Genomic DNA, 59,320 nt, shown 5'->3' with positions numbered 1-59,320 from the left:
TGACTTATTTATTTTGTTTGTTGATTTATAATTTTTTCTTGATTTGTTTGGTCTTAGTAGACTTACTTTATTTTACGTGAACTTATTATCTGGTTGACTTTTTGAATTTGTTGACTTATAGTTTATTTCTGTCAATTTATTTTTTTTTCCATTGTTGACTTATATTAAAATAGTTAACTTAATTTTTTCTTAATTAATTTTTTACATTATTGGTTTTTGAACTGTTGATATTTTTTAGATTTAAATACTTTTGTTTTTCTATTTAAAGTAATAAGTAAAAAATTGAAACTGTTTAACTTATATTCAAATTTTGGTTTAAAATAAACAGTATATTGAAATATAGTTATATTTCTGAAAGTTTTTATTAAATTAAAAATTTGAAATTTTATGTAGTGAATTATATATATTAAAATTACTTAATTTAAAATATTTAATTAAATAAATATATAAGAAAAGACCTCAAATTTAAATCATTTTATTAAATAGCTGAAATTCCTAATTATTTAGTTTATTAGTTTGTAATTATATATAGTTTAAATATGTATGTAACTAATTTAAAACAAACTTTGATATATTTAAACTAATAATAATCTAAAATATTTACTACATAAATCTAAAAAAATAAATTTTAGTTACTCTTATATTTAATTTTAGTTATTGGTTGATATTATCCATAATAAATTATATTTAATTCTGTAACACCCGCAAACCAAACAATGTGTTTTAGATGTAGGTGTTGATCACTAAGGGGAGTGTCGATCGGCACCAGCAAATTTCAGTTCGACCGGGTTGATTTGTTTTATTGATTTGGGTCGGTTTTGGTTTAAGTGCAATCTCCAAACCAAGTATTCAAGCGAAAAATCGACCTAAGTCGTGGGTTTGAGGGTTGTTCGCCGTTTTCAGAGAGAAGCAGAGGGAGAAAAGAAAGCGCTTGTGAGTTTTGAGGCTTTTGGGGAGATTCTTGGCTTGTGGGGTGAGATCTGTTTCTGTGAAGTGAGGATCTATTGCTAGGAACGAAGGAGAGGCTTCCTAATGTGTGGATTTGTCCTTTTTGGGTTAAATCTTTATGTAAAAGAGGTGAGTGCATGACCATGTCTGATCTAAGCCTGAGATCTCTTTTGATTTGCTTGTTTTATGTTGGTTGTAGTGTTTCTTGCTTGTTTTGGTTGCTACTTGGTTCCTATAGATTCATGTGGCCTTTGGTCGAGTTTGGGATGGATTAGAGATGGATAGAAGCGGAGATTTGTCGTTCGGTTTCGAGCAGATCGTGTTTGTGGAGTCGGTGTCGATCGACACCAGGTGGGTGTCGGTCGACACCAACAGTCAGTTTTGGTCAACACCAAGTTGGTGTCGGTCGACACCAACAGTCAGTTTTGGTCAACACCAAGTTGGTGTCGGTCGACACCAACAGTCAGTTTCGGTCAACACCAAGTTGGTGTCGGTCGACACCCACTTGTCCGACACTTGTTTTCTTTAGTTTGCTGTGTTCATTGTGTTTACTTAACATTGGAATCTCAAGGAGGAGTGTCGATCGACATTGAGAAGCAGTATCGGTCGACACCAATAGTCAGTTTTGGTCAACACCAAGTTGGTGTTGGTCGACACCAACAATCAGTTTCGGTCAACACCAAGTTGGTGTCGGTCGACACCCACTTGTCCGACACTTGTTTTCTTTGGTTTGTTGTATTCATTGTGTTTGCTTAACATTTGAATCTTAGTTGCTTGTGTGTATAGCCCAGTAGATGAGAGGATTGTCTCACTGAGTGTTTATGACAATACTCATGCATCTCAATATGTGTTTGTGGTGCAGGTAAAGACAAAGTGTCATCGTGGAATCAAGGCAATGAGGAGAAAGATGTTCTAGAGGCTTGATTGATTGTGGTCTAGCTATTGTTAGGTTGTTAGAGTAGAGTCAATAGAACATTGTAAGATGTTGGAACTGATTATTGACTTTGTTGGTTATTGGATTATTCATTGTTGGATTTCTTAATGGTTTAATGGTATTGCTTGGTTATCCGCTGTTGTTAATTAATGTTAGATTGTTAGTGGGTATGAGAGCACTAGAAATTATATTATAAAAAATAGCAAAGGTTGTTTCAAATTCATCATTATCTATAATCTTTTTAATAATTACGTGTACTTTATCGTTTTTTAAATTTTTAATTGTTAATTAAGGGGAAAAGGTCATTTTGTGCAATAATATAGATACATTTCAAATACCTGTAAAATTTTAGATACACAATCAAATTATTTTATCTTTCTCTCATTTTTATTTTTGTCATCTTTTATATAATTACAATATGTTAAATTAACATTAAATTTTTTATTTTAGGTCTGGATTTTATATTTTACATTGACGGTGTAGTTTTGAGAGGGTATGATTTAGCATTTGGTGTTTAGAATTTAGAATTTAGTCATTTTATATATAGAAAGGGTATCATTGAAAGAGTATTTTAGCAAAAGTGTATGTAACAAAGATATTTTTGTAAATGTCCCTATTAAAAAATGGTGGGAGTATTAATTTACTTTTACACTCATAATACATTCATAAATGCATAAATGCATGATCAATAAAGATGGTCCAAGTGAGTTGTCTTGTCTATGAGAGAGAAGAGGAAAAAACAGTTACAATTTTCTATTAGTATACTTCATATTTGTATCAAAAAATTTAAATTGATTTAGTATGAACTTTTTTATAACTTTTCAGCGTGAATAATTGAATTTACGTCATGTTGTAGTGCATTTATCCATAAGTGAAAAAATAAGAAAAAATGATTTGAAAAAAATAACTAACTTAATTATTATTTTTACTTTATGAGAACGTTGATTTATTTTAATATTAACCAAATAAAATATGAAATTATTATTAATATTAATAATAATAATTATTATTAACATATGTCTTTATGTTATTAATTATTATTTTTACTTTATGAGAACGTTGTCAAATAAAATCTGAAAACTTATGTGGAATACTATCTAGATTTCAAATATTTCTAATAATTATTAACATATGTCTTTATACTCATGTATATACGCCAACTAATCTAATAAGTAATATGATAAAAAGTGGTTAGGTTTGATGATAGTTTCAAAAAAAAGAATGAATTTGTCATAAATATCTCTCTGTTAGGAGATATTCTTTTTCAAAAATAACTATTTTCTTGGCTATTTTCAACTTTTCCCCTTTTACAAAGTTATAATATTTTAAATTAAATTTTAGATTTTTTCTTTTTAGTTTTGGATTTTCCATATTACATTTATGGTGTAGTTTTAAGGGATATAGTTTAGTATTTGGTGTTTAAGATTTATAATTTAGTCATTTTATATATAGTTAAAAATTATTAATGGATAATTTTTATAAAAAAGTATAGAAAATGGTATTTTTCCAAATACCTCAAAAAAGAATCATTAAAACAAAAATATGTTATACCTCTCTTCGTGCACCAGCTTGGCTTTTTTTGTAGTCACGAACTCTAGAGCCTGTTTCCATGACTCGTCTCTTTCAGGATGAAGCTTTACTAACTCTCTGAAGTTATCACCAAACGTTCCTCTCTGTTCCCTCACGGTCCGAACGTCCACCTTGTAAAAAACTGGAAACACCTCCAAGGTCCCTGCCTCCACACACTCTTTGACCTTTGCCAGCTCATCCAAGCACCATTCTGACTCTGTGTACATGCTTGAGATGACTGCAACCACGATCTTTGACTCTTGTATCCTCGTGAAAAGGATCCTCAGATCTCTTCCCATCCTCTCGTGATTGTCTATGAACACGTTGATTGATTCCTTACGCAAGGCCCTCTCTAGATGACTTATGAAGTTGCGTCGGAGCTCCTTTCCTCGAAAATTAATGAACACTTGGTGTTGCGGAGGCCATTCCACTATGTCGGAGGAGGTGTTTACCGACATCAATTTTTTTTTTTTTATAAATGGAGATTTGTCGCAAGAAAAAAAAACGTTTTGTATATTTTTTCTTGATAAATTTTAGGGTTGTTAAGGAATACCATATCCACATGAACTAACGGCTCTTTATCTATAACAAAGATTTCTGATTATATTTTTGTATAAAAAACAAAATGTGAACACAAGGCTATATATTATACCATCGATTATTTGGAAGTAAACTATATATTTTCAGCATTGAATTATCTATATTAACTACTCTATTCTTTCTTTTATTTTTATTTTAAATTTATGGATACCTAATCTCTACTCACCGGAGAATTGTAGAAGGACATTGTTGTTTGTTATATACGTTTACTATATATTCAAGTACTGTAATAAACATAACAGCGAGTAGTATTGGTTAAGGGATCTGAAATTTAACATGATTTTTTGTGGTCCGAGAAGATTAGTCACTGGATCTAGGAAGTATTTAAGATCACTCCTGATTTATCCAAAAATAAAAATATAACAAGGGCTAATAAATGATTACCATATACCGTCAGCCATCCCCCGTCTTACCACAAGCAACATGTCTGATTGTATGTTAACAGTTAACACTAACGAGTTTAAAAGGAATATTGGTTGATCTTCATTGTACGTTAATCACAATCTTCGAACTCTAAGTTTCACCAATATATTTTCCTTTATTTCATTGGGAAACTATATAATCTTTACCTCAAAGAAATCTTATTTGTAAAAAAAAATTTTGGCCTATAGATTCGTTCGAATGTACTCCTCATTTCATCTACTATTTTCGGAACCGGATGTCCCAAATTTCGGGACCGATTGGTTTAAACACAGCGCGGTTATGGGAGTTTGTTGAATCGGGTTTCATCTAGTTCATTAGTCAAACTTGTCAAATATTCATCAGAGAATCGGATTCAACTTTGACCTTTTTTCCCTTCGTCAGAATTACTGAATAATAATAAAACTTCTCATAAACCAAGTGCTTCAGTTTGTGTCGTTTAGAATTTCCTACATGGATACCTTTCTTTTTTTCATCAAACTTCTCCACTTGAAATGGACCAGATGATGGTTCAATTCTATGCATGTTCTTGACGTATTCAAATGAGCCACAGCCTGATACCAAATTGCTAATCTGTTGAGATTTCCCTTAGACTAAACATATGTGGTCTCTCTTACTTAGAACATAGGTAGATGGAAAAGGTCCACCGGTACCCAAGCCCTATCATTAAATATTATTAAATTAAATAATATATAGTACGTACCAGGTTTGTTAAATAATCATGAAGGCACGTATGATTAGGAGGTATATGACACATTTTGACGTAACGATAGTGAACTCCTACTTGCCCACAGAGGCTTACCTATGATTATCGAACTAAACATGTGAAAGATATGAATATTCTATCATTACGATTTACGACTCTTATTATGATTCTATCATTATATTATCCATCCAACAACTTCAATAGTAGTATATTACTACTAATTTACTATTATTGTTTCTTATTTTCCACCGAAAGTTTACTTTTCTTTATCATCACATTTAATATATTTCTTGAAATAATAATGAAATATTAATTAGGCGAAGACGAAATCCAACCTTAATTTTTCTATCTACCTCAACCTCTGAAGTTATTATAAGACCAACAGAGACGACTTCATTCTGGTATTATTATTCTTTCATTCCATCTGCCCCTCTTATATTTATATATATGTATATAAAACTTTACTGATATAAATTTTTAAATTTGATTAATAATCGACATACTTTTTTAGATTGGACTAGTAGTCTTTAAGAAATAAGTATTCTAACCTTTTAAAAAATCAATTTTTGTGTTTGTGATCATTTGGACAAATCTAGTTTTTGTAGTATTTTTTTTTTTTTAAATAAGTTAATAGTGGTATTTTCCCAAAAAACTTGAAGTGTGTTATTTTGGGAAAATTCTCTTAATGTGTGTACATAACACTTACGTACGCGCATATGCGCAACGTTTCATATCACTTTTAAGATGTGATTTCCAATTTATTTATTTGTGCGACAATTAAACAAAATTAGTTTAAAATTCTGGTTTGAATTTGAATAGTGTACATAGTTTTGTATGGTTGAAACCAATTTTCCTTTTTATGGTTTTAATCAGTTTTTTTTTATCAATATACTTGTCTATTCACAAATCATTCTACCAATATTATAGTCTTTTAGTTTGTTTTAAATAAAACTTTTAAATTCATCTACTTTAACTCTTTCACCTACTGGTTTTTTTCTCTTCAGTTCATCTTGTAGATCGGTATTGTATTTTAAATGTTGTCCCTTGGAGAAGGAAGATGAATAAAGGTATTATTATTAAAAAAAAAAAAAAAAACTTTTAAATTCGTATTTTTCACCTGTTACGTACATGTGAGACTCGAGAAAATAATTTAATAACTTAGTTAGTCCTAAGAAAACAATACTATCAATGATAATGCTAAATAAGCCTTTTGTTGGAACTTCGGCATCAATGACGACTTGGGTGGCTCATTTCAGAATGGGCAAATTTGTACGAGATTGAATTGATAAAACATAGCAATAGAAACTAGAAAGAAATATGAATAACTATAATCCGTGGTAGTATAATCAAAATAAAGAGGGATGATGTTTGAGTGATGCCAGATGTGAATGAAAGCCCGATGATTTGTGTGAGAACGTATAATTTATTTGCAAATCTCCCACAAGTACGTAGCTAGGATCTTGTAGCGCCATTTCCACATTTTTTTTAGCACAATAGTTTGATTTTTAATCTTTGTAGAAATTTTTAAAATAGCCAATAGATCGTTGACAAAGCAAGGAAACAATTCCCACGAGTATTTCCAATTGCTAGTTTTGGGTGTAACGTTCCAAATGATTCTTGAGAGCTAGCTGCAAATCCTATCACTAACCTTCTTAATGATTCTTGAGATCTAGCTGCAAATGTCAAATGTTTGTACTTGGTTACAGAAAAAGAATAAATTATTTGAATTTATAATTGGTAAGATTTTTATTTATTTTTTTATATTTTGAAACGAATTATTTGACATAGTACTATTATCTTTCGTCTTCTTGTTTACAATATACTAGGTACTAACCCGTGGAAAACCGCGGGCTGAACTTTTCTTTTGATGAAAATTTGTAATAATTTATTTTGTTATTATGTTATTTATAATGGGTTGTGATTAAAAATTTGGTTTGCTTATATTAATTTTTTTGTATTTTATAAATGTTTATTGAAAACCTGCCAATAAAACATTTGCATAATGAATAAAATTGATTAAACTTTTGTGAATTAAACGCAATTTTTGGTATAATTGTGAAATAAGTAAAAGATATAACTAACATGTAAAAAAGAGCAACTAAATATAGCTAGTGAAGGTTCTGAAAAACCTCTTTGAAAACAACATTCCTTGTTTTTCTTTCTGTGACTTCTCGTTTTAGTCTGTAATAAGCATCTTCAAGCATTGAGTATATTTAAATCTCAACTTAGTTTTATTTTCTAAAGAACGGTGGCTAAAAGAAAAATAGAACTTTTAAAAATAGATAAGATACTAAATCTATATATTTTATTTTATTGTTTATTAATTTTTAAAATCTAAGCAAGCTGTTATATATTTTATTTGATTAGATTTTTGATAAAAAAATTTAACCTATACTGGAAAAGTTTTTTGATAAAATTTGTGGTTATATAGATTTTATTCGATTAGATTTTTAAAATTTTACCTGTAAATTTTTTTAAGGACGAATTAGTTTTGATTCTGATAGTTTTTTTTCTACAATTTCTTTTATTTAGGTTCCCCAATTTTTGTTTTTAATTAATGATTAATTAGTTAATTAATCTTAATTAAATTTTTTTAATGGCAATTGAATGTAATTTTTTACACATTTTAAGGTTAGTTTCATATTTGTACTTCTCAATTAATATAGTAGAATAGTATATCAGAAATGATATTATTGTATAGTATATTTAGTAACTATATTTTCTTTCACCCACAAAAAGAAATTAATCTTTTCCCGTCGTTTTGTTTTACATATACACATATTATAAAATTTAGAGATTCATCATACAATATGAAAATGTTTTATTATTAGACTCTGACGGAGTAGCAGTTAGTTGCATACTACAAAAAAAAAAAAAAAAAAAATTAAAATCACTCTGCTAAAACATTGCAGCGAAGAGACAGAAACCAAAAATTCAGAGAGAACAAAGCAATGGCTACTTCAAGCGCAGCTAGGTGTGACGTGTTTATCGATTTCAGCACGAAGGACACGCGCAATTCCTTCGTCAGCCACCTCTCGGCCGCCTTCCGCAGAAGGAAGATCTCTGTGTTCATCGGCAAAGATTGCACCCGCACACTGGAGCCAAATTTCCGGTTACCTGAAGTAATTCAATCGGCCATTGATGGATCTAGAGTTTCAGTGGTGGTACTATCCGAGAACTATGCGTTCTCGCCACTCTGCTTAGAAACACTGGTGAAGTTTCTGGAGCGTCAACGGCGTAAAGACGACCTCGTGGTGATTCCGGTCTTATATGGTCAAGTCACTCGAATGATGGTCGAACAACAGACAGAGAAATTTGGAGAAGCTATTTCCGATCACGGGAAGTTATATTCCCATGACCGGGTAGCCAAATGGCGTGACAGTCTTATCGAAACGGCGAGCTTGCCCGGTCATAAATCAAATGACCAACTAAAGTAAGTTTGATGTTGATATTTATTCAGTTTTACTGTTACAAAACAACCAAACCTTCGTGTACACACGGATCTTTTTTGAAATATATGTTTTTATAATCTTAAGTTCTTAACAAATTAGTGATCTACTAAACATACATAGCCCGAGGGTAAAGAACGGCTTCTATCTGGCTCGATACAATAGTTCTGGTGGGAAAATTGGCCGTTTTCCCACTAATAATATAAATAAATAAAATTTCAAGTTTATCAAACATTATTCGAAAAACTTTAAAATGTTTCTTAGAACTGTTCCAAAATAACAGTTGTTTCTGTTCTTTCATTGATTCAAGGGGTTTCCGCCAAAACAAAACCCTCCAAATGATATTTTGTTACTCTGGTCTGAAAAAAATAAAAAATGCGGGTTATTCCCCTTGAAATCAACTTAAACCCGCAATTTAGTCCTTATAATGTATCTCCAAATTCGATTATATAAATCAACGTTTAAAAAAAAAACAAAATCTATAAAATAGTTTAAACTTTTATAAATATAGTTTTAAAATAGTTTTCATAGGATTATATTGTTTATCATAATTTTAAAATTTTGATGGTGATGTTAGCGGGAGGGTAAACTTGCAAAAACGTTTTAACCATTATACTGTATTATCAATATACATCTTCATGTATCGGTTTCAACTGAAAAATAATGAGAGCATCGATAAGCAAAATTATTCACTGTATTCCTCGGATTAGCTTTTTACTTATTTTTCAACGGTCAAATAATTATTATAAAATTAAGTAAAAAGTCGAATCTTATTATATATTTTTTTAAAAAGGTAAGTCCAATAAACAGAAGAAACCCCGCTAAAAACTAAATTTGAAATGATCACATAACCTTGCATGTGTTTAAAATTTGCAGCGACTCAGAGTTAGTGGAAAGGATTGTTGCGGATGTGCGTGAGAAGCTGGATCCAGCGGGTACTGTCGGGATCTACTCAAGGTTGCTCGATATAGAAAACTTGCTTTGCAAGCAATCTCATGCCATCCATCGCCTCGGGATCTGGGGTATGCCCGGTATAGGCAAGACTGCCATTGCTCTTGCAGCTTACCACCAGATGTCTCACGAGTTCGTTACTTCTTGCTTAGTTGAAGACTTCCACATAGCCTTTCATGATAAGGGACTGTACAGTTTGCGGGAAAAGCATATTACCAAGGTTCTACAAGATAGAACCGACACTAAAGCAAGCCGATTTGTGGAGGGTCTACGAGGGAAGAGAGTTCTTGTTGTTCTTGATGATGTGCGCAGTGCGATGGGCGCAGAGTCTTTCCTTGGTGGATTTGATTTTATTGGTCCTGGAAGCGTGATAATCATAGCATCCCGAGATAAACAAGTTCTTCACCAGTGTGAGGTGAATGATGTATACGAAGTTCCGAGTTTGAACAAGAAGGAGGCTCTACGGCTATTCTCCCGATCCGCGTTCGGGGAAGAAGAACCAAGTGACGGTAAGCTAATGGAGTTGTCAAATAAGGTCGTTGAATATACTAATGGAAACCCTAAAGCTCTCTGCTTCTACGGCGCGGAGCTGAAGAACAAGGGACGAGATAAAATGGAGGAGACTTTCCAAGAGATCAAGCAAAGCCCTCCAAAGGAGATTATGGATTTGTTCAAGAGTAGCTGCGATGCACTCAGCGACAATGAGAGGAGCATCTTTTTGGACATTGCTTGTTTCTTTAATGGTGAAAAAGTAGATCAAGTCATGCCAATACTTGAAGGTTGTGGTTTCTTTCCACACGTTGGAATCGACCGTCTTGTCGAACAGTCTCTATTGACGATATCAAAGAATGAGAAGCTGAAGATGCACAATTTGATCCAGGACATTGCTCAAGAACTCGTCAACCGAGAAACAAAACAGATCGAAAGGCGAACCAGAATATGGGATCGTTCAAGTATCAAATCATTACTAGAATACAATGAGTTTAAGGTACTACTGAATTACTGATCATATATATATACGTTGATAGTATTTTTCGATAAGAGTGGCTTGTTGGGCAATTAGGCCTGAATTTATGAAAGTGCCTAATTTTTGTTTATATTGTCTGGTCCAAATCGGTTTGTTTAAACCTCGGAAACATTCTGATCCTCATGTGTGTGTTTTTTTTTCTAGGCCACTCAAGTTATTGAAGGGATATTTCTTGACACAAAAAACTTAACCGTTGATGTTAATCCTATAGCGTTTGAGAATATGTATAATCTTAGACTGTTGAAGATTTACAGTTCAAGCTCTGAAACTGCTCAAGAGGTCCGCCTCCCTAAAGGACTTCACTCTCTGCCTTATGAGCTCAGGCTACTTCACTGGGAAAGATATCCATTACCATTGTTGCCTCAAGATTTCAATCCTAGCCACCTTGTTGAAATCAATATGCCTTATAGTCAGCTTCAGAATCTCGGGCTAGTAACCAAGGTTAGGCTAAATTCCAAGAATCCTCTGTGTTTTGTTCTTACACTACGTTAGTCTTTATGTGTCTTTGTTGGACAGAGTCTAGCAAAGTTGAAGATAATAAGTCTTAGCCACTCTCAGCAACTAGTTGAAGCTGATGAACTCTCAGAAGCTTGTAGCATTGAGCGAATTGATCTTCAAGGTTGCTCAAGTTTGGAGCACATCCCAAACACTGGTCGGCTAAAGAATCTTAAGTTTATGAATCTCTCTGGTTGCACAAGAATAAAACATACAGAGATAGTAGAGACAATAAAAGGATTGAATCAAGAAGGCGGTTTAAGAGAAACAAGACCTCGATCAATGGTGTTTGATCTGCACGTTAGTGAAGCTGGAACCTGAAGATAACAAATCAGAACTATTTACTACATTGACGAGTACTGAGCTGCTCAGAATTTCAAGCTTCATATCCCAGATGTGTGTCTGAAGGAAGTAAAGGATTTTTAATCTAAACAAAAACGGTCAATGCAAAAATACGCTAAATAACGATTCAAACTCAGATCAGGGTCTAGTGGCATTTGACTGAAACCAAGGGAAAAAAAATTGTTCAATAGTTGACCTATGGTAATATAAGAAAAGCATTTGGCTTTGGTCCATTCAGATTGTCAATCTTGCTCTGTTTTGTTTCCGTCGTAGAGAAGCTATTAATTCTTGCTATACCGAATACTATTAACAGCTAAATTCCCAATGATCAAAATGATTTAGTGAATTCCTCATTAATATAACATATCGGACCAAAGATTAAACATATAGTTAAGCCTCGCCTCCGAATCCAATTTTGCGGGAAATCTTGCACGTTAAGCAATCCGTTGTTCTCTGTTCAAAATAAGCTCTTTTTGTTGCTCATATACTTCCTCCAGAAGCGATAAACGTCAATACACATTGGGATGCTGGCCAACAGAAATTAAATCAGTACCCGAAGGACCATGTTTCTTTAGAACCAAGATGCAAAGCCTGTAGCTTATAGTATAACCTCGACAAAGAAAGAACACAATCAAAAATATAATATTTAAAAGTTGATTGATTGTCAAGTAAGATAAGAAAACACAATGTTTTTGAGCTACATGTAACGAAAACTTGGAGGAACCTTGACCGCACCCAAAAGAATCTAAATTGCTTCTTTCGCTATATATAGTGATGTCAGTGACGCTACTTATGGAATTCCAGGTTTGCCTTTTAAAAATTTGCAGCAATGATGGTTCTTTTACTTCTAAGGGCAGTAATGATCACTTGGGCTGTGAAATCTGCCATGGGATTTAAAGTTGTTCATGAATGTCAATTTCTGCGGATGAATGAAAAGGTTCCACCAAGTTTTTAGATGGTGCCACTTCTGCTGCTCAACGCTGCATGTACAAACGTAAATAGTCAATTCCTGTATACACCATGTTTTAACCTAACGTGAACAATAAGCAACTCAAAGCAATGAATACTCTCAGAAGTCAGAGTGCAGACTTTGTAAGGATTCTTCTCCAAATATAATTTGAGCATAATGATCTAATGGATTACGATGCATAATTTAAATTGACGAACCCTACAAAAATCAAAATTCCTTCAATAGTTTGGCTAGAATTAGTTGAACTTTATAAAACTATATTAATTGAATACTCTTAAGACATTTACACTTTTACTTAAACTCGTAGAGAATATATAAAAGATATGTTCAACTCTAGCCTGAACTCCGGTATTCTACCAGTCTCATAGTTTATTTCTAATTTTAGCATCTAAATGTTCTTGGAAGACATTCCGATTTTGAACCTCTTCATTCACCCATTATAAAAAGTAAATAAAATCTGTATACATTATTATAAAATTAAAAACTTAAACTGTTCTTTTATAAATTCAAACCGATATATAATTATATTCTAATTATAAAATCTAAACCCTAACCATCTCATTTGTAAACCCAAACCGACATATAATTTTCTTCTAATTGTAAAATCTAAACTCTAACCATCTTATTTGTAAACCCAACCGACATATAATTTTGTTCTAATTGTAAAATCTAAACCCTAACCACATCATTTGTAAACTCAAACCGACATATAAAATTTCGTTTTAATTATAAAATCTAATTCCTAACCACTTCATTTGTAAACTCAAACCGACATATAATTTTGTTTTAATTGTAAAATCTAAAATCTAGTCACTTTATTTGTAAACACAAACCGACACATAATTTTGTTCTAATTTTAAAAATTTAAACCAAGCCAATATTTAACTTTCATTAATTAATAGTATACATCATTTTTTCCTTATTTTTTTTTGCTTTTTAATTTAATTTTAATTCACTTTTCAAATGAAATAATGTATAGAAGATTCTGATTGGTTGAAAAGGAGGAGATGAACCTAAGTATTTTCATAATTATGAGAGAGAATTTTCATCTTATTATTCCAACTTACTCATCACTAATATTTCCAAAATATATTAGAAAAAATACTTTGTTGTAAATATATATATATATTATAAAAGATTAAAAAATTGAATACTAACTTTAAAACTTGGATTTGACTTTTAAAATTTGGACAATTTCTCGATCAAGACTATGGTGCGGATCAACAAAAAACAAAGGTTTCAGACAAAATCGTTGAGTGAGTTTTAGGTTAGAACTGAATGAGTTTATAGAATGTCTAGATTAGATTGACGATGAAGTGGTTGGATTAAAAAACAATTAAGATAATTGATCGTTGAATTTGGAAAGTTTAGTTGCAATCTTCGTACAATAAATCCTTTGTAAATTAGTAATAATATTGTAAAACTAATTTACAGTGAGATTTATTTAAATAGTTTTATTACTTAGGATTTTACATTAACATTCTAAAAACAGTTGAAAAATTTTGATCTAAATAAATTAATGTTTAGGATACTATGGATTTTTTAGCTTCGACTTGAACATTTTCATATGTAGAAAAAATATTTTGATGATAAATAACATATATTAGCTATAGATGAATTCAGATATGAAATAATACACATAAATTTAAATGAATGATTATTGATTTTAGTTATTGCATTTGGACCATCTATATTATGAGACTATCCAAATGACGTTTTATGAAAAAGAGTATTTTTTGTTGTGATTCTTGCTATTACTATTATATACAAATCTATATAAAAGGTAAGAATAATGTTTTTCCATTTCTTTTTTATTTTTTTATAGCCAAGGAAAGTATAAAAAAATTATTTAATATTAATAGTATTGGTTTAATTTTACTCTCACGTAGTAAGTGAAGACAATATACTACTACTAAAAAGATTCCAATTAAGAATGTTTAGTGCATCAAAAATGTTACAAAAATAACTTTCCTCCTCACCATAAAGACCCGTTTTCACCTCTTGACCATCTAGAACCTCTTCTACCGTTTCCACCTCTTCACCATCCTTCCCCGAACCAGACATCTAGGTACTTTAAAATGTTTTTTCCCAATATATATAGTTTCTTTCAAATATAAGTTAACCGTTTTTTTTCTATTTTCAGTTGTTGCATTTGCTTAAGTGACAATCAAGATGGAGCTGAACTACGCACTCTTCCCTGCTTTCATGAGTTTCATGTTGCATGTATGTATTAATAGATGGCTTAAGGAAAGGGATAGGTACAAAAATAATTGGTTCTACTTCATTTAATCTATCTCTCTTTGGTACCTTTTTTGCTCAATCATACTTAATTTTAGAGTCTGCCCTGTCTGTCGGAATAACATACACGGAGATGATTTGAATTTGCTCTAGTTGTGCGACAGTGTTAAGTGTCGAGAAGAGTAAGTAGTTATTCTTCATTTTATTTTCACAGGTTCGAACAGAGGTTTATCAACTTTGGAACAGGGCTCCAGTTTTAGAGATTAAACTCTCTTGATTCATCGATTCATAATAAGCCTCCATGCTAAAAAAAAAAAACTAGAGAGTAAATTAGGTAGGAATGTTTGAATATGTGCTCAACAAATTCGTTCAACATTTATATACATAATTATTAATCTATAATAGCTCTAAAATACTAACATTTTTAAATATAATTTTTAGCATACTAAATGTAGTATTTTAAAGGGATACAATACAATAACTAGACTACAGTCAACAATAGAGACAAAGGAGCTTGGATCTATCTATTCAATGGTGGGAAATAATGAGCAATGCTTGAAGTAGAACCATGACCTTTGCTTTTACTATTGGTGTTAAGCCGCTTATTAGGGTGTAGGAAACTCTTGAGTTCTTGTTGAATTTCAACTGGTAATACATTCAAAACTGATTGATCGATTTCGTCGATCTAGTAGCCTCAATCTGTTTCTCTTCTTTCTTCTGATTCTTGATTCATTTCACTACTATGGCTGCCGCTAATGAAGTTGGCTCTTTTACTGGTTGAGGAGTACACTGTGGAATCTTCTTGAGTCTCTTGCTTCGATGGAGGAGTTGCATTGTAATTCTTGAAAATATCGACAATTGAAGGCATCCCTAAGACCAAACAAGCAAAAAATCTCAGTAAAAGTAGATGCTTTTTGTGCATCAAAGCGAAGCAAAGAATCGCTTACTCGAATCTTTTCTTTCAGGTTGTTTATCTTCCGCCCAGTTCTCCTGGTTTGTAAGCTTCTGTTTGATTCTAATTGGGTAGGAAGATTCGTTGCTTCATTTAATAGGCAAGAGACAACATCCTGACAAGGAAAGTGCGGAATTGGTTCTTCAAGGACACACCACTCTAATATGACAAGTTAAAAACATATACCAAGCTCTCGAGTCATTCAAACACTATAGGCCCTCCTAACCAATAACTTCTTTACCAGTTCTAATTGCAAAAGATTCTCACCACATTTCTATTCCTTTAAAAGTTGAATTTTTATATTTATGGTTAATCGAGTAACTAACAATTTTTCATAATCTATTAATCACTCATTTTAAATATATTATGATTTTTTTGGGTACTAAGTTTATTTATAATGATAAAGGTTATTGTCTCATTCCTTTTTAATAGCATATTGATTATTAATGTACAATTAAAACGTATATTCATATTTGGTTATCGATATTTCCATTTTTAATGAATAATCACATTAAATGTTGAGATTAATTAGTTTACATACTTAGATATTTATAAATAATCACACATCATGATATCCCCTAATTTGTTGTCATTTTTATATTTATTTATGAATATATATAAATCTGTATTATTGAGAATTAAGTTTCCTTAAGTGAGTTGGAGATAATTCATGGGTAATATATTTCTTTTTATAATCAATTATAATAACTATTGAAAGCTTGTTATTTAAATTATTATGGTAATAATACTAACATAAAACATGACATTTTTTATATGATTTTGTTAATAAATTATGTTCTTTATTTTTATTAACTTTATATGTTTTATAGCCTTTTTAGAATATTTTACTTATATTGAAATATTGATTTCTTAAAAATAATATAACTTTGACTTGTATATTTGTAAGTGAATTTTAGTGAAATTTTGACTTAAAATAGTATGTAATTATTTTATTAGTGTTAATATTATGATATTTAAATTTGTATGAGAATTGATGAGATATCTAATTATTATTCAGCTAATTGTTTTTTTTTTAAATATAGTGGCATGTTATTAATTAAGTAGATAATTGAAGGGGTTTTTTTGCTAAATGTGTCTCTGAGCTATCTGGCGGGGACATATCAGCTTTTTCAAGAGAGTGCTTCTCTATTAATATATAGGGGATAGTATTTTTAGACAAGGGTCTGAGCATTAAGAAAGTGTCTAATTTTTGTTTTATATTGTCTGGTCCAAATCGGTTTGTTTAGACCTCTGAATCAATCTGATCCTCATGTGTGTGTGTTTTTTTTCTAGGGCGCTGAAGTTATTCAAGGGATTTTTCTTGACACAAAAAACTCAACCCTTGATGTTAATCCTATGACGTTTGAGAATATGTATAATCTTAGACTGTTGAAGATTTACAGTTCAAGCTCTAAAACTGCTGATCAAAAGCTCCGTCTCCCTAAAGGGCTTCGCTCTCTGCCTTATGAGCTCAGGCTACTTCACTGGGAAAGGTATCCATTGCCATTGTTGCCTCAAGATTTCAATCCTAGCCACATTGTTGAAATGAATATGCCTTGTAGTCAGCTTCAGAATCTCGGGCTAGTAACCAAGGTTAGGCTAAATTCTCATTATGTGTCTTTGTTGGACAGAGTTTAGCAAAGTTGAAGATAATAAATCTTAGCCACTCTCAGCAACTAGTTGAAGTTGATGAACTCTCAGAAGCTTGTAGCCTTGAGCGAATTGATCTTCAAGGCTGCTCAAGTTTGGAGAGCATCCCAAACACTGGTCGGCTAAAGAATCTTAAGTTTATGAATCTCTCTGGTTGCACAAGAATAAAACATACAGAGATAGTAGAGAAAATAAAAGGATTGAATCAAGAAGGCGGTTTAAGAGAAACAAGACCTGGATCAATGGTGTTCGATCTCCACGTTAGTGAAGTTGGAACCTAAAGATAACAAATAAGAACTATTTACTACATTGACGAGTATTGAGCTGCCTCAGAATTTCAGACTTCATCCCAGATGTGCCTAAAAGAAGTGAGGGATCGTAATCTACAGTCGCTGCGGAAATACGCTAAATAGAGCTTCAAACTCAGATCAGGGTGTTCTTATATGGCATTTTGACAGAAACCAGGTGAAGAAGTTGGCTTTGGTCCATTCGGATTGTGAATCATGCTCTGTTTATCTTTTGCTCTTTTTTGTTTCCGTGGAGGAAAAGCTACTGATTCTTGGTAGACCGTAACAGCTAAATTCCCATAAAGCAAAATGTTTTAATGAATCTCATCACAATAACATAGCGGACCAAAGATTAAACATAAAATCTTGCACGTTAAGCAATCATTTGTTCTCTGTTTCAAAATAAGCTATTTGTTGCTCATATAACTTCCTCCAAAAGTGATATACGTCAATACAAATTGGGATGCTGGCCAACAGAAATTAAATCAGTACCCGAAGGACCATGTTTCTTTAGAACGAAGATACAACCTCGACGAAGAAAGAACACAATCAATTACAGACTCAATTTATGGTTTACTTAACCATATACTCTAATAGATAATATTAAAATTTTAATTGATTGTCAAGTAAGATAAGAAAACACAAGGTTTTTTAGCTATATGTAACGAAAACTTGGAGGAACCTTGACCGCACCCAAAAGAATCTAAATGGCTATATAGTTTTAACATCTAAATGTTCTCGGAAAACATTACACTCAAACTAATATTGCAACCAAATTAACATTAACCTTTTTTCTAATCATGAGAGAGATTTGTCATCTAATTATTCAAACTTACTCAAACTAATATTTCTGTAATATATTAGAAAAGGTAAAAAATTGAATACTAGCTAATTTTAAAATTTGAATTTGACTTTTTAAAATTTGGATAATTTCACGATCAAGACGTTGGAATGGTGCAGATCAACAAAAAAAAAACGACGGTTTCAGAAAAAATATTTGAGTGAATTTTAGGTTAGAATTGGAGTTTATAGAATGTCTAGATGAGATTGAAGATGAAGTGGTTGGATTCAAAAAAATTATGATGAATTGATTGTTGAATTTGGAAAGTTTAGTTTCAATCTTCGTACGGTAAATCGGTAAATCGTTTGTAAATTAATAAAATTGTAATATTAACTTACAGTGAGATTTTTTTTTATGACTTAAGATTTTACATTAACATTCTAAAATCAGTTGAGAAAATTTGATCTAAATAAAAGAAAATGTTTTGGATACTATGGACTTTTTTAGTTTTGACTTGAACATTCCATATGTAGAAAAAATCTTTTGGTGATAAAAACATAAATTAACAATAGATGAATTCAGTTATGTAAAAATATATATATATATACATAAATTTGAATGAATGATTAATGATTATAGTTATAGCATTTGAACAACCTATAGTATGAGACTATCAAAATGAAGTTCTATGAAAAATATTACTTTTTGTCATTCTTGCTACTATATTACTCTTATATATACGAATCAACTAAAAATGGTAAGAATGTTTTTCAAATTTTTATAGTCAAGAAAAATATAGAAAAATGTTTGTTTAATATTAATTAGGATATATCTCGTGCTATAAAGCAAAGATCAACTTTTTTCTAAAATTTATAATATAATAATAAAAATTATGTTTATATTGTTTAAAAAATTATTTTGTTTGAGACAGTATTTACTTAATATTGCAATTCTTTGGTAAATCTATATTTATCTTTCTGAATACTTATAATTTTAGAATATTATATTATTTTAATTTATTTGATGTATATTACAGTTTTATATTGTTTGTTTGTTGTATTAGTATCATTATTTTATGAAATAATTTAAAGTAGTAATTATAATATTATAATTATAAACAGATAAAAATTTATTAATTTATTAATAACATAAATTTAGTTTTACCAACCCACCGACGTGGAACATTAAAACACACATTTTTTCATAAATTGAGTAATATATCTCTCGCATCCCTTCTGATTCCTCCAACACCTCTCTCCTCCCCCTACGCCACCATCTCCTCTTCTGCCGTTTCCACCTCCCCCAAGAGAACAATTGCCAGCAACTCAAGCTATTATTGATAACCTTCCTACTCATATCAATGCAAGCTCCCCGAACCAGAGCTAGGTAATGATTTAAAATATTTTTTTTTCCAAAATATAGTTTCTTGCAAATATAAGTTAACTGTTTCTTTTTCTAAATCAGCCGTAACTCTTGATTGAGTTATGCTCTAAGTCAGCCGTCCGCTCATAACTCAGATGTTTTCCATAAATCAGTCGTCAATTACCTCTATAACAGTATAACGCGTTACAGCTGAATTATTTAATACACGTCAGCGATTTCTGACGTGGCAATAGCATTCTGTGTACGCTGACGTGGCAATGGCATTCTGTGTAATTACGTTTTTTCCTGTAACTTAAAACAAAAGTACGATAGGTATATTAAAAATACCCAAAATATGATAGTAATAAAAAAAAGTTTTGTATGATTCTATAATATTACCTAAATTGTATGACATCTGAGTAAACTCCCTAAAATAAAATCTACCACGAAATCATGAATCTTCAAATACACGTAATAAATTTAAACCTATAGCCAAACCCATAAAGAAAGTTTTTTTTGTAAGGTGAATGTAGTACTAGACAACTCGTTTGCCACATATCTTGATGCAACCACACTTGCCCCAACATACTATAATCACCTCGACACCTTCCTATTTAGATGCTTTTTGCATGGTTCCATAATCACTTTTTTTAGAAGACAGTCTTTGAAAAAATTGCACCACATATTTCAAGGAGAGTTAAAAGCTTGTTTTCAATACCAAAACCAGTTGCAACAAAAGAAGCAATTTCAAAGTAAAATTCAATGAGCCAAATTCCAACCGTTAAACACAAGTTTGAAGCTTCTTCTTTATCGGAACTATCCAGCGAGTTCTTGAGATGGGTTTACATCTTTTCCTAAGACTAGCTGGGAGGGTCTGTTTAATGCCATCTGAGCTCATTAAGCTTGTTATTTGGGGCAGAGTAAGAGGAGTGATCTATGCATTAAATCAATTCCTACAAAACTCATGCTATTAAATATAGTAGTTTTCTTTTTGTTATTTAATTTTACAAAATATATTTATATTGCTTTCTTTTTTTTTAACATGAAATGTATATTAATTTTTGTATTTTTCTGCCAACTAGAATTTCAAAGCTCTGATCTTTATCCAAAATCCTAATGACTTCAGAAAATACACTCAACGTGTCGTCTATGGCTTTCCTCTCTCTGCCACCTCCTCTGTTTCTTTCCCTATCAATTTCCTCTCTTCACTATCATACTCTTCCTCAGTCGCTACAATTTCTTCTTTGACTCTGCTGACTCTTACTCTTGCTCAAAAAAAAGGTAAGCTCTTAATCTTTTATTAAGGGATTCTGTCAGAATTTAGATGCCGCTTCAATAAAAATTACAATCATCTTGGTTCATTATGGGATTTTTTTTTTCTTTTTTTTTTAGTTGAAGAGAAATGGATCTTGGAGGTTTGGTATCTGGATTGGTCTCATCTTCAGTTTATCTTATGACCAGACCTATCTTTCTCTGCATACAGGCATGTGTGTTTTGTCTTAGAACAGCTCTTGTTACAACCTTTGTCTCTACTGATATGGTCACTTCTGCAATCTTGTTCAACGTAAGTATGTTGTGGAGAGCTGTGTGGGGCACAATCTGGGGATCTATTCTCCTCTTTACGTTCCCGATTCGCTTCTTCGCTTCTATTCCAAGGGAAAGACTGGTTCGTTTTGGTTTCCAAACCTTTTCTTGTATCCAGTTTTAACCGTTGATTGATTCTTAAAAAAAAAAAAAAATGAATACTCACTTTGGTTGACCGTGCAAGATTTGGTAATGATCCTAGAGATTTATGCGCATTTTGATTATATTAGCAATCTTTTAGTTAATGATCCTTAAGATTAAGCGAACTTTAATTGTCTCAGCCATCTTTGATTGATTCTGAATTATAGGAATTCACATTTGAATGAATCTGCTTAATTAGAGAGTTATGCGAATTTCGATAAGAAAACTGAGCATTTTGAGAAGTCCATAATATTGTGTACATTCCAATTGAGATCCTTTGTATTTTACAGCTTGAGCAGAGTCTTTATGAGTTGCGGTATGAGCTAGAGAGTCTTGAATGGAATAGAAAAGAAATAGAGGAGACTCTCCGGGAAGCAATAAAAGAATATAGAATCATGGAACGCGACTTAGATGAACTAGAAGATGAACATGATGAAGCCATTTCCAAAATAGAGAAGCTAGAGGCCGAGGTATTAAGGACTGCTTTAAATCAACAACTTGTTGCATAACCAACATATACATATATATTTTCTAACCATATGGGGTTTGACAGCTGCAAGAACTAAAGGAGGAAAATCTTCAACTGAAGGAAGGTACTGGAAAAGACGACTATCATTGGAGCAAGAAAGGTAAAGTTAAACCCAAGGAAGAAGCACCGAAGCCAAAGAATATCCCTTATGATTTAAAGGGAAAAGCCGAGTTTACATCGGTTAAATCACCTCTTTACCCGTTTGCAAAATCGACAATTCCAAAAGAGGAAGAATTAACACCAAGAGTCCTTGGTTTAGAGAGGAACATTGCGGTTTCGAGAAGCATATTCAGCGCGATGCTCGCAGTCGTGGTGGGTATAGTAATGTATGAAGCCAAAGAACAAGAAATGTGTACTCCACTCATAGGTGCACTCTTCACTGTGGTTGGTATCTCTTTGAGAAGTGTGGTTCAATTTTTCTCTACGGTTAAGGATAAACCGGCTTTAGATGCAGTTGCTCTTATGAGTCTCAATTGGTTTATCGTCGGCACTCTTACTTACCCGACTCTACCAAGAGTTGCTCGAATTGTGGTCCCAAGAGTCGTTAGCATTACTGGCTCTGTCTTCAGTTTGCTCCGTGGTGGCTCAATCCCCCCCACGCCACCTGAGCTTGTGAACTATGTTGGTTAAGCAAAATCTTTGTAAATTTTAATACTTCATTTTCCTTTCTTTCGTCAATAATGTAAATAATAAAATATTATTAGTCGTCTAGTAGCGGCCAAAGCGGACTGAACCGGGATCGGTATGTGTTTTGGTAATAAATATAAAAGTTTTGTTTATACTACGAATCTTTTCATCTCACCAGGTTTAGGATTAGCGACCATACCGGGATTGATTCAGAGGCATCCAAACCAGGATTCATACCAAATCCACGTGGCAGGCATAGATTACGTCACGTGATGGTACTTAAACCTAGTTTTAGGACGCCGGCCGGAAACAAGAATGTGATGTCATGTCGTGTGAGGGACACGCGTAAATAAATAATTGGTCTGTCGTTTTGATAAAATACTCAGCAAAAGGAGGCTAAAGTAATCTCTCGATATTTGATAAAAAGACCTAAAAAAACAAATCAGAGAAAAAAATCTTTGCCAGATTTGGTAACTGTTTCTTCTTCTCTTTCATCTTTCTTTTTTTTCTCCGAGATACAATGATGGGTAATAAAAGTTACCGGCGGTCTCGGATTCGCTTGGTGCAGGTCGGGAACTGATTGGCTGACACCGACATGTGTTTTGTCGTCGTCGTCATGGTTGGTTTGTCAGCTCCCGCCTTGCATCAACTGAATCGGAGTCCGAGGTGAAAATATAAAGGATCCGAATACTAGATCTGACTTGATCTTCATCTTATGGTAGGAACTTGAAATATTTGTTGAAAGTTGCGTGATCCGTTTGATTTATGGTATTGGGTTTTATTCCAAATCCATAATATTTTAGTACTTTTCTCCTCAAAGATTTAGTCTTTTTGTTTTGAGAACTTCAAGAAGATTGATGTATTTGTTTTGAAATTATAGGATCTAGGGTTTTGGAGCTTTATAGATCTTAACGATGTTTAATGAGTGATTGAATTTAGATTTCAACAGATTCTGATGGGGGGACTCTGTATATCTCGAAGCTTTATGGTTTATGTGGTTTTTGAGCATTTTTTTAGGGTTTATGTTGGTTCTACGGTTGCTACGTTATTGATGATTGAGATTTGATTGTGATCAATTCAATTTCTTTATAGGTAAAAAGGTATATTATTGAATACGGTGTATTAAATTTGTTTGGTAAAGTTTTGTCCTTAACTTTTTGGTTCGGTTATATGGAAATTGACCATGCTTGCTTACAATACCGTTCAGTTATGTCAAATCGGATTATATGGGTTATTGGCTTATAATGATGAATGTAAATTTGGTTAATGTGTGACTCAGAGAATGTTTATGTATGGTTGGTTAATACAATTAGGTTGGGCCGAAGAGAAATGGAGAAAAGTATTCATTCTTGCAGATGCAAATTTCTTCTCTCAATATCCTAATATAGGCTTTTTGTTTGTTGCTAACCTTATTTCTCATGCATTTTTGTGTTTACTTTCTGATAACGATAGTCAATAATTCTCAACAACAAAGAACAGAGAAAACAGAACTACAACTTTTAATTGATAATAATGAAGCAGCATTCATAAGAAACGCAGATTCATCTTCTCACTTTGCAAGAGTCTCCTCCCACAAAGAGAATGAGGAAAAAGAAGTTTCTAGAGTTTACAATTCAGATAATATCTATACATAAAAACGATAACGAGCTAACATGTGCTCTAAAAGTTTCTAACATGTGTGTTAACCGTATTATTCTCTTTCTGTGACGTTGACATTTTTCCTTCGTCATCCTTTCACCTGTTACGCCTCATGTGCTTTCCCACAATCCATCATTTTGCGCATGGACTGCCTTTTATTTTCCGTGGACGAACTCATCATACATATTGACAGTTTACCACCGAGTTTGTTTGCCTTTTTCCTCTTTTCTTTTGTCTTTTAAAGATTTTGTTGGATCTAAAAATGTCAAATACAAGAATGAAAAACGGGGAAATGTAGAAAAAATTAATTGTGCACTTACCAAATATCTAACTTTTATTGATTTTTTTTCAAATAAATTATGAATTTTTTGTTGATTTTCTAAAACGATCACCAACTTCCTAAGTTGATTTTGTCAAATAAAACATGATTTTGAATTGTTACACGCAACAATTTGTAACCATATTCTATATATAGGACAAAGTCATGTTCTAAAATACAATACTTACATATAGAGCTTTTAAAAAACCAATTTTTATATATACATTTATCATATATTATTGTGTGAAACTAAATAAGCAGAAATATGAAATGACGTTCAAACCAAACAATGCATTGAACATTCCAATTACGTTGAGAATTAGATATACAAGAAATTAGTGATATAGCAACACTGAAAAAAAAATTATTGCAACAAACCAATATATCATTTAAAAAATAGAATTGCAGTAGAGCTCCTATCAATTGCATCTTGTTTGTTTAAACTTTTACCATACAACTTTCAAATGTAACGTTGATGTACACAATATATATCAAATAATTTTTATAATTAGTTAACACCCAATTTATTTATTTGATAAATATGATATTTTGATAAAATATGATATAAAATTAGCATTTGCAGAAACATATAAAAATATATTGACGAGGAATACAAGTTAAACGACACTTTTTATCGCATGTTATATTTTGTGGATCTACCATATGCGGCGAAGCTTCATGATGAACAACAAGCTGAGGAGTTTTTTCAGGTAATGAACTTTGTGTTGCTTCAACATCCGGAAATGTTACGATAGTCATCACTACAAAACAAACCATATTTTTTCTTATGAATTATAAACATAAACATGTACTTTTCATACATATATGAAATATGAAACTAACCGGATGTAACAATCAAGAAAATAACGAAAGCAAACTTCATTGTTTTTTTCTCCATGTAATTATCTATTACAAAAGTTGATAAGGATATGGTTGGTATCTAAGGCTGATTGAGCTATTGTGGAACTGCTTTTATAGAATGGAGATATGGTATGTTTTGGTCAAACACATGTCAAATTATACATAATAACTCTTATTTGTTAAGGTCAACAAAAATTCGTAATTTTTTATAGAAAATCAATAAAATAACATTTAATTCATCACAAACAAAATTTATGATTTCTCACCACTTTTGGTAAGGTCATAACTTTCTTTTGACTTTTTTCTAATTAAAAACCTGAAATTTATCACAGTATTTTGAATTAAAAAAGAAAAAAAATGTAACCTTTTGACCAAAGTTAATAATATTATTGGTGTAATCTCGGATTCGGCCATTTTAGTCAAAATGGTTTCTAAAAATAATTTAGTCAAAAGGTTTAAATGCAACAGTTTCGGTTCTGTCGATTGCTAAATACCTTCTTGTTATTCTCCAAATTATGTCGCAAGTGTAATAAAGTTGGTTTCTCAAAATATATTTTCTTTTGGTATGTCAAATTATATTTGCAAATTCCATTCCTCAGAAAAATATATCTATACAGCATTTAACTTAAGAATCGAACTGAAGCCCCAACATTAAGTTATTTTCTCGTTTTTTTGCATATTTTTAATAATTAATATTCAATATAAAATTATGCAAAAATTTCGAGTAAAAGTATGGATGTTAAAATGGTTAAACCCACTCCATTTAAACCCACCCCATTTAAATATAAACCTATGTTGCATGGAAACTCTTTTTCTGGTCCAATTTCCGCTTCCGAAATATTTCAAAAATGGAAACTCGTGGAAACATGGAAACAAACCACGAACACAAGATTCTTAAAAATCTCTGTTTGGAAACACGATGTAAACTCTTTTTCCGTTTTGGAAACACTACATAAATTTTTTTTAGCTTAGAAACTTAATAAATAAAATAAATTAAAAATATATATCCATAAGACATAAATATATATTATTATTATTAGTGTTTTAATTCACTATTTAATATTTATGTTTTGAATTTGTGTTGTTTCAAATATTCCTTTTGATATAGGTTTTATGTTTGGTATTTTATTATGTATATACATATATATCCAAATATATATACATACATTTTCAAAACGTTTCTATTTCTTAATTTTAGAAAGAAAAAAAAATCATTTTCTGTTTCTGAATCGTTTCGCTTCCACGAATCTGTTTCCGTTTCCATGCAACCTAGGTATAAACCCATTTAAATCCATGTAAATTTGAAACCTATTTAACCATACCCATTTAAACATACATTGAACCATTTAAATATACATTGACCCATTTAAACCCATCAAATCTATTTAAGTATATAATTTTAGTGCAGTGGCGGATCTAGCCAAAGCTTTGATCAAGTGCAAAAAGAGCAAAAAGTTGTTTTAAAGGGAATTCGAACCCTTGACTTCTTGAATTAAGTGGTGCATTCATTACCACTTCACCACTTTTATTAACAAATTTGAGGTAAAACCAAAGCATATTTATATTTCATTTGGTGCAGTTGCACCACCCCCGACCAACATGGGTCCACTCCTGTTTTAATGATAATGTGCAATTTTGTAGTTTTGCAATTTTGGCGGGAAAACATGTCTTTGTGAAAATAGTTTTTTTAATAACAGAAAAGTTTAGATTTTTGGTTTTGGTGGGAAACATGGTTTTGATTTTTGAGAAAAAAAAAACATTTTGATAACAAAATACAATTATGGTTTTGGCAGGAAAACTCGAGTTTACGGTTTTATTAAATAGAGTTAAATGGGCTCACTTTAATTCAACATACCCATTTAATAAATGGGTGTTGCATACCCATATTAACGTCCCTAAGTAAAACCAAAGGTCATCTCAAAATGGCTTACAAATTACTGGCTACTAGTAATGATTATTTATCACCAAGATAAAACCAAACCAGTACATGTATGCTCTACGGAGAGGATCTAGAATATTTTCTTTATCAGACTCGCATGTAGAAGAATTGTATAAGTGAAGTAATAATGGATGAGAAATTTGCAAAAAAGGAAATATGTTAATTAGTAAGTTCGTCTTCAACTAGTGAAGTGTTAGGTAGGGGTCTACTGCAGATAAAAAAGTTCTCTCTTCTTAAATATAGGCCCTGAGGACGATTAACAAAAAAAACAGATTATGAAGTTTAAAACAAAAGACACTTTTAGTTAAAGAATCCAAAGACCATGCAGCTCCTAGTGCTCTGTTCTGTGTTCCAATTTCCAAACACTGTTTATCTCTGTATGTCGCCTGCAAAGAAACAAGTAGAGTTGACAGAGCTGTAAAGAACAAAGGATTTTACAATCGAGCTTAGGGGAAAGCACAATCGAGTGTGCGGGTAAACTCACCGTGCATGCGTTTTATGAAGTAGTCCAAATCTGGAAAGCACGTAGATCCTTGAACCAGAGGAGATGGTTGACGATACGTGAAGAAGGAGAAGTGATAGCTATCTGGATGGTTTCTTGGTTTTGCTATATCGGTTAATCTCATACAACCTTCTCTATCGAAACAAGTAATTGCATTCTCTCCTCCAATAAGAAGTTGCTTATCCCAAGCTGCATTAATAACCTGCCACCAATAACAAAACTTAGGCTAAAGATTACATTTGCAGAGAAACAATAAAAAGCTACAGTCATCAATCATAAGTGTCATTACCTGCCAACTTAAACCTTCTGGATCAGCTAATGCTTCTTCATGCTCATTGGGAGACATTTGTGGCCCAGGGCACACAAATTTCAAAGTCACAGAATACTTCTTCAAAGTTTCGAAAAGAGGAGAGTACCCATCACGGTTTGAAGGGTTATAGTATCCTGCAGTTAATTCAGCAGCATGACTAGATGTCTTGTAAGACCAGTAAATCGCCGGTATCTGCATTGTTTTTTCAGTGTATGAGTCTCATGGTTATAGACATCATTGGTTTTGAACGATAAATGCCAAAAAGATTATACCTTGACAATGATCTTCGTCTCCTCAAACGCAAGATTTGCAAGAGACAGAACATTCTCAGCATGACCAATTAGCAATTGTGAGTACCAATTTAAGAAGAAGCGGCCGTAGTAGCTGTCATATTCACCTCTTTCTTGGAAGAAGCCAGTTTCATGTGGCTGAGAATTGTATTGACCAGCATTCTCTGGTCCTTTACCCCAGAAAGCAAATCCTCGTGATTTTGCTTCTTTTTGCAGATTCAATTGTGAATATTTGTCATAACACTGCAATAGGACAAATAGTAAACTGATACATTAAATCGTATGCTCAGACTTCACTAGTCATAAGCTAGAAACAACGTTCAGCAATCTGAAAAATACCTGAAACTCACCAATACCGGGATAAATCCAACCCATCCTTTCTGGGAAAGATGGGTACTTCAGTTCACCAGAAGCTCCAAGACCAATCTCAACTGCAGCAATTAGTCCTTCCACAAAAAAGTCATCAAACTCTGACCGGAAGCTTCTCATAAAATCAAAATAGACCTGAATTGAACATGAAGAAATAAGAATCTAGACTGTACAAAGGGGAGGAAATGAGACATAGTAAACAAAAAATGCTTAACAATTTCCGATCAATGAGTGTTCCTTAAGTACCTCTATACCAGTTCTTCCATGCAATACCCGTTCCTTGTCAATGCTCCAATTCAAACACTCGAAACTTCTTCTTCCTTCACGATCAGTGAAAAATATGTCTGGATTGTCTTTCCCAATCTCCAACACCCACTGTGGCAACGAGATAATCACATTTCCAGATACATTCCCTCCATATTCATGAAACGCCATCACCACCTTCAAATAAAACATATGCAAATTGCTAAAGATATTATGAAAAGACAGTCCTTTATCGCCATAGTTACAGTTTAACTAAACAATTTCGCACCTGTAGTTTAAGTTTGAAGTCTCTGATAAGGTTAAAGAGCTCCCTATAGCCAGACCATACATATTTCTGAGGATTCCAACCTTCAACTATTCCCCACCAACAATCTATTACCACTCCATCGACATTTAATGACTTCATGTAACTTAACTCTTGTCTAACACCATCAGGATCAACCAACTGGCCAAAGTTGTCTATAATCCCAACCTGGAACACAAAGTATAGAACTTTAGCTCAAGAAAATAAGAACGGCAAACAAAAGTGGTAAACAAACTATGTAAAAACACACAGTTGTATCATCAGAAGCTCACTGGAAGCATGGCGTACACAGGGACATAAAAGCTCTCTGTGAAGTCATTACGCGGCTCTGTGGAATGAACATCTTGAATAAGCTGAAAAAACCAACAAAAACTGTTAGATAAGAAGAAGTCCAGCTCAAAGTCACTTCTCCTAACAATGAAATGAATTTAACTTTACTGTTCTTATTCACCTGATTAGCTTCCAAGCATCCAACTGACGTGATAGGACTAGCACCCGTATACCTTCCATTCCCGGGATGATCATTCTCCGCGATAACAACAGAATCAAGAGACACAGGAGAAAGGTTCTCATCTATTCTAAGAACTGAATGCTGCTGACATTCAAGTGTAGCCTTAGCACAGTTCTTCAAAGTACTAGAAGACAGAGGACTCTCAGTAGATCTCGTCGGATACTGAACCTATCCAATGGCATAAAACAAACATTGATAACAGAACAAAAAGCTAATAAATTTGGGAAATTCAGCACATATTTGGATCAAATTAATCAGCTTTTCATATAAACCCAAACTGCAAATAGCTTAAAGAGTCATATCAAAGTTTTGAAATATTCGAACCACATGGTTTGGTTGATGAGATTGTCGGTAAGTAGTACCGTCGGCGTCAACACTCCAACCAGCTTCACGAGCCAAAGCAGCGATCACATCGTTCATATCAGCACGAGCCGGTAACGGGAAATTACCGTACTGTCTCAATCCGGCGAGCATTCTACTTGTGATTGCTCGTCTATGTCTTTCTCTAAGCTTCGTTCTCTCTTTCTCCTTCTCTCTTTCTCTCTTCCCTTTCCCTCTCTCTCCTCCTCCTCCGCCGCTGCTTCCTTCTCCACCGCCGATTCCGGCGATGTTCCCGTTGTTTACATCGCTTTCCGTTGGAACTATTGATGCTGCTGCAGCCGTGGCGGCGAATCCGCGGGGACGGCGAGTCTGTGGATGGTTGTGGTTTCGGTTGGGAAATTGATCCGGGTCCGACGGAATCGGGTCGAGATTCGGATCTTGCGAACCGGTGGTGTTGTTCAGAGTGTGCATTTTTTGGTGTCGTGAAGTTTTGCTCGCCCCTCTGATGTTTCCAATTTGAGATTTTTTTTTTTTGTAACTTCATGGATTTACAACTGAAGGTCTGTAATTATAGTTATTTACGTTAAACGTCTCTCACTAACAAAATTACGAATATAACACAGAACCACATAAAGTGAACATCTGTAATAGTAATACTACTCCATGTCTTTACGCATTTTGATATATTCGTTTTTAATGGTTTTATTAGTTTCGTAAAAATTTTAAGATGTAACACGTAAATTCGATTTAATTTTGGTAAATTTAATATTTTTAAGATTTGGTTAGATTTTAATTTTTCTTTTGTCATTTGAATGTTTATTAATAATCACTGTATTATACAAATTAGATGAGTACTCGCGCACTGCGCGGGTTATCTTTTGGAGATATGAACAATTATATTTTTACTGTCAATATCATATCTTGTATTAAGTAGTAGAAAATGAAAGCACAAACTATGGTGACCAACTTTCATAATATAGATTTATGTCGGCGGAGACAAAAATTTTCTGGAGTTTATAAACCCAAAGAAAAAAAAAACTACAGATACTAAAAGGTTAAAGAATACAAAGATGAAAAAACTAATAAAATACATACCAAACCTAACAAGGAAATCTATTTTCAAGAAGTTCTTGTGCTAATATTTATCAGAAATGCATAAGGACAACCATTAATAATTAAATCTTCTTATAAAGATGTCAAACTGTCAAGAAAGCAGTCTAGGCGGCCGCTTAGGCGCTGTGTAGGCGCTAGGCGCTCAGCAGATGCCTAGACGACCGCCTAAACCGCTTAAAATCATATAATATTATATATATATATATATATTTAACTTTTGACTATATATATTTAAAATTTCAAGTTTTATATTCATGTACATAATTATCAACATTCATATGTTATTAATCTAAATTAAATATAAGCAATTTTAACTTTTTGTTTATAATTTATAATTTATTAGTTTGTTTAACATATATTTTTACATAAATTTATATATAATATAATATATTTTGTTTTAAGTTGTAAATGCCTAAACCATTTTAAACAGTCTAAACTCCGATTAAACGTTCTAGTCGCTAGGCGTTGGGTCACCGTCCACAGCACTTTCTTAAACATTGACTAAAAGTAAGAGAACTCCTATACGATTATACGGTGACATTGTAGACAATGTGATACTTCATGTCTAGATAAATGCAAAACCATAAAAGTAGATATCGATCATATATAAAAATGCGAAAGACAACAAAACAAACAATCCAAAACATGAACACCAAACTCGTTTTGGAAAAATAAATTGTTGTGGAAAGAGATATGTTTTGCATTTTATATACAAAATTTGCATAACATCTTCCATGTTGTCCTCTATTATTAGTTCAGACTTCAGAGTCACATACAGTCAGACACAGTACATGAAATTACTAATGATTTATACAAATAGGGTCCATATGACATTGCAAGAAAGAAAAAAAAAAATCCTAAAGATGTGAGAAAAATGTAAAACATATAACATTATGAAATAGAAGAATTATAGAAACTACAAAATTTGGTTCAATTTAGTCAATCCATTATATTACAACAATTGTTTTTTTCGAATACCATTTTTTTGTTTCTACCTTAGTGGTTCACAGTGTGTGTGTGTTTGTTTGTTTTTGACCGTTTCAAAATAAAATTCAATTATAGTCCATAATGAAGTCCTATTAATGATTGCAAATAGATTAAAAAAATTTGAACTCAAACTGTTATAATAATTTGAAAAGAAAGAAAGAAAAGTAAAGAGAAAAAAAAAAAAAAAAAAAAAGAGTTTTTGGGTTAATTGTTCCCTCTCGTTCGAACATCAAAAACACACTCTTCCCGTAAAAGTCTCTCTCTCTATCGCAGATAGGTGCTTTGTCTCCTTCTTCGATAACTCCGATCACCTAAAAAATCTTTCCTTTCGTTCAAAGCATCTCTCTTTGATTAAAAGACACCACACATATGACATAGCTTAGTTCCTACATTAATTTAATTTTGAGAGTATTCTTGCAATTTCTTACCCCTTCTCCATCGAATTTTAGATCTGGGATTCAATAATTAGGGCTTTTGATTCTGCATTGTCAATGACGAATTCGAGTTTCAGTGTTAAGATCTGAGTATAAAGTTTCGATCTTTTTGATTTTGACTTGGAGGTTTCGATTGTGTGGGTTGGTTAGATAGAACAAAGATTGGGAAAAAAAAACTTGTGGGTCTTGTGGCAATGATGTGATTTTAGCATAAAGTTGTTTGCTTTTTTTTTTGAGAAGAAGATGGGATCTGGGCGGAGCAAATCATGTCGAGGCTCGTCTGTGGTGAGAGGAGATGATGATATCGACGTGGCTCAACCTCCTCCGTCGTCTTCTAGTGGTGGTGGTGGAAGCAGGAGAAGATCAAAGAGTCTTTTTTGTGGTCTTCACTCTTCTTGTCTTGCCTCTTCTTCTACTTCTCACGACAGTGACGATGATAATAATGATGACCAGGTCTGGCTTTTGATTATTTTAATGCAATTTCGATTGTTTTGTGAAATTAGGTCAATTTCATGAGTCTTTGATTTCTTCAGGTGTGTAATGGATGGATGAGGAAGAGTCATGGAAGTGTTTCACGGCGTAGAATTGAATCAAGGAATCAAAGAGATGATTCAGATTGCTATGATAAAGTATTGAAAGATGAGAAGATATCTGAAAACGAAAGGCATTGTGATGAGCTTGATCTTGATGATGACTGTGGTGTTGAAGAGGAAGAAGTAGAAGAAGAAGCTAGTGTAAGCAATGTACAGATGAGAAATGTTAGTGGTTCCATTCAAGAATCTTCTACTCCAGGTCGTGTCTTTTCGCATTTCAAATTCATTCCTGGTAATTTAAGCTCTAGACTTAGCAGAGCTTCAAGCTCAAGATCCTTCAACACTACTTATCCTGTATCTTCTTCTTATCGTCGAGAAGGAGGTGTTACTTCACCTTCAGAATCTGCTGTTAGGCTCACTGATAGAGTCGAGTCTCCGAGGATTCCTGTGATTGACAATGTAGGTAGAGATATTGATGCCATGAGATTTGGGGAAGATGGTAGCTTACGGTCTCCAGGAGTAGTTAATGGTATGGACACTACTTATGCTGGTCTTCTTGATAGAAGACATGTTGTTCGAGAACCTTCCATTGACCGGAATGTTAGATTTAGCAGAACTCTGAGTGTTGGAAGACTCCGTGACAGAGTTCTTCGCCGGTCTTCACTCTCTGATTTCACATTCCGTGCTTCTCCACATCAGGGAGACGAAGATACTGATCTCTTCTCTGGTGGAACCGCAGCAGCAGAGGATACTCCTGTAACTTCAACGTCTATACTAAATCGTTCTGCTTCTACAATTCGAAGGACCTTATTCGGCCTTCATGATCACGAGACACCAGCTCCTCTTGTGAGAGAAGGGAGGTATCAAGGTTTATTAGAACACAGATCAGATTTCCTTGAAAGGAGGAGGAGAATAAGATCGCAGGTTTGAAACTCGTCAATTATCTCTTCCTTAATGTGTCTGGATCAACTGAAGATCTAAACTAACCGATATAGCTGATTCCACAGGTTCGCGCTCTTCAAAGATTAGGAAGCCGGTTTGAGAGTGTCACAAGTCATCATGATAGATCTTGTGTCTTATCAGGTGAAGATCAAGCAGGTCGTTGCACATGCCGTGCCGGTACTACCACACCAGTAACTACCGATGAAACAAATGCAAGAGCTAGCATCTCAAGGATAGTATTGCTAGCTGAAGCGCTCTTCGAGGTAAATACATGTCATTGGGGTTCCCCATTAACAGCTTTTTGCCACTCTATCATTCATTCTCTTGTATCCTAAGGGTTTCAAGTGTATTTTCATTTTAGGTACTTGATGAAATTCATCAGCAATCTGTTGTCTTATCCTCTCAACAACCATCAGTATCATCTATAGGATCTGTTCCTGCACCTAATGACGTTGTGGATTTATTACCGACAAAACTTTATACTAAGTCACAAAGCGAGGATCCGTCACAGTAATGCCTTCTAAATTCTCATAGTTTTATTCTTCTATTGTGGTCCTCAAAAGTGCAGACCTAATGGTTAAACATGTTTTGTCTTATCGCTTTGGAATCTTTAGATGTTACATATGCCTTGTGGAGTATGAAGAAGCAGACACTATAAGGACACTTCCTTGTCGTCATGAATTCCACAAAACCTGTGTGGATAAATGGCTCAAGGAGATTCACAGGTATGATGAATGTGAACTTTTCGCTTTTTCGGTGTACGAGATGATTCTGATGATGCATTTACGGTGATGCAGAGTATGTCCGTTATGTCGAGGAGATATTTGTAGACATGATCCATCATCTCAACAACATTGATAACATACATGATGCTTAAATTCTGATTCTACTAGAGACCAAGAACAATCATGGGTTTTTTTTGTCTGCAGCTGTATCAAAAATGTTGTGTTTTGCTCGTTGTTTGTAGCTTTACAGTGGAAAGACAAATTCATACTTTTGAAACATGTAAACATATGAACCAAATTGATCCACACATGTAAACTCAGTAAATCCATTGATGATGTTGTACGTTTCATGAGCATCTTTTTTTGCTTTTCTATTGTAATTTCTGTCAATGTGGTTACAAGCTAGAAGCTAATATGTTCCCAAACACTTGAACCCTTTACTCGTAAGATTGATTCTTTACTAAAAAGTTTTAAAAAACTGCAAAGACATTTAAAAAAGATTGATGATATAAAATTAGCTTACATTATTGTACGAAGTATTATAGTGCAAATAATTCTTTTTATTCGAATGTAATACAAATTGTATTTTTAAATTTCAAGAACAATATTCCAAAGATGAATAAATTTTTTCAATTTTATACATCAGTATAATAAAATTCTAGTCTTCAGTAGATACTGCAGGACAAGTAGGGTTGCAATTCAGCGATGAACAATCTATGTTCTGAAACGTACTCCTCTCGTAGAACCAATCTCCAACTGCCTTAGCCATTTTCTGAAACAACAAATCCAAAAAAAAATAATGAACAAATAGAAGATAAATTATCAAGTTACAATGCTTCAATAGTATTTATTTTGTACAAGAGAATCAAATGATTACCGTATTGGCGACAGTGGGACCTTTATCGCCGGACCAAGTGGCAGCACTTCCACCTTGGCAATGAGCATGGCATGAGTCTAAGAACAATCCGCTTGTTGTTGCTGCTCGAACAGGTGCCAACGCAGCCAACACTTGGTCTCTATATCCTGAAATTTCATTTAAAACCAACAATCGGTTTAGTCAAGAAGACATTAAAACCAGATAGTATTTGTTTATTAATTCCGGTTAGGCAAAATATACCTTGAACAGTTTGAAGCTGAGCGGCCGTACACTTCTTGAGATCAAGCTTGCAAGTCTTCCACGCTTTGCTTTTATCAACAGAGGTTGGCGCCAAAACGTTCTTGATCTGTCAAGAAAAAAATACAAATCCAAATTAATTCTTTATCACTCGGGTCGATATTTCTGCGAAAAAAAAAAGAATAACAAGAACAAAATCTAACCTGCCAAGAATCGAAGGCAGCATTGATGACGAAAAGTGGTGTTTGCAAGGTCTTTGCAACGTATTGAGGGAAGAAACACTGTAAAAAAAAATTTAAACACAGCGTTAATTATTAATATGATATAACGCGCAAACACGAAAAATGACTTATATCAAGTATATTTTCAGTAGATCTGATTTACCAATTCGGGCTTCATGGTTGAGGTGCAAGAAGCAGGCAGACTCTTTGCAGATCCCTGTAAATAGTGATCAAGATTAGCCGCGATGGGATACATCCCCTCTAATAGAAAAATAATATGGTCGGAAAAGAGAGATATATCGTACGTGGGTTGCTACAACTTTGCCGTAATACGATTGGATGTAAGATCCTCCACTGATATCCTTACTGTTACACCACAAGATTAATAAAGGTGTTATTTTTTTGTTTTCTAGTATGCTATTTGAATTATGCAATTTTATATTTGACTCTTTAGAGATTATTGAATGTTACCCGTGGATGAAGTAACCGGCATCAGAAACACATTTGACCTTAGCTGTTTTAGGGAGGATGGACTTGAATTGGTCGCAATGTAAAATCGCAGCCAATGCTCCGGCTGAACAACCCGAAAGTATTGCCTGAAAATTCATGTCACCAAACATTATTAATTCCAACAACTCCAAAGATTCACATACTAAACTGGAAACATTTTTCAAGTTATGATATTTTCATACGTTTTGAGCGTTGCTCATTCCCTTAGCCATAAGATCATCGATCACAGCACGCCATACCCTAGCACCACGGAAGAACAGCTTGTTCGCCTGAAAAATGTTCAAATTCAAAGTCTTCAAATTATGGAAATGGGAACTTCGACTAATTTTCCCGTAAGGTAACGGTCTAGTGAATTACCGGATCAACAGCTTCAATATCGCCAGTGAAAGATGAACCATCGCAATACCTAACTTTGATTCTATTCCAATTGTAAAAATCTACAAAATACCCAACTCCAATTAAGTCTCATTGCATTATTAACATGAGAAAACAAACCATTTGATTCATTGAACCAAATGGTAAGAGAGAAAAGAGTAATAAACCTGGATTGGTGCTTTGCTTGCCACCCAAGATACCAGAGAAACCAAAGTCTTTGTTCATAAGCTTAGAAGAACCCTTCATTGTACTTTTACGTTGCACGCATGTAGCTATATCAGTGCACCATCCTCCTCCCTAATATTCACATAAATGTATATATTTTAATATATTTCATTATATTTTACACATAGTTTTGGATAATATATGATCAAAGGAAAAAAAATAATAGTAAACTAACTTCCATATGAACGATCCAATTGTTCACTCCTGAGCCAGATCCCTTATCGAAATGGTACGCTGGTGCGCTACCATCCAAACACACTATAAAAGATAAGAGTAATTAGTTTTTTTTTTTCCCTTCTGTGAAACATAGTATTTAGTTATAACAATATAGTTTTATCTACCAAATTGATTTTTTTTTTATATAAGTCAGCTACTTAAATTTGGTATGACTTCGCTCCGAAACAAATTACTAATAAACAAATGTCTGGTTATAAAATTTTATATCTTGAAAAGAAAAATGAAAAACAGTTTTGTTTTTTTTTTTTTTTTTAATTAAAAATGTATTTTATTCGGATAAAAATGAAAAATGTTTTCAGTGACTTTGGGTCGAGCGGAATATTATTGCTTACCAGCTCCTTTGGCCACCGCGGATTCAAGATATGTGATGGGCACAGCTCTAGCTCCGATCACCACCACGGCTAGCACTAAAAAACTTGACCACAATTGCTTGAGCTTCGTCATTCTGTAACAAAATAAAATAAATAAGTGAAAAATAGTTAGAATAATGAAATCCCAAATAATGTAGAGCGGTGGCCTCTAGCAAAATCTTGAGATAAAGCGATGTGATAGGATCTTATTCGTACATTTGTAATCTATCTATTTTTGTTCAGAAATTAAGTAAAAAAAAAAAAAGAAACGAAAAGTCGTCAACAAATGGTGTTAAAATAAGGCTAACTTTGGTTGTTTCTGTATGCACAAAGACAGTGTCTCAAAATAATAACTTATTGAATTAAGAAACTTTAAATATCACCATTGGTTCATAGGGAGACCAAAAAGTCGGGGAACAAAAATGACCAGTCCATGTGTGTAGTTAGCTGTACCGGTACGTAGTAGTATCACTGTTTACCTCAATTTATCATTACTACTATTTTTTTTTTTTTTTGGGACAAATCATCACTTTATTAGTCAAGCTCAAGACACGATCTATTAAAAGGATTACTTGCAATATTTAATTAATAATCTCTCGTCCCTATATTTACTTATTAGATTGCATTGTATTGAATGCAATTTAGATGGTAGCTTTATGAACCTGTAACGAATTAAAATATACGAGTATTCGAAGATACCCTTCTCGACCAAACTTAAAAACAGTTAAAATGACCGCAATTGTCGCCGTCGGGAGGGGCAAAATGAGAATCATGAACATAATGCCATTTCTATTATTTTAAATTTAATATAATTTGGTTACAACCAAAAATTGAAAGATTTTTGTAGTACGATATTTGGACCGCCGAAAAATTTGGAACAAAGAAATAAAAAAATTAAATCACTTCTTGGACCCAAAAATTTGACAATAAATAGGATTGAAACCATGAATTGCAAGAATCCATGAATTGCAAGATCTTTCGCATCACGATAAGACGACCTTCAATGTTTTCATAATACTTGGTTAAATCCCATAAACTAACTTACAATTAACAAGTAAGAACCTCAACAAACATGGAGCAGTTTCGAAAACATATCTAAAAAGGTATGGTTGAATAAGAAAATCTCAGTTTAGCTCAACATAAAAAAAAAAAAACTTAGTTCTTCGTAGATCAACATGGACAAATTTCTTATCCAAAATAAGAAAATAGAAAGACTGTAAAAAATATATTCTTCTGATAGAAACTTCAGTTTTATTGTAAACAATAAGCTTTACCTTGAGAAATTAGCTCCTCAGATTCTTCTTATTCACGTAGAGGAAACAAAAGGTATTTCTTTTGGTGAATGTAAAATGTGTAAAAAGAGAGGAGTCTTCGAGAGTAAGGTTTTGGAAGTTGAAAGAAAGCCATTGATGTCTTCTCTGTTATATAGATGGATACAGAGAATACCACACGTTGAAAGAAAAAAACTTTTCATATTTCTTTTCTTTTATCATTAAATAATATATAAAGTTTTTTTGTTTCTTTCGTGTATTCGCCAGGCCACGAGACATTCAGCGTTAAAGAGTCTCAAGAAACCTACCTTCGTTGTTCGTACGTAGTAATATGACCTGAATATGACTGACTATTCAGAATCCTGTAAATATTTAGTTAATTAACATTACTACTTTACTAGTTACCACATTTAACTTTTGATCATACTAATATAAATATAGATTATGAATGCACTTTAAAAATGGTTTCAACATGTTGTAAATTGCATGTATATTTTTTTCTGTTTGGGGGTTTATTGTAAATTGTTGTTTAGATTATCTTTTTGGAAATATCTATTAAAAAATAGTTAGATCCGTCTATGGTAATTACTAATTATACGGTAATACCGTAGAATACTAAAAGACAATGGACCTTTCTCTATATCAGAAATCACAATCTATCAATCCACCACGTATGGAGACGAAAAACACATGCAACCACCTACATCTACATCTTTGGTTGGATCAACCATATCATTTCTTCCATCGACAAATCAATTCATTATCATATGCTCTTTAATTAATTGGGTTGACACAAGATGATGGGTCATGAGGAGCTCTTATTTTTTTCTTTTAACTCTCATTTATTAAATTTATTTCATTCTAAATCAAGTAATTTCACGGAATATTCGTATACATTGAACTATTTTTCGTAAAAGATATTTTTTTGTTGCTTAATAAATTATATATTACAAAAAGATGCAAAAATGATATCATTAAACAGAAAATAAATGATTATAGTATTTAACTGAACCACCATTGTCCATTTTGCTCTTCACATGATTATAGATTGGCAAAACATCATAACCGAAATCCAAATAATCGTGAATATCTAGTAAAATCTTGCTAGACCATGTAACTATCTTATTCACTGTTCTACCAACCTATCATTTTACCGTTTTGTGGATAACCAACCAAAACAAAAATATATAACAAAAAATACGAAGATAAACAAACTGAGCATGAATTATTATTTTCTTTGTTACGAAACTCGTCGTGACTGTCATTTTCTACGTAGCACTATTTGGTAAGGTATACACTAGTAAATGACCTATATCGAAATCAAAAACTTATATATGTAACGTCTGGACGGAATCTACCAAACTATTGTAGTACATTTGTAGTTGTACTAACGTCCATATCAGTTCTGCTGAGATGATTTTATCTTCAAAATTTAAAATTTGAAACTACATTACATTTAATTTCTTTCTGCAAAAGGGAAATAATTCGCCACGTGTAGTGTCGTGTCGGTCCTCCAAATGCACCGAACCAAGTTAATGCGGAATGCCAAAAGTTTATGATTTAATGGTAATTTACTTATATTATTCTGACTTTTTTGTTTGTCTTACTCGTCTTCATATTGTATTCCAGTAACTTGATTAAATGAATCATTAGATTTCAAACTTTCACCTAAACGGATTTAGATCTCTTCGTTATGTTATTAAAAACAAGTTGGTCGATATTAAGGTCCAAGTCAAATCATAGAATAGCTTTTTGTAACTATAATCATTGAAATGAACTGGCGGTGGACAGTTTATTCTTTTTTTTTTAGTCCACGGTTTTGGAATTAAAAATATACTAAATTATGACTAGAAACTCGATTATTAACTTATTTTATTCTATTAATAATGGATTTTCCAGACAGAAGTTAATATTTATGTTTGGTAATAAAAGAAATCAAATATTTTTCACTGAAAACATTTTTTGTAATAAATTATTAATTAATTACAAATAACATTATACTTAAAAAAATAGTCAATAGAGTTGTATACATTATATTATTCACTAGAGTTGTGTTAATGATATACTGTATGTTACATGTAATTAGATATGATAATTAGATCATTATGTGTAATAGGATTATATCAAAAATATATAATGATAATGTCATAGCCAATTAAAAGAGAGAGTAAATTTCGAATCATAAATACTCTCATTTCGTTTATTAGTAAAAGCATTTGATAGACGTCATAAACAGTTTCATATGTAGGTGATATAATGAATTGTTTGATGACAAATTTATGATAAAAATAAAAATAAAAATAAATTGTTTAAATTTTGCTGAATAATTTTTGATGGTACAATTTAGATCCTATATGTTTATAGGTATATTCGTATTTATTATAATCACTTTAGCAGACTACTGCAATAAAAGAAGAAAAATATCTCATATAGAATAATGTCTAGGTGATAGGTCTATTATAGTTCGTAGTATGAATTTTGATGTACTAGTATATCTAACTAATAAAAAGGAAATGAATTTTGGAAACTTCATTTACTAATGATGTAAGAGTGAGAGTAGGGTCCGTGCCGTGGGACTAGGAAAATGGGATAAGGAAGTGGCCCGGAAGATCTCTATTACCCACAATTTGCAATTTCAAATTGTTTGTTTTTCACTAAAAGACTCAAAAACGCGTTTTAATAATATAGCCAGGAATGAATGATACAGAAAGCATATGGGTTTTGACTTTTGAGTCATCACGACTTTGTTACATTTATTTGAATAATAATATCACATGATGTTTATATTTATATAATCAGAATATGTGTTGGACCAGAACATGTATACTTATCTATATTTTGTGTTATTTATGTGTACCATTTATATTCAAATTCATTTATTGTATTTTACTGACAAAAAATGATTATGCATAATTTATGATTATGCATAATTAATTCTTGTCAACATAAGTTTCAATATAGTTGCAACAGGTTATTATTATTTCTCAAAATTTGTAGTCCCTTGTTTGTTAAACTAAACAACAATGTTTTTAATTCAGCTATCTTAACGGATTTTAACTAAGGTAGCGAATGATTAGCATGGAAATATTCTAAGTAAAAAGAATTCTATTAAAAATTGAAAATACCATTCTCTTTTGGTTACAAAAACGACTTTACATTTATTCTACAAAAAATGAGGTTTGAATTTTTATTTTGTGAAGTTGTATGAAATAAGAAATATAATGTATAGTAGAGAATTACGATCTATCAAAAAATTTATGTCAACAAAAGAAACGCAGTAGTTTTCAATATTTATCCTAAATTCGTAATCTTTTTTTTTCTTTCTATTTTTCAATCAGTATTTTTATGGAAAAATCAGGTTTTAAACCTTTAAAGTATCACTGGGTAGCACTTTAAACCTCGAGAGAATTTTATTAACACTATAAACCTTTAAAATAATTTTACTAACACTTTAAACCTTTAAAATGATTTTACTAACACTTTAAACCTTAAAACCAACTTTCATTTTGGTACCGTCATTAAAATAACGGAATAATAATATCCGTCAACGTGAAATAGTTAAAATATGTTGGTTTGATTTAAATGTTAATCAGTTTTAGTTTTTATAAATAAATATAAAGATAAAAAATAATTTTTTGTTCATCCTCATTATAGACAAAAAATTTACGACGTTACTCTTCACATTATTAATCCTTTTAATAAATGCATCTCACTGGATTCTGAATCAAATCGATTGACTTCTTATCGGAAACCAATAAACTTCTAAATATGTTATCGTCTTCAATTTTACATTTTTCAAATATTTTAATCTTACCTCTGATTCTTCATTTTTTTGCTTTGATATATTTTTAATTTTTTTTGTATCAATCGTAATAAATAATTAAATTAAATTAATTAAACAAGTATTTAAATCAAACCAACACTATTTCACATTGACGGATATTACTGTTTCGTCATCTTTTATGGCGGTGCAAACAGGAATGTTAATTTTAAGGTTTAAAGTGTTAGTGAAATCATTTTAAAGGTTTATAGTGTTAGTGAAAAAATTTCAAGGTTTAAAGTGATACTCTATAACACTTTGAAGGTTTAGAATGTGATTTTCCTGTAATTTTATTATATAGCTTTTGTGACTAGTAGTAGTGGATATGCTTCCGTTATATAATATAGGATTTTAGAATTTTTTTTTTTTAAAGTATAAAATTCAAGTTTTTATACAACGTTTAAATTAAATTTTTACGAGTCTTGTTTATAATTAATTAAACCTTTTAAAATAAAACATTTTTAGTCTACATATTTTTAGTTAAAATATTTTATATATTGAAAGGGAAGAAGTATCATTTAAAAAATCATCTATTAGTGCAAAGAAAAAAAGGCAACAAAATGAAAATCATCATGGGTTTATGTGTTTTTTAAGAAAAATAATTAACGTCAGAGAAAAAATTTACTTTAACGTAAAAGAAAAATATAATAAGACAATGAATGCTGGAGATCTTTTTGCGGATTTCTATTCTTGTTAAATCATCGTCGATTTTTTGGGACGATGCCCGTCAACCTTTACTTCCAGGTGACAAAGTGACAATTGACTGTCTTCGAGAGATTAGGCAATGCAGGTGATTCTCCCACGGTCTCAAAGCTACTTCCATTGTCGGTTTTCGAAAGATTGGGGTCTCATGCCTCTAGTTCTAGTCCAATGAAAGGCACTCCAGTCTATGATCATTCTGCTCAGGGAGCAGCTCACTTTGTGAATCATTCTGCTTCTATAGCAGCAAAGACTCCAGTTGGTAAGCTTGGAGCAACATTGAAAGAAGGGTTGATGGTTAATTCCAACCTTTCGAAGTCCATATGAGGATATTGAGCTGGAACTGTCAGGGGGTGGGGAATACCCCTACAGTTCGACACCTAAGGGAAATACGAGGTCGGTACTTTCCCGAGGTAATATTCCTCTGTGAGACCAAAAACTAGAGAGGATACTTAGAGAACGTTGTTAATCACTTTGGCTATTCTGATTTGCATACGGTTGAGCCGATAGGGAAAAGTGGAGGTCTGGTTTTGATGTGGAAGGTAAAGATTTCCACATCAACAGTCAGACAAAAGAATGATAGACACTCTAGTCTCATGGCAAGGTAAAGATTTCCATCTGACTTGTATTTATGGAGAACCGGTCCAAAGTGAAAGAGGAGATCTTTGGGAGAGACTTTCCCGGATTGGAACAAGTCGTAGAGGGCCATGGATATTGACGAGGGATTTTAACGAACTGGTTGATCCTTCAGAGAAGTTAGGAGGGCCACTCAGGAAGGATGCTTCTTGTGAAGATTTCAGAAGGATGCTGTCGGCTTGTGGTATGTGGGAGATTAAACACTCCGGATATCAATATTCTTGGTTTGGCAATAGGAACGATGAGCTGGTGCAGTGTAGGTTGGATAGAACAGTTGCCAATCAACTCTGGATGGAATTGTTCCCTCAAGCTCAGGTGGTTTATCTCCAGAAAGCTAGCTCAGATCACAGCCCTTTGATCACATGTTTGATGGGGGAACAATGGAAGAAAAGAGCTGGGTTTAAATATGATCATAGATGGTGTTCGAGGGAGGGTTTCAATGATCTATTAGCAAATTTCTGGAAGGACATGGCGAGTACAATTGCGAGACTAATGATGGAGAAAATAGCAGAGTGTCGAAGGTGTATTTCACGCTGGAAAAGAGATAATCAACCAAACTCTACTAAGAGAATTCAAGACCTCTATAATCGCATTGATCTAGCTACTCGGCAAAATCCATTAAGAAGGGATGAGATTCTCAGTTGAAAGAATGAGCTGAATTTGGAATACCACAAGGAGGAACAGTTATGGAAGGATAAAAGTAGATTGACATGGCTCAATAATGGGGATAAGAACACCAAGTTCTTTCATGCAGCGACAAAGAACAGACGGGCTCAGAATAGAATCCAAAAACTGATCGATGAGGAAGGACATGAATGGTACAATGATAAGGATCTTGGGAGAGTTGCGGAGAACTACTTCAAACTCCTCTTCACCTTGGAGGATGTTGGCCACAAAATTGGAGATAAAATAGGCTCAGGCAACCAAATTTCACAGGCTCAGAATGACCAACTTTTGAAGCCAGTCTCTATTGAGGAAGTAAGAAGAGCAGTCTTCCAGATCAACCCTAGTAAGTGCCCATGACCTGATGGAATGACAGGGCACTTTTACCAACAACATTGGGATGTATTGGGTGAACAGCTCACATCTATGGTTCAGGATTTCTTTAGGACAGGCATGATGGAGAAAGAAATGAATAAAACCAATATATGTCTGATCCCAAAGAGACATAAGTCGGTGAAGTTGGCTGATTATAGGCCGATAAGTCTAAGCAATGTCATTTACAAAATCATCGCATAGGTCATGGCCAACCGTCTTAAGAAAGTATTGCCAGTGGTGGTGTCGGACACTCAAGCAGCATTTATCCAAGGTCGACTCATCTCAGACAATATTCTTGTCGCCCATGAGCTTATCCACGCACTCAACTCGAACAACAAGTGCTCAGAGGAGTTCCTTGCCATGAAGACGGATATCTCTAAGGCGTTTGACAGGGTCGAATGGGCATTCTTACAAGACTCATTGAAGCTGCTGGGCTTCTCAGATCATTGGATAGGCTTAATCATGAGCTGTGTAGGGTCGGTTCAGTACCAAGTTCTGATCAATGGCACTCCTTTTGGTGAAATTATCCCAACGAGAGGCATAAGACAAGGTGATCCATTATCTCCTTACCTCTTCGTTTTGTGCTCTGAAATGTTGGTGAGAATGCTAAAGCAAGCAGAGCATGAAGGCAAGATTACAGGCTTGAAGGTTGCTAGAGGAGCTCCACCAGTGTCCCATCTTTTGTTTACTGACGACAGCATATTCTACTGCCAAGAAAAAGATGAGGAGATACAACACTTGATCATCATTTTGGAGGAATATAGCATTGCCTTAGGTCAGAGGATCAACTATCAAAAGTCAAGCTTATATTTTGGGAAACAAATTCCCATGGATCGTAGAGTGACCATTAAGAACTTGACTGGGATTTTTGAGGAAGGAGGGGATGGTTTCTATTTAGGATTGCCTGAGGCTTTTGGAAGCTCAAAAGTTCACAGTCTGAATTACCTCAAGGAGAGGCTCAGCCAAAAAGTATCAGGATGGCATCACAACTTCCTATCCCCTGGAGGGAAAGAGATCCTCCTCAAGGCGGTAGCCATGGCTCTACCAACCCACACGATGGCTTGTTTTAAACTTCCAAAGACAATCTGCCAACATATGACATCGATCATGGCTGATTTCTGGTGGAAAAATAGTCAGGATTCTAAAGGAATGCACTGGAAGTCGTGGGACCAACTAAGTAAACCGAAGCAAGAGGGTGGATTAGGCTTTAAGGATATTGAAGCTTTCAATATTGCTTTGCTAGGCAAACAACTCTGGAGGATGTTAACACAACCACACACCTTAATGGCGAGGATCTTCAAGAGTAGATATTTCCGCAAGTCCAATCCACTCCAGGCGAAATTAGGATACCGACCCTCATTTGCTTGGCGGAGCATTCATGAAGCTCAAGAATTAATCAAGCAGGGGGCAAGAATGGTCATTGGGGATGGTGAAACAGTTGATATTTGGCGTGATCAGTGGCTACATTCCAAACCAGCTCGAGGTGTCATGAGAGTCAATCAGCTTCCCTCACACTTTTATGATGTGGTATCCTCACTTTCTAAAGTGAGTGATCTATTACTAGAGTCAAAAAAAGAGTGGAGGAGAGATATTATGAACTTAGTTTTTTCGGAAGAGGATAGAAGTTTGATGGAGGACCTTCGACTAGGAGGTAGGCATAAAGCTGATGGCTACACTTGGGACTACACTCGAACATGACATTATTCGGTGAAATCTGGGTATTGGGTTTTTACCCAAATCATACAAACTCGAAATCGTCCTCAGGAGGTTACTCAACCAAGTCTGCATCCTTTGATTCACCAAGTGTGGAAAACAGAAGCGAGCCCCAAAATTCAGCATTTCCTATGGAAATGTCTGACTAACTGCATCTTGGTTGCAAAGAACCTGTCGTATAGGCATCTGGCTAAGGAGGATGGCTGTTCTCGATGCCCCAATAAGGAAGAATCCATTAACCATCTTCTCTTTCAATGTACTTATGCCCGACAGGTTTGGGCCCTCTCTCCTATCCCTGCTCCTCCAGGTGGAAATTGGGTTGATTCCTTCTATGCAAATATGTATCATGTCCTAAACATAGCGAAACAACATCCCCAGACTGATGGCCTAGACAAGATTATTCCTTGGAAATGCTGGGAGCACAAGCGGTTAGAAGGGCAAAGTCAGTCATAGAAGTGGAACTAGAAGCAATGAGGATGGATATATCAATGATGTCTAGATTAAATTATGATCGAATCATTTTCGAGTCTGACTCTTTGACGGTGGTTAACATGTTGAACAATGAAGAAAGTTGGCCAACTTATGCTCCTACACTTCAAGAGATCAAAGAATTGCTTCCAAGATTCTTAGAGGTAAAACTTATATATTCTCCAAGAATTTGTAATGGTGTGGCTGATAGGGTAGCAAATGAGTCTCTTTCCTTTTAGGATTATGATCCTAAGTTATACTCTGTAGAGCCATTATGGATCAAGCATTTTCTAATGGTGGATAAACCAAGTGTAACATGAATTGGTGAATGGACAAGTTGTTGTTGAGCCAAAAAAAAAAAAAGTGACAATTGACAAACAAACTAGCATACCTATTTTTCTAATTCATTTATTAACTGTACAATTTCATATTTTTGTAAGAGACTGATGTAATTTTTTTAAATAATAAATCTATAAAAATTAACATAATCATAATGACGATGGTAAGATTGGTTAAGTAAATTTTTGTAAGAAACTGATGTAATTTTTTTAAATAATAAATCTATAAAAGAGTGTAGAGGGCTCTGTCTTTTGGGTTAAGCTCTTATTTTTGTTATGTTTCCAATTTTTGGTTGTTCTTGCAACATCGATTGTTTCATTTATATTAATATTTCAAGAGTTAAATAAAAAATCTATAAAAGTATAATCATAATGATGATAGTAAGATTGGTTAAGTAAATTTTTGTAAGAGATTGATGTAATATTTTTATAATAAATCTATAAAAAATAAAATAATCATAATGGTAATGGTAAAATCGGTTAAGTAAAAAACTAAAGCGAACACATAAATGAAAATAATTTTAAATCAGTTAAAAAGATGAACAAAAGGCAAGAAATTTGCATATCAAAATTATGAGAACGCACGATTAACAATTTTTTTTTTATGTATGAGTACATTAAAACATCATATTGTTGAATTGCATGGTTATTTTTCAACATATCATATATATTGTAGTCTTAAACCAAGTTTAATGATATTTTTGATTGTCACAATAATCCAAAATTTATATTATTACATAGTACAAATCTACAACTATTTTTTAGAAGTTTCTATTATATATAAATTTTTTTATTCTTAGAAGGCTTAAAAACCGAAGCCGGTCGCAAACCCAAAAACAACAAAAAACAGCAAATATAACTTATACATGCTATAACAAAAAACTAAGAAGGATACCACCTACAAATGGCTAAAGGGAGCCTTGGAGTGTAAAGAAAACTCACATGTTCTGAAACAAGCTAAATCAGGTAGCCAACATGGATATTTCAGGCTGCACAGAGTGTTGAGCCCTCGCAAGAGGAAACCACAACTGTAAGCCACTGGCATAGCGTTGGTCCCCCATGTCCAGGATAGAGCTCAGCCGGTTTCGAACATTCTTGTCAAAGTGTTTAATAAGTAAAGCTGGCGGAGACTGGGGCTCAGCATGTCGCCTGCCATTTCTCTCCCGCCATATATGATATAAGGTGGATTGGAAAACATACCAGAACAGAAATAGATGCAGGCTGGGGATTGAGTGATATGTTAGAAGCACAATCAATTGATTCCACTCTGTTGAAAAGTGGATGGTGAGAAGAGGTAAGGCTAAGTCCTTCCAAACGCTAGCAGCGTGGACAAGAGAAGAATAAATGATCTCTTGTCTCCTCCATTGTCTCACACAAGCCACACCTGCTGTTTTGGCACACCATCCTTAACCCAAACTAATTTATGCCAAGTAATTGAAACACCAACAAGATGTAAGGCCAACCATACGTTTTGACGTCTATAACTTGTTTGAAGGAGCATGATGGCACAAATTCCAATCATGTTCTCTACATCCGGCACAACACTACACTTTAAATTATAATTACAACTTGTTTTGTGTATTCTTGAGAAAATACGAAAAAATAGAAACTTTGTATTATATAGAAAAACATATATATCAGTAGCATCTAGGCATGTCAATATGGGCCAAAGCTCGCGGGCCAGCCCGACCCAGCCTTAAAAAACACAGGGCTCGAGCTTAAATATATATGTCCAGAAAAAATCAAGCCTTTCGGGCTCAGCCTGTTTGGGCTATAGGGTATTTTAGGCTTAGCCCGACTAGTCTCGGGCCAGTCCGAAAAGCCCTTTAACAAATATATTTGTACTTTTGTGTTAACGTTTTTGTTTGATTGCAATATTTGATTAATGATTTATTGTAAATAAAGTTTTAAACTCTAATCATAGTTTTCATATTTTCCTAATAACCTTATTTAATATTTTTAAAATTTTTCTCTCGATATTTTATATGAATTATATATTGTTTATTTGGTTAAAGTATTAAAATTTTATTTAGTTTTAAACTTTTTCTTGTAAATTAAGTTGGTTGTAATAAATATAGATAAGTTATTAAAATTTTGATTGATTTGTTTTATAATGCATCTTTAAACACTGCTCTTTAAGGCTTATAAGTTTAAATTTTCGATCTTTAACATAAGTCCGGAAAAGCTCGAAAAGCCCTGTAGCCCTGTTAAGGCCCGGCTCGGACTTTGAAATATAGGCTCGGAAATATTTCGGACCGGGCCGGGCCGGGCTCAAACATATGCGAGCTTTACGGGTTTCGGGCCGGACCAGCCCGATTGACACCCCTAGTAGCATCCTGATTTTTTGTATATAGCGATGCGTAAAGATTCAACAAAAAATAGTTTGCATAAAAATATATAAGATTTTTCAAAAAAGATTGAAGTGTTTTCAAAGAATGTTTGCTAGTATTGATGATCATAGTAAAATTATACTCCCTCTGTTTCAAGATATTGGATGTTTTAGCCTAAACATGCAGATAAAGAAATGATAACTTTTTAAAAATTTAACTAATTCTAAACAAGACTGCAGAATATAAAACCTGAAAATATTCTAAAAGTTGCATAAAAACTTGAAAACATTTTGTATTGTAAAACAAAAATACTTGTCTAAAACATTTTATATTATGAAACAGAAGGAGTATAGTTTTCATAAATACTACTAAAACGTTGATGTTATATTTACGTATGTTAGAAAATGAGTTGCTTATTGATAATTATTAGTCTATTGTTGTTTAAGCTATCAAACTTTAAAATACATTTTATGTTGAGACTATCTTTAGCTTTGACCTTAACTTATGAATTGTCGTTTCCATTTATAAAAATTTATATATTACAGTTTTTTCATTCCGGTCATGAAATCCTCTTGAATCTCTCGATAACCTACTACGTAATAAAGTGGTTAGGGATTAGTCAAAGAGCCTTCTCAGCTCAATATTAAATTTGTATACTGTTTTTATGTTTTATGAAGATCACTTTGTTATCCATTAATGAAAGAAAATATTTAATACCAGAGACTAACGGTAAATATAAATATATTTTGGCCTTTTCTCGTATGATGAATTAATTATATAAAGCGTTTGTTTGTTGACAAAAAAAAAAGAAATATACGATTTCAATATATGAAAATTAAAGTTTGACTACTCCATAAAAAACATTTATTATAAAACGTCAATTTTGAATTTTGTCTAAAAATAATCAAAACAATATTTGTAACTTTAGACTTAAGATATACTCAAATAAAGCTTTCCTTATCGCACAACGTATAGTTTTGTAATGATTAGGCTCACAAGGCAACATATATTTGCTATATATATATATATGTTGATCAATACGTAACATGGAGATATATAATACCATTTGAAAGATTATCAATCTTCTTGTTAAGTAACATCTGACGAAAGAGAAACACACACAATGTCAAACAGTTGTCCGATCCTTGGTCCTAGGTGTGAGTTATGTAACTGCTCAGGCAGTGGATGCCAATCTCAATTCCCAGGTAATGTTCATCTATTACGTTTTTAGTTTTCTACATATCATAACGTGGATTGAGTTGTGAATCGTGTTCAAATTAACTCGAGTTTGATTTTGCTATTTTTCTTTTTTCAATTGAATACCAAGTTTGTATGTCAAGCTGTCAACCATACTAAATCGTGTTTCAATTGATGAGTCATTTCAGAAAAAAGAGAGAAAAAAAGAAGAACTAAAGATGAAACCGAGTGTAATTCATGAGTTTCAATAATGTTCCGATTTATATTTGAAAAAAATAGATTTGATTAAGTACATCCTTGTTACTTTTTCTAAATTAATTTACAATTCTACTTTTTCCTTTGGATTGGATTCCACAAAAACCGACATCAATTAACTTGTTTTGATCGAAACTACGGTGGACTATTCAAAAAAAAAAAGTTAAAAATTTTCAATCCGAAACCTAATTAAAAAAACCCTAATTGACCAAACATTTGTTTTTTTTTGAAAACTTGAAAACCATTAACCATGTATAATATTAATACCAACGACTAAACATTTGTAGTTGGTGTGCATGTGTGTAGGATTGAAAGTGGAGTGGCCAGAGCTAAAAGGAGTGAGTGGACTTCAAGCAAAGGCAACGATAGAAAATGACAATCCACGTGTGACAGCTTTCATATACCCTGAAGGTGTTTATCTACCATCCATCAATTGTTGCAACCGTGTCGTTCTCTATGTTCCAGCCGACGATTGTCCCAATGGTCCTGTCCTAAACCGTCCAATCGTTGGATGAGTCTACTACTATTTTGTTGTTGTTCTTTTCATAACTCAAGTTTTTCATCTTGAGCTTCAATAATTTTTGAAGTATGTTATACTTCCTTCAGCTGTTCTCATGAATAATAAAATGAAATTTAATTAAGAGCTAATATTTATAAAATCTTGTCTCATTAAGGGTTATATATATTCTATACGCTATAAGATCTTCAACAATTTAAATGTTATGTTGAAACCATATTGTTAATTTTTAAAAAATAAATGCATATACTTTTACTCTTAATAAAATAAAATATATTGAATATGCCTCTTATCTAGCATAAATAATTTGTTAAATTAGATTTCCGTATAAGATTTTTTTTTTAATAGAAAATCTTGTCCAGACCTCCAGATAAATGGTCTTAAAACTAATAGTAATGTGATGTGATTTGATTAATTTCTTACAAAACAATGTCATATTTTATAAAGTGGCTTTTCAGTTAATAGTAAAGATATATACAATGAAAGATATATTATGGTTATTTTAATCAAATGGAAAGCTTACAAAAATTTCTTGAGTTGAAAGATATATTAACATGTTTTAAATGGTTACTTTTATAGGTTTTTTTTTCTTCTGAAAAGTTTCTTTCTCCAACTTTTTTTTTTGTTATTATTAGAAAGTTAGAAACTATGCTACCACTGATATGAGGTGTGATGACTCTCTTAGGATATGATTTTTTTCGTGGCAATGACAATACGAATAATATGAAAGCTGAGGCAATCACGCGAATGTCTGCATTTCGCTGTTTGGAATCAGAGCCGTGTCAAGACGAAAATATATGATATGCCACTTCAAAAAAATGCTCCAATTCAATACAAAAAGTTGTGTGCAAAATTAAACACCATTGTTGTTGAACGAAAATAAAAACAATATAACTAAACAAACCAACAAAAAATTAGTTTTAAATATTTTTCTTTCTTTTTTTTTCCAGAAATTTGTTAACTAAATTTTCAAAATCAACTTTCTAACCAATTTTCTCCAAGCAACAACAATTTCTTACAAATGTAAAAATAATTTGGATGAAATTATTTAGGAAAACAGAATAAATAGTATTAAAAAGTTGAAAACTTGAATAATTTTACTTTAATATAGAGAATTGGATTAGTGAGAGACACGTTGAAAGAAAACTTTGTTTACTGAGTTCTGTCAGAAAAGAGGCAAAGAGACTAACAGAAAAAAGCGATATAAAAATATATATATATATATATATATATGTTTGTTTACTCTAACTGTTTAATAATTTTTAAAAACCTTAATTGTTGCAGTAATTTTTTTCTAATTACTTAATTAAAACCAGCCCAATATTTGTTTCATATTAATCTATTATTAACAAATTATAAGGATTTACTTCGTGGTATACCACGGGACTATTCGTTTTCATAAATTATTTAAATAGGTTAGTATACTAATATAATCATGTTTTTTAGTTAGTTAATATAAATATTACAATATTATATATATGTTGTTGTATTTGAAAAATTTATTCCATAGTAAATTTCTTTGTTTTGTAATCAATGTTACACTGTTATATATATATTTTAGTGTTTTTACAATAATTAACAGTACTTGTTAATAAAATTATATGGGTTGACTTTAAAAGAACAATAAATAAGTGTACTCTCAAAAAATACAATGAACTATGATTAAAATCAAATTTGCTAAAATAACTATATTAAAAATTACATCTGTATTTGTAAATATATTTAGATTTTAAATAAAAAAAAGTTTTTGTATTTTTAATATATCTATATGTCCGTAACATTATTAAACTATAATAGAATATATTTAATTTATAAAGAAGAAAAACCTTTATACAATTTCTATAAACACAAAATATAACAAATATTTGTCGGTTCTCTATTCCAAATGCATGATTGTCTCCATGTTAGTAGATCCTAAATAGTAATCAACTATGTATGACTTTAACGGGTTGTTTTGTCTCCAAGTAAATAATCCACCTGCGATTCACAAATCAGTTGATGGATCAGTTTGGACTCACACCGAAGATTACAAAAGCTTCCAATACTTGAGTATATAAAGATACAAAAGTTCACACAACAAATGCAAATACCTTAAAACCCACAAAAGCAATTATAGTTAATGCTCTAGAGTCAAGATTGAAATTAAAAGAAAAAAAACTGCCACATGATTTATCAAACGAAGAATGACATATATATCAAGAATGACATATTTTGCAGGAGCTGGCTGGGTTTGTACCAAGCCGCAGGATCCGATGCCAAGTACGGGAGCTACTAACTTTCGAAGGAGTCTCTCCCCCCTACACGCTGAAGTCGAAGCTTTCATTTGGGCAATGCGCTGCATGATCGGACATGATTACCATGACGTGGCGTTTTACTCAGACTGCGCTGACTTGGTGAAGATGGTGTCTTCGCCAAAAGACTGGCCGGCGTTCTCCACTTATCTTGAGGACATCACGATGGACAGGGAGGAATTTTCTTCTTTTTCCTTATCTTTTATTCCTAGGACTGCAAATGTAAAAGCGGATTTCTTGGCACGCTGTGCGCGCACATCTCCGCATAATGTTCTGTATGTAAACAATTTCCCTCCGCATTGGCTCATCTGAGCTAATCTTTTGTTGACAAAAAAAAAAAAAAAAAAAAAAAGAATGACATATATATCACGGTTTCACCTCATAAGCAAAACTTGAGAAATGACATCAATGACAAAATATGTTCTTTTTTTCCTTTTTGTGTTTTTTACCGTAATGGCTAGTTGGAGCGTTAACAAAGTATTTATAATGCTTTAAGAAATTTTTGAGGGTTTTGTGTGAGTTAGTAGAAAAAAATATTGAAAGTTATTTAATTTAAATATTTCAGAATGGTTGATTAGGTATATGCTATTATTATGCTTGTATGTAATTAATTTTGATACTATATGATGTCAAAATATTTTGGGTTAATTGCACTTACACCCACTTTGGGTCAAAGTTCTTACACTTAGACCATCTCCAATAGTTTTCACTATTTTTACCTCTAAATTAGAGGAACTCTATAATAGAGGTGACTTTTGCTCCAATGAAACTTTTTTTTTTTTCCTCTAAAAAGAATATTCTGTAGAGATTCTTTTTTTAAATTTTACTATTAATACACCTTTTACTTATAAAAATTGCAAACTAACCCATTTATTTTAGTATTTGTGAAACTTTCATAAAATTATGATACTATGTAAAGTTTTAACATTTATAAATATTATTTAAATATCACATTTATTAAAATAAATACATTGCATCATATAAAATAATAAAACATAGTAGATTTTTTTAACCTCCACTTCATTAAATTATGATTAAACTATTTAAATATATATTTTATTTATTTTGATCATAAATATAGAAGTATTAAAAGTTCAAGGACCATTTCATAAATAAAAAAGTTCAACTCTATAATAGAGGAAAAAATAGAGTTCCTCTATATATAGAAGAAAAAAATAGAGATCTCTATTATAGAGGTAGAAATAGAGATGGGTTGGAGTAGATTTTACTCTAAAATAGAGTTAAAAAGCATATATAGAGGTGGATTGGAGATGCCCTTACACCTACTTTAGATGGAATGTGTACTTTTGGGTGTGTTTTGCATATGTGGCTTATTTTTTTGGACAATTTTGATCTTTGTATTTGATTTGGAGTAGAAACAAAAATTGGTGGAAGATATATTCTTTTTGAATCGATTATTTCTCTTTTACTCTTACTTTTCTTTTGTTGTCACTTTAAGTAGTTACTAGGTTCGGACCCGCACGTACGTGTGGAGTTATTTTTGTATTATTTTTAAAAAAATATAATTGTCAAGCGATCAAACCCGTCTAATATGTCTTATTGCAACGTTTAGTTTTTTTTTTGACTCGAAAAAATCTCATTTCTCGTAATTCATATGAGTATGTCCGTATATATTCTGTTTGAATTCTTGTTCCCAAAATTCTCGTCCCGTATTTTGTCATATAAGAATATATCCACACAAAATTCTCATAACCTGATTACTATGGAACTAATTTGAACGATTCTCTAAAATATACTAAATCTGTTGTTTATTTTTTTTTTCTTCTTAATATAAATGGATCAGTTTGGCAATATGGATATTTGATATGATTTTTTTAACCCTTAAATGTATTCCCCAATTAATAGTATAGATTTCCTTCAATAATTGAATGAAATATTCCTTAGTTATACTAATGACAATTTAATGTAAATAATATAGTAAGAGAAGGGCAAATAATAAAATGGGATAGAAAGTGTGAGTATTTTATATAGGAGATACCATAAGATATTTTATTAAAGAGAATTCTATTAATTTGGATATTATTAGTTTTTTAAGTAATATATGTGTCCGTAATTGATGGAGAAATAAAATTACAAAATTGTTTCATGAGGGGGAAGTTATGGTATTATATCACTGGATTTTATAAATTTTAACTGGTCATTAGATCCCTATATATCTCAGCTATTAGTATAATTTTATTACTTGTTTTCATTTTTATTTGACTGGATTTTCTAAATTTTAAGATTTCTGTAAAAACACTATATCTACATATTTATATATAATGTTTAACTACATAGTTATCCAAATTAAGGTATATATTCATGTCATTTTAATTGGTGATCATATGTTTTTTTTGGGCAAATATAGTTATTATTTTTAGCAAAAGAATAAACATTGAGCCAGTTTCAAATGATTTCCGATTCTTTCACTATTAGAGCTTTATAATATTATTAGAAAGGTAACATTATTTATATTTGTGAAGATATGATTTTAAATATATATTTTTACATCTCATAATATAGTTATATTATTATATTACAATACATAGTGAAATTAATTTAATTTTGAAAATATGTAGGGGATAATATTTATCAAATTTTGAATAATATTTATCAATTTTAGAATTTATAGGAGTAAAATATTATGTATATAAATAAATGAAATAGCAGTGGCAATTGACCAAAAAATATATATATATAGCAGTGGCAGTTTTATGTAATTTTATGGAATACTAAGGGTGAACAATAAATTGGCTATGGAGCTCTCTGGCGACGACACGTCAGCTTTTTCTCCAGAATGTTTCTCTTTTAATATATAAGAGATTACTAAAAAATTATCTATTTATTTTTATACAATAAATTATGATTTTATATTTTCTATATTGTAAAATCCATATTACTAAATTTTAGATTAACTACTCTACATTAAGATACAACAACAAAATCAAATCCATATATTCATGGTCATGTGAATACCAATAAAATTTGTGGGTTCTAGAGATTTAGGGTTTAGGATACAACGAAAACATGGTCATATAGATACAAATAGAATTTGTAGGTTCTAGAGATTTAGAGTTTAGAATACAACGACAACATCAAATCCATATGTTCATGGTCATGTGGATACCAACAGAATTTGTGGTTTCTAGAGATTCTGAGTTTAAGATACAACGACAACATCAAATCCATATGTTCATGGTCATGTGGATACCAATGAAATTTGTGGTATCTAGAGAATTAGGGTTTAGGATACAACGACAACATCAAATCCATATGTTCATGGTCATGTGGATACCAGTAGAATTTGTGGGTACTAGTAACACATGACCATAAATGTGGGTATTAGTAACACATCAAAGTTTGTTATCAAATTTATAACACATGACCATAAATGTGGTACTAGCAACACATCAAATTCATATATTTGTAGTCATGTGGATACCAACTGAATTTGCAAGTTATAGAGATTTAGGGTTTATGATACAATGACAACATCAAATCCATATGTTAATGGTCATGTGGATACCAATACAATTTGTGGATACTGGTAATAGATAAAAGTTCCTTACAGCTTATCCAAATGTACTTATGAATGCAATATTTTGTTAATCCATTATGCATCTAATTTAAGTTTAAAGTATGTGGACAAACAATCTATTTCATATTGAAAATTTAGTTAAATAAATGCATTAATTTCTAAATTATTTAATTAATTTAGTTTGGACTTATAAATTGTTGATTTGACTATGAAGACCAATTCAATTGTATTTGATTTAGATTAGTCTCATAAACTTTTTTTTTTGTGGAAAGAAAAATATTGAAAAATGCAAAAAATGTTTATTTACAAGTTTCTTAACTTTTTTTTTATGAACAACTAAAGTTACTAAACTTAAATATAGTAATGAAAATAAAAAACAAATGTTAAAGAAACAAAATATTAAAAGAGAAAGAGATAATAGAGAGAGAAATGAGAAAGAGATAATAGAGAGAGATATGAGAAAGAAAAAAAATGAAAAGAGAACGTTAGTTTAGTTGGAAGATGTAAATTGTAATTTGACATAAGAAAAGTATAGTGATAGTAGAAAGTGGGTTTGTGTGTTAATAGTTTATGAGAAAGTGGTGTCTGTGTTAATAGTTTAGTAACATTTTTGATTTAGTTGGTTGTGTTGCTACTTTTAAGGAACTTGTATATTGGATTAATAATCTGGAGAGTCATTAGTCTACAGTGAAATCTTAACATATATGCTAATATGCTTGATAATTAATGCTGATTTTTTTGGCTTATAAATAGATTTATTAGAACCAGAATATTACCATATCTTCAGTATATCTTCAATATTGTTTCTTATTTAGACTTACATAATTAATAAAAACGACTGCGACATTTTTGACAATAATATGCTTTTGGAATGTAAATATAATCCGAGTTTTAATCATTTATGTTTTCGATTAATGGGATATGATTCACTAATTTTGGGTTGTAACATATAAAAGTAAACCGACCCGTTTTTGATAATTAACCTTAATGATTTTAGATTAATAGTGTTTAAGACCATGGTTTTTTAGAAAATCGTTACAAAAAAGTTATTGCACAAAAATATACTTCAAACATTTTAAGAAAGATTTTTAAAATATATATCCATTTATAAAAATTCAAATCACATCATATGCTGAAAAAAATCTAATATTTTATTAACTTTATGTATTAAATAATAATTTAAATAATAAAATATAAGATTAAATAAAAGTGAAAAGAGAATTATATTTTAATCTAACATATTGCTTTAAATT

The 59,320-nt window shown here is 32.2% G+C and overlaps 9 protein-coding genes and 1 long non-coding RNA gene across 13 annotated transcripts in view; 6 read left to right on the top strand and 4 right to left on the bottom strand.

Moving 5' to 3' along the window:
- Positions 1-4,007, bottom strand: part of LOC104771750 (disease resistance-like protein CSA1) — a 9,393-nt gene extending 5,386 nt beyond the window's left edge. The window contains exon 1 of the mRNA XM_010496325.2: positions 3,434-4,007. Within this exon, the coding sequence (XP_010494627.1) occupies positions 3,434-3,909 (476 nt within the window). The 5' untranslated portion in view covers positions 3,910-4,007. The remainder of the gene's footprint in view (positions 1-3,433) is intronic.
- A 3,970-nt stretch (positions 4,008-7,977) lies between these two features.
- On the top strand, positions 7,978-11,674 carry LOC104771748 (disease resistance protein RRS1-like). The gene is made up of 4 exons (XM_010496324.2): positions 7,978-8,610; positions 9,503-10,565; positions 10,749-11,045; positions 11,121-11,674. The coding sequence occupies exons 1-4, from the start codon at positions 8,129-8,131 to the stop codon at positions 11,418-11,420; spliced, it is 2,142 nt and encodes a 713-aa protein (XP_010494626.2). The 5' UTR covers positions 7,978-8,128; the 3' UTR covers positions 11,421-11,674.
- Positions 11,675-20,370: 8,696 nt separating this feature from the next.
- LOC147919754 (uncharacterized) lies at positions 20,371-22,714 on the top strand. Of its 2 annotated transcripts, none has more exons than XM_087504236.1 (4): positions 20,371-20,962; positions 21,074-21,347; positions 21,697-21,876; positions 21,960-22,714. In XM_087504236.1, exons 2-4 carry the CDS (start codon positions 21,084-21,086, stop codon positions 22,563-22,565), a joined length of 1,050 nt encoding a protein of 349 aa, XP_087360362.1. In that variant the 5' UTR covers positions 20,371-20,962; positions 21,074-21,083; the 3' UTR covers positions 22,566-22,714. The 2 variants fall into 2 exon arrangements, with proteins under 2 accessions (XP_087360362.1, XP_087360363.1); XM_087504237.1 differs by having other exon boundaries at positions 20,813-20,962; positions 21,165-21,347.
- Positions 22,715-25,008: 2,294 nt separating this feature from the next.
- Positions 25,009-25,520, bottom strand: LOC147919753 (uncharacterized). Its single transcript, XR_015593438.1, has 2 exons — positions 25,363-25,520; positions 25,009-25,280 (listed from the first exon to the last, which is right to left on the bottom strand). It is a non-coding gene; the product is annotated as an uncharacterized LOC147919753 (long non-coding RNA).
- A 1,938-nt stretch (positions 25,521-27,458) lies between these two features.
- Positions 27,459-30,775, bottom strand: LOC147919752 (beta-amylase 8-like). Of its 3 annotated transcripts, none has more exons than XR_015593491.1 (10): positions 30,194-30,775; positions 29,810-30,037; positions 29,631-29,711; positions 29,323-29,526; positions 29,037-29,231; positions 28,772-28,925; positions 28,404-28,664; positions 28,111-28,323; positions 27,804-28,023; positions 27,459-27,705 (listed from the first exon to the last, which is right to left on the bottom strand). XR_015593491.1 is itself a non-coding variant. In XM_087505886.1 (10 exons), exons 1-10 carry the CDS (start codon positions 30,659-30,661, stop codon positions 27,689-27,691), a joined length of 2,052 nt encoding a protein of 683 aa, XP_087362012.1. In that variant the 5' UTR covers positions 30,662-30,775; the 3' UTR covers positions 27,459-27,688. The 3 variants fall into 3 exon arrangements, 2 of the variants coding, with proteins under 2 accessions (XP_087362012.1, XP_087362013.1); XM_087505886.1 differs by having other exon boundaries at positions 28,761-28,925; XM_087505887.1 differs by having other exon boundaries at positions 28,761-28,925; positions 29,609-29,711; positions 30,194-30,732.
- A 1,637-nt stretch (positions 30,776-32,412) lies between these two features.
- On the top strand, positions 32,413-35,280 carry LOC147919751 (uncharacterized). Its single transcript, XM_087504816.1, has 6 exons — positions 32,413-33,177; positions 33,258-34,181; positions 34,265-34,462; positions 34,561-34,709; positions 34,814-34,924; positions 34,997-35,280. Exons 1-6 carry the CDS (start codon positions 32,968-32,970, stop codon positions 35,055-35,057), a joined length of 1,653 nt encoding a protein of 550 aa, XP_087360942.1. The 5' UTR covers positions 32,413-32,967; the 3' UTR covers positions 35,058-35,280.
- Positions 35,281-35,466: 186 nt separating this feature from the next.
- Positions 35,467-39,514, bottom strand: LOC147919750 (pectin acetylesterase 11). The gene is made up of 13 exons (XM_087504817.1): positions 39,231-39,514; positions 37,939-38,051; positions 37,545-37,627; positions 37,312-37,441; positions 37,127-37,206; positions 36,952-37,038; positions 36,731-36,855; positions 36,565-36,625; positions 36,423-36,476; positions 36,242-36,319; positions 36,042-36,147; positions 35,802-35,947; positions 35,467-35,696 (listed from the first exon to the last, which is right to left on the bottom strand). The coding sequence occupies exons 2-13, from the start codon at positions 38,048-38,050 to the stop codon at positions 35,583-35,585; spliced, it is 1,176 nt and encodes a 391-aa protein (XP_087360943.1). The 5' UTR covers position 38,051; positions 39,231-39,514; the 3' UTR covers positions 35,467-35,582.
- An 8,029-nt stretch (positions 39,515-47,543) lies between these two features.
- LOC147919749 (uncharacterized) lies at positions 47,544-47,921 on the top strand. The gene is made up of 2 exons (XM_087504092.1): positions 47,544-47,765; positions 47,841-47,921. Exons 1-2 carry the CDS (start codon positions 47,544-47,546, stop codon positions 47,919-47,921), a joined length of 303 nt encoding a protein of 100 aa, XP_087360218.1.
- Positions 47,922-51,339: 3,418 nt separating this feature from the next.
- Positions 51,340-52,380, top strand: LOC147919748 (inhibitor of trypsin and hageman factor-like). The gene is made up of 2 exons (XM_087506609.1): positions 51,340-51,474; positions 52,028-52,380. The coding sequence occupies exons 1-2, from the start codon at positions 51,393-51,395 to the stop codon at positions 52,234-52,236; spliced, it is 291 nt and encodes a 96-aa protein (XP_087362735.1). The 5' UTR covers positions 51,340-51,392; the 3' UTR covers positions 52,237-52,380.
- Positions 52,381-54,439: 2,059 nt separating this feature from the next.
- LOC147919747 (uncharacterized) lies at positions 54,440-54,841 on the top strand. The gene has a single exon (XM_087504091.1). It carries the CDS (start codon positions 54,440-54,442, stop codon positions 54,839-54,841), a length of 402 nt encoding a protein of 133 aa, XP_087360217.1.
- The last annotated feature ends 4,479 nt before the right edge of the window (positions 54,842-59,320 follow it).

The sequence above is a fragment of the Camelina sativa genome, chromosome 20, assembly GCF_030686135.1.
Source record: "Camelina sativa cultivar CO46 ecotype springtype chromosome 20, ASM3068613v1".
In the NCBI taxonomy this organism is placed as follows: domain Eukaryota; kingdom Viridiplantae; phylum Streptophyta; class Magnoliopsida; order Brassicales; family Brassicaceae; genus Camelina; species Camelina sativa.
Note: the sequence above shows the minus strand (reverse complement) of the source record. Positions and strands in the feature narration are given on the sequence as shown.

What these genes read in the sequence shown, in the direction of transcription:
- LOC147919754 (XM_087504236.1), top strand. Translation starts at nt 21,084, where the DNA reads ATGGATCTTGGAGGTTTGGTATCTGGATTGGTCTCATCTTCAGTTTAT. An exon ending in CTATTCCAAGGGAAAGACTG is followed by an intron (nt 21,348 to 21,696) that starts GTTCGTTTTGGT and finishes TGTATTTTACAG; the next exon opens with CTTGAGCAGAGTCTTTATGA. An exon ending in TAGAGAAGCTAGAGGCCGAG is followed by an intron (nt 21,877 to 21,959) that starts GTATTAAGGACT and finishes GGGGTTTGACAG; the next exon opens with CTGCAAGAACTAAAGGAGGA.
- LOC104771748 (XM_010496324.2), top strand. Translation starts at nt 8,129, where the DNA reads ATGGCTACTTCAAGCGCAGCTAGGTGTGACGTGTTTATCGATTTCAGC. An exon ending in AAATCAAATGACCAACTAAA is followed by an intron (nt 8,611 to 9,502) that starts GTAAGTTTGATG and finishes TAAAATTTGCAG; the next exon opens with CGACTCAGAGTTAGTGGAAA. An exon ending in TAGAATACAATGAGTTTAAG is followed by an intron (nt 10,566 to 10,748) that starts GTACTACTGAAT and finishes TTTTTTTTCTAG; the next exon opens with GCCACTCAAGTTATTGAAGG.
- LOC147919752 (XM_087505886.1), bottom strand. Translation starts at nt 30,661, where the DNA reads ATGCACACTCTGAACAACACCACCGGTTCGCAAGATCCGAATCTCGAC. An exon ending in ACTTCAAACTTAAACTACAG is followed by an intron (nt 29,232 to 29,322) that starts GTGCGAAATTGT and finishes TTTTATTTGAAG; the next exon opens with GTGGTGATGGCGTTTCATGA. An exon ending in CAGAAGGTTTAAGTTGGCAG is followed by an intron (nt 28,024 to 28,110) that starts GTAATGACACTT and finishes TATTGGTGGCAG; the next exon opens with GTTATTAATGCAGCTTGGGA.
- LOC147919751 (XM_087504816.1), top strand. Translation starts at nt 32,968, where the DNA reads ATGGGATCTGGGCGGAGCAAATCATGTCGAGGCTCGTCTGTGGTGAGA. An exon ending in ATGATAATAATGATGACCAG is followed by an intron (nt 33,178 to 33,257) that starts GTCTGGCTTTTG and finishes TGATTTCTTCAG; the next exon opens with GTGTGTAATGGATGGATGAG. An exon ending in GGAGGAGAATAAGATCGCAG is followed by an intron (nt 34,182 to 34,264) that starts GTTTGAAACTCG and finishes CTGATTCCACAG; the next exon opens with GTTCGCGCTCTTCAAAGATT.
- LOC147919750 (XM_087504817.1), bottom strand. Translation starts at nt 38,050, where the DNA reads ATGACGAAGCTCAAGCAATTGTGGTCAAGTTTTTTAGTGCTAGCCGTG. An exon ending in CAAGCAAAGCACCAATCCAG is followed by an intron (nt 37,207 to 37,311) that starts GTTTATTACTCT and finishes GGTATTTTGTAG; the next exon opens with ATTTTTACAATTGGAATAGA. An exon ending in CAACCATGAAGCCCGAATTG is followed by an intron (nt 36,320 to 36,422) that starts GTAAATCAGATC and finishes TTTTTTTTACAG; the next exon opens with TGTTTCTTCCCTCAATACGT.
- LOC147919749 (XM_087504092.1), top strand. Translation starts at nt 47,544, where the DNA reads ATGCTGGGAGCACAAGCGGTTAGAAGGGCAAAGTCAGTCATAGAAGTG. An exon ending in TGCTTCCAAGATTCTTAGAG is followed by an intron (nt 47,766 to 47,840) that starts GTAAAACTTATA and finishes CTTTCCTTTTAG; the next exon opens with GATTATGATCCTAAGTTATA.
- LOC147919748 (XM_087506609.1), top strand. Translation starts at nt 51,393, where the DNA reads ATGTCAAACAGTTGTCCGATCCTTGGTCCTAGGTGTGAGTTATGTAAC. An exon ending in ATGCCAATCTCAATTCCCAG is followed by an intron (nt 51,475 to 52,027) that starts GTAATGTTCATC and finishes GCATGTGTGTAG; the next exon opens with GATTGAAAGTGGAGTGGCCA.
- LOC147919747 (XM_087504091.1), top strand. Translation starts at nt 54,440, where the DNA reads ATGACATATTTTGCAGGAGCTGGCTGGGTTTGTACCAAGCCGCAGGAT.